Source organism: Tamandua tetradactyla, chromosome 5, assembly GCF_023851605.1.
Source record: "Tamandua tetradactyla isolate mTamTet1 chromosome 5, mTamTet1.pri, whole genome shotgun sequence".
NCBI classification, from domain to species: Eukaryota; Metazoa; Chordata; class Mammalia; order Pilosa; family Myrmecophagidae; genus Tamandua; species Tamandua tetradactyla.
In genome coordinates, this window is record NC_135331.1 from 57,329,643 (window position 1) to 57,401,731 (window position 72,089).

The 72,089-nt window shown below is 38.3% G+C and overlaps 1 long non-coding RNA gene across 1 annotated transcript; it reads left to right on the forward strand.

Annotated features, from left to right (window-relative positions):
• The first annotated feature begins 3,418 nt into the window (after positions 1 to 3,418).
• Positions 3,419 to 27,563, forward strand: LOC143682453 (uncharacterized). The gene is made up of 4 exons (XR_013175139.1): positions 3,419 to 3,553; positions 18,502 to 18,609; positions 26,791 to 26,918; positions 27,432 to 27,563. It is a non-coding gene; the product is annotated as an uncharacterized LOC143682453 (long non-coding RNA).
• The last annotated feature ends 44,526 nt before the right edge of the window (positions 27,564 to 72,089 follow it).

Sequence of the window (72,089 nt, forward strand, 5' to 3'; positions counted from 1 at the left end):
ATTGCAGCTGTCTGGGACAAAGGTTTTCAGGCTGTAGGTCACAGAGTGGAGTTCCAAGTAATGTAAGGAAACAGTCTCCTAGGGATAGAGCTTATTAGAGTTTCTGTATTAATTTCACAACTTTTCTTTATGTTTGAAGCTATTTCAAACTGAAACATTTTTTAAAAAGAAATAGGTGAAATTAATTTCATGAATATTCATGATACCTAAGATAGTCAAACTATTATCATTGTCTCATGTAACCAATGTAATAAAATTTATGAGATATCTATCTTTTTTCTTTCTAACCAAGTCTTCAAAATCTCCATGTGTGTTTTACACTCACAGCACATTTCAGTTTGGACTAGTTAAATTTAAAGTGTTTAATCATATGTAGTTCTTGGATATTGGATTAGCTCGTGTAGCTTTAAATGGTTATATAAGCACGTTAGATGACAGACATAAAATAGCATGCATAAGAGAAAAAATAAAAAACAAACAACAAGAAAAGAATAATAAAAAAGAAAACATTTAAAAATGCATAAAACTCTGCTCAAGGCAACTAGATCCTTCTGGATTGAAAAATACATATCATATGCACTATGAGTCCTGAGTGAGTGTGTAGGTGTGGAGCAAAGGAGGGAATTTGGTAGGTACGATGATTTAACAGACACACAGTAGATCCTCAGAAAGTGCAGAATTTACATTTGAGTTCATTTAAAAGATCCTGAAATGTGGATCTTGTGCATTTGCTGTGGTGTGAATTTGAAGCAGCCCAAGTACAGGATCAGTTCCTTGGATTGTGAGTAAGCCTGTCAGACCGCCCTTGCCTGTATTGCTCTACTTACCTTATAGGATTAATGCTTACTAAGAACCTGAAGGAGTTACTTAAGTTTTTATTTATGTTTGTAGTATCTTATGAGAGAAATCACATGCTCTAATGGAATATACAGACTGGGATTCGTGACATGACATGTCAAACTTTTGAGGGTTTGAAAGACTAGATTCACCTGTCTGAGACCCTTTACACAAAGAAATGTTATGCCACATTCATTAGAAGTTTCATCAGAGCATACTGCATATTTTCTTTCTTTTCCAGATATAATGCTACCTTAAGGATATTATTAACATCGTTGTTTAATGAGCCAGATAGAAAATTCTTACTCCTAGTTTAATAAATTACTGCTTTTAAAAACTTTCCAATTTAAAGGACCATGAAGGAGGAATGAAGGGCCTCTACCTGAGGTTAAATACTCTTTCGTCAGATCCATTGTCTCTCAGTCATCCAAGGCCAGAGTATTTCTAGACTGTTCTCAAGGATTATCCAGACTCATGCCCTACCTCTCTCTCTTGGGTGGTGGTAAGTATGTGGGTGGCTGTTTTATTATTAGTTTCGACGTCTATTTTTCTTAGAAGTCTTTCCCTTCTGGGTTGTTGCCTCTACTATGTGCTCCAGTAGTAGGAAGTACCTTCTACTTCCCCTATCATAGTATTTGTGACATTTACTTATGTATGTCTTAAATATTTCATAATTAAAATTTTTTTTTAAAAGAAAGAGAGGCCTACAACCTTTCTGATCTCTTTTCCTTAATACAACATTTTAAAATCTCAGCACTATTGCCATTTGGGGTCAGATAATTCTTTGTTGTGTGGACTGTCCTATGTATAATGAGATTCCTGACCTCTACTGGCTAGATGTCAGAATCTTGTGGTTGTTCTTTCATTTCTATTCCCATAGTCATACCTATTTTGAGCTCTCATCATTTCTCTCCTTGACTCCACATTAGTTCCTGAACTAATCCATGTGTTCTAGTTTGCTAGGTGCTGGAATGCAATATACCGGAAATGGAATGGCTTTTATAAGGGGGAATTTAATAAGTTGCTAGTTTACAGTTCTAAGGCTGTGAAAATGCCCCAATTAAAGCAAGTCTATAAAAGTGTCCAAATAGGCACCAACAAGAAATAATCCTTCACTCAAAAAAGGCCAATGAAGTTCAGAGTTTCTTTCTCAATGGAAAGGCATGTGGCGTACACGGCGAGGCCTGCTAGCTCTCTACAGACTTCTCCTTTCGTGAAGCTCCTCCCTGGACATGTTCCTTCTTCATCTCCAGAGGTCACTGGTGGCATGGGCCCTCTGCTTCATGGTTCTCATCATTCTGTTGTCATTCTCTGCTCTCTCAGAATCTCAAAACTTTTCCAAAATGCTTCTTTTTAAAAAGGATTCTATTAATCAAGACCCACCTGGAATGGGTGGAGTCACATCTCTCTCTATTCAAAAGTTCATATCCACAATTGGGTGAGTCCCACCTAACCTAACCAAGTTTCCAACGTACATTATTGAACAGTTGCTCCCACAAGGTTGATTAGGATTAAAACATGGCTTTTCTAGGGTACATAAATCCTTTCAAACCAGCACAGCATGTGTCTATCACTTTCCTTCCTAATATATTCTCCACATTGCCATAACAAGAATAATACCTGCACAGCTGTACGATAATACTGCGAACTATTGATGTACCCTTTGGATGATTGTGTGGTATGCGAGTATACAATACATAGCAATAAAATTGCATTAAGAAAACAGGGTGAAGTTTTAAAAAAATCATATTATTTAGGTTTGCTAAAGTTGCTGAAATGCAACATACCAGAAATGGATTAGCTTTTTCTTTTGTTTTATTTTTTGGCATGGGCAGGCTCCGGGAATCGAACCCAGATCTCCAGCTCAGCAGGCGAGGATTCTTGCCACTGAGTCACTGTTGCACCACCTTAGCCACTGGTGCACTGCCCTGGATTAGGTTTTACAAAGGGGATTTATTATGCTACAATTTACAGTTCTAAGGCCATGAAAATGTCCAAATTGAGGCATCAACAAGAAGATACCTTCACTCAAGAAAGGCTGATTGCATCCAGGTTCTTCTGTCACGGGGAAAAATACATGGCAACGTCTGCTGGCCTTCTCTTCTGGGTTCTGGTTTAAATGGCTCTCTCAGCTCCTGTTTCTAGTGGCTTTTTCTCTAGGCATCTGTGGCTCCTCACTTAGTTTCTCCAGGGCACACTCTGGGTTTCATCTCTTAGCTTACATCTCCAAACATCTGTGTCTTGGTTTCACCTCTCTGCTGTCTATGTTGACTCTCTAAACATCCATGATTTCTTCTTAAGGTCTTCCTCTTAAAAGTCTTTAGTAAGTGGATCAAGACCCGCCTTGAATGGGTGGGATCACAGCTCCATCTAATCAAAAGATCACCTGACCACCCATAATTGGGTGGGTCAGATCTCCATGGAAACAACATAATCAAAATATCCCACCCACATTTGGGTGGTTTGCATTTCCATGGAAACAACCTAATCATAATGTCCCACTTCACAATAGGTCTGTCCTCACAAGGTTGGATTAAAAGAGCATGGCTTTTCTGGGGAACATAATAGCTTCAAACCAGCACAAATATCAATAATTTATTTAGTATCTACTATGTGTCATGCAAGTGTTGAGTGTGTCATTTGTCAACTCTAGTCTGAGATGAAGAAAATTGAGAAACAGAGAAGTTAAGTGACTTCCCTCCAAATTACAGTGCTAGTGAGTAAAAGACAAGATTTAATTTCAGATCTTTTTAACTGAAAAGCCTGGACTCTTTCTGTCATCAGACTGCCTAAAACATAACATCTTCCTGTAAACTTCCAGTGGCTCCCCCATGAATGCTTCATGTACTCTTCAAGGTCATGAATGATCTGTCCATTCCTTTCTGGCATCCTTTCCCACTAAATATTTCCATGTACCCTGCATTCTAATCTCTCTGGACTGACTATTTTTCCAAACTTGCCATGCACATTCATGTTTATATGCCTGTGTCTATGCTGTTGTCTTTACCTGGAATACACTTTCCATCTCTTTTTCTTCTCTAAAATTCTATTCCCCTTCAACACTTTGCTCAAATGCCCTTTTTTTTTTCCCAGTGAAACTTCTACTGATATGTGAAATGCTGAGGATGCAATGTTTCTTCTTCTATACTTCCATAGCACATCGTTCATTATATATGGCTTTCAGATCATTCTATTTATTGAATAGTTATCCATCTCTTTGACTTTTTTTTGGGGGGGGGGTGCATGGTCTGGGAATCGAACCCGGGTCTCCCACATGAAAGGCAATTTTCTACCACTGAACCACCCATGCACCCCTCCTCAACAGTTTTGAAAATACCTGGAAGGCAAGGATTACTTCTTATTTATATTCTTTCTATTCCAAAAAAAATTAAGACAGCTACAGGCTTCCGCTTTTTAGCTCTGAATTTCCAAGGACACACATCATAGGATTTTCTAGAACCTATTAAAAAACACTCAACAAAACTTGACTGAGTATATGGGTAAATGAATGATTGAATACATGACAAAAATTATAATATTTTTAATGATTATAATATAATAAATGTACATTAGAGAAAGTTTGGAAGATATAGGGGAAAATAAGTAATTCATAATATGACCAAAGAGATAGCCATATTCCCATCAAATAGATTTTGGTAAATATACTTCAGGTTGGTTGATGTCACACAAATGACTTGGAAAAACACTAATAGTAATAATTTGGTATAGGTTGGGCCTCATATGCAGAAGGTCCACAGTTACACAGATACTGTCCTCTTACCATCTTGCAGAGAGGTGTACTTGTGTGAGGTGAGGCTGACGTATTAAAAAAATGAATAGGTATTTTTATGTATAGGCATAAAATTTTAAAAGTACAAAACAATATATATCTTGACATTCAACCACCTAGTTCCTTTCCTAGAGGCAACCATTGCTATCCATCAACTTGGCAGATTTTAAAAGATGGTTGTTCTAAATAATACTTATCTGGAAAATATAATTTTTATACTTTACTCTTATGCCTTGGACAAAGGCTACTATAAAAAATCAAATATCTAAATGATAACCTTGATTTACTAGCATACCAGCAAATTGATTTTATGAACTAACCAGTATTTTTAAACAATTAAATGAATAGTCTTGAGGTTGTAGTAAACATGCTGTATTTTTATATATTGTGGTGGTTTCTGTGTCTTCAGTGTTTTACAGTAGGGCTGCTTGAGAAAAATCATACAAACATATAATTGTGTTCCTGTAAAATTGCCTCCAAATCCTTTCTTTATTTTTAAAATCAATTCTCTCTCATAAGTGGCTATTTCAAACCTAAATTCCTCAAATCTCTGACCCTGTCACTTTCTTCCTTACCGTCAGCAGATGACCTTGCCTCCTACCTCACAGAGGAAAAGTAATCATCATCAAGGTTTTCACATTTAACAAGCTTTTATCCCCCTCACCTCCCATTATCTCATAGGAACACTAATAGTATATTTTTTACAGAAGGAGATGACCAATGTATGGATCTGTGCTCATAGGCAGAGCTAAGTTAAGTTATGGAAAGAACAGATTGAAAATTTGTGATGAGAAGATATGATTGGGCCCAGAGCAGGAGAAAAACGGTACCATGTGGATGCTTGTTAAAGGATTCCTTCTGCAGAGGAGATTCTTAATAATTAGGTGGTCAAGATGACCCTTCCCCTGGCATCTAAATGCTTGTTCAATAGGCTCATTAAAAAGTTCCATATGGTAGTAGGGAAGGAGATTAGGTATAGGTTCAACATTAGCTTCCCCAACCAATGCTTACTTTGTTACTTCCACTCCTGAGTGCCTAACATATCTGTAAAAGCAACCAGGTCTGAGCCCCTGATCCAGCCCCCATTCCTGGAAAATCAGCCAGATGTTTAGTGCCAGGTTTATTACATAGGCCTCCTTAAGTCATGGAGGGGACAGCAATTTTTTCTCACTATAATATATATTTATTGTGGATATAGGTTAACTTTGCCTGCCTGTCCAATTTTTACCTGACTATCCATAGATTTTTAGCTTATTCACTGTTATCTGTGGTAGCCTGAAGCTGTCTGTACCCACGAAAAACATGTTCTTAAATTTAATCCATTCCTGTGGGTGTGAACCCATTGTAAGTAGGAACTTTTGATGAGGTCACTTCACTTAAGGTGCAGCTCACCTCAATCAGGATGGGTCTTAATATTACTAATGGAGTCCTTTATAAGTGGAGTAAAATTCAGGCAGACAGAGAGAAAGGTACAGGAAGCAAGAAGTTAGAGCAATGGAACCTGGAAGAGAAGGAAGAGACCAGGAGATGCCACCATGTGCATTGTCATGTGACAGAGGAGCCAAGATCACCAGCAGCCAGCCTCAGAACACCATTCTTCAGGAAGAAAGCATCATCTTGATGATGCGTTGATTGAGACTTTCTTTTAGCCTCAAACTGTAAGTTAATAAATTCCCATTGTTTAGGCCAACCCATTTCATAGTATTTGCTTGAGCAGCCTAGGAAAGTAAAATAGATTTTTGTACCAGAGAGGGGTGCTGCTATTGCAAATACCAAAATTGTAGAAATGGCTTTGGGATTGGGTAATGGTAGAGGATGGAAGAATTGTGAGGCATTTGATAGAAAAGGCCTAGATTGCTTTGAAGAGACTGTTGGTGGAAGCATGGATACTAAAGGTACTTCCAATGAGGCCTTAGAAGAAAATGATGAATGCAGCACTGGAAATTGGAGGGAAGGCAATCCTTGTTTAAAGTGGCAGATGATTTGGTTAACTTGAGTTCTGATGTTGGAAGGAAGGCAGAACGCAAGAGTGATGAATTTGGATATTTAGCTGAGGAAATTTCCAAACTAAGTGTGCAAAGTTCAGCTTGGTTTCTCTTGTAGCGTATAGTAAAATGCAAGAGGAAAGGAATAAGCTGAGAACTGAACTCCTGGGCACAAAGAAACCAGAAATTGATGGTTTGGAAAATTCTGAGCTTCCAGAAAGTGAGTCCCCAAAGAATAGCACTCCAGCTGAGGGTTTAATTGAACATGGAACCAGTCAGCAATTGCCATGGAAATCAGGTTTGGGAATCAGTTAGCCAGGGAGGATCTGTGGAAAGCTCTTTTTGATGGTTTGGACTCCTGTGAATTACAAGCAAAACCAACAAGTTCTTTGCATAATATTTTGAGTGGACCCACTGCCAGCCAGTGGGACAGAGAAGGGACAAATTGAAGGAAAATCACTTCAAAGGCAGAACTGTGGAAGCTGAGGTCTGAACCAGCATCTTCTTGGGCCAAGAGAGTAGATCCACCTATGTGTATGGAGAGGTTAAGTCTGCCCCAACACTAGGAGAAGGCAGGCCTTCCACCCTGTTGTTCAGGAAGAGTGCTGCCACCTCAGTGCTCTAACAATGTGGAGCCAGTATTCCAGTTATTTGCAGAGAGCCTGACTGCCATCTCAATGTCTGGAGAGGGTGAAGCCTTCACTCCAGTGTTTGAGGAGAACACAGCTGCTGTGTAAGCACTTGGAAGGGGTGAGGCTGCTACTTCATCAGGCCTAAAGAACAGAAATTGTTCCAGATCACTCTCAGATCTTAAAATCTAATGGAGTATGCCCTGCTGTGTTTCGGAATTGTTTAGGACCAGAACCCCTGTTTTCTTTCCAATTTATCCCTATGGGAATGGGAATGTGTGTCCCATGCCTATCCCTCCATGGTATATTGGAAGCAGATAACTTATTCTCTAGGTTCCACAGGTCTACAGACAATGAATAATTGTACCCCAGGCCAGGCCACACCCATAACTGATTTTTTTTTAAAAATTTTATTGATAAATCTTATCATACAAACATTCCATATATGGTGTACAGTCAATGGTTCATAATATCATCATTATAGCTGTGTATTTATCACCATGATCATTTTTTAGAATATTTGCATCACTCCGAAAACGGAAATAAAGAAAAAGAAAAAAACTCATATATACTGTTCTAGTTTGCTAGCTGCTGGGATGCAATATACCAGGAATGGAATGGCTTTTTAAAAGGGGAATTTAATAAGTTGCTACTTTACTGTTCTAAGGCCAAGAAAATGTCCCAGTTAGAACAAGTCAATAGAAATGTCCAATCAAAGGTATCCAGGGAAAGATACCTTGGTTCAAGAAGACTGATGAAGTTCAGGGTTTCTCTCTCAACTGAGAAGGCACATGGTGAACAGGGTCACAGTTTCTCTCTCAGCTGGAAGGGCACATAGTGAGCACAGCGTTATTTGCCAGCTTTCTCTCCTGGCTTCCAGTTTCATGACGCTCCCTGGGAGGCATTTTCCTTATTCATCTCCAAAGGTAGCTGGCTTGTGGGCTCCATGCTTCTCGTGGCTATGTTGTTCTGCTTTGCTCTCTCTGAATCTCCCATTCTCCAAAATGTCTCCTCTTTTATAGGACTCCAGTAAACCAATCAAGACCCACCCAAATGGGTGTAGACATGTCATCACCTAATCCAGCTTAACAACCACTCTTGATGAAATCACATCTCCAGGATGATCTGATTACAGTTTCAAACATACAATGCTAAATAGGGATTAGAAGAAGTGGCTGTCTTTACAAAATGGGATTAGGATTAAAACATGGCTTTTCTAGGGTCCATACATCATTTCAAACCAGCAAACATACCATACCCCTTACCCTTCCCTCTCATTGACCACTAGGATTTCCATCTACCCAATTTATTTCAACCTTTGTCCCCCCTATTATTTGTTTATTTTTTAATCCATATGTTCTAGTTTGCTAGCTGCCGGAATGCAATATACCAAAAATGGAATGGCTTTTAACAAGGGGAATTTAATAAGTTGCAAGGTTACAGTTCTAAGGCCGAGAAAATGTCCCAATTAAAACAAGTCTATAGAAATGTCCAATCAAAGGCATCCAGGGAAAGATACCTTGGTTCAAGAAGGCCGATGAAGTTCAGGGTTTCTCTCTCAAGTGAGAAGGCACTTGGCGAACACAGTCAGGGCTTCTCTCTCAGCTGGAAGGGCACATGGTGAACACAGCGTCATCTGCTAGCTTTCTCTCCTGGCTTTCTATTTCATGAAGCTCCCCAGGAGGTGTCTTCCTTCTTCATCTCCAAAGGTCGCTGGCTGGTGGACTCTCTGCTTCGTAGTGTTGCTCTCTCTGAATCTCTCTGAATCTCATTCTTCTTTTATAGGACTTCAGAAACTAATCAAGACCCACTCAAACGGGTGGAGACATGTCATCCCCTAATCCAGTGTAACAACCACTCTTGACTAAATCACATCATCCAGGGAGATAATCTCATTACAGTTTCAAACATACAGTATTGAATAGAGATTATTCTACCTTTATGAAATGGGATTTATATTAAAACATGGCTTTTCTTAGGGGGCATACTTCCTTTCAAACCAGCACACCATATTTTTTACTCATCTCTCCATACCCTAGATAAAAGGAGCATCAGACACAAGGCCCACAATTGATTCTGAGCAGACTTTGTACTAAGCATTGTTTCTGAAAGGACTTAAGCTTTTGGGATGTTGTGATGGCATGAATGTATTTTGCATGTAGAAATTATTTGTCTTTTGGGGTCCAGAGGGAGGAGTCTGGTGGTTTGGAGCAGTGTGTACCCCAGAAAAACATGTTCTTAAATTTAATACATTCCTGAGATGTGAACTCATTTTAAGTAGTATTTTTGATGCGGTTACTTCATTTAAGGGACAGGACTCCTGAGATAAACTGAGATTTGGCATCATGGGATAGAGAAAGCCTTCTTGACCAAAAGGGGGAAGAGAAATGAAACAAGATAGTTTCAGTGGCTGACAGATTTCAGATAGAGTTGAGAGGTTATCCTGGAGTTATTCTTGTGTATTGTATAGATATCCCTTTTTAGTTTATGGTGTATTGGAGTGGCTGGAGGGAAGTACCTGAATCTGTTGAGCTGTGTTTTAGTCGCCTTGACTCTTGAAGACAACTGTATAACTATATAGCTTTTACAATGTGACCATATGATTGTGAAAACCTTGTGTCTGATGCTCTTTTTATCCAAGATATGGACAAATGAGTAAAAAAAGAAAAAAATTATAAAGAAAAGCAAATAATAGTGGGAGATAAAAGGTAAAAATTGGGTAGATTGAAATACTGTGGATCAATGAGAGGGTGGGGTGTATGGGTTGTATAAGTCTTTCTTTTTTCTTTTTATTTCTTTTTCTGGAATGATCCAAATGTTCTAAAAATGATCATGGTGATGAATACACAACTATGTGATGATATTGTGAGCCATTGATTGTATACCATATATGGACTATATGTGTGTGAAGATTTCTCAATAAAAATATTTAAAAAAAAATACCAGCTGTTGAACACCACTTTTTAAAGTTGCAATGCTATCAATCTGGGTGCAGTAAATTTAATTCTTCCATGGCTGCAATTATACGTAAGTTCAAGAAACAATGGATGTAAGGCAGGAGTGGTGTTTTTCAAAATAAACCTAAGAGCCATACTCAAGATTTTTGCTTCCTGTCCTGGCAACTTTTAACTCTCTTGGTCTAGCATTTTTCTTTTCCAAGGGAGAAATGATTCCATCAGTAGACACAAAAAGTAGCTACATTGAATAGGAGGTTGAGACTAACACCTGATCATTTTGGACTTCTCATGCCTCACGAACAAGGAACAGAAGAAGGTGATTTATTGGCTGGGTGTTTAATTCTGATTTTATATGGGGACTTAGGGTTTGTACCACACATTGAAGGCAAGAATACAAATATTTGGAACCTAGGTCATCCTATGCCTTTTACTATCACGTCCAGTAGTAAAAGCCAATGGAAAAATCTCAGAAACATACATGTCAGGGTCATGAAGGAGTCAGACCTCTTAGGAAGGAAGGTTTGGGTCATTCCATCAGGTAAATGATTCCAACCATTGGTGCTTCTGACAGGGGCAAGGAAAGCATGGAATGAGGAGGTAAGTCACCAACCTCAGCGTCAGCCTCATGGCCTGCAGTTATCTTACTTTCTTCCTTGCCATGTTCTTTTCTCCCCTGCCCTGGTCATTCAGCATTTAACTTCATAATTTAGTCCATAGATTCCAAGATATCAATACTGAATTGTGACTCAACCAGAATAGGAATGAAAACTACCCAAAGATAAATGCAGTTATTGATGAGATTCTGTGTCCTGTTCAGGGACAGAATGGATTTAACTTCTTTTGTTCAAGGGATAATTGCATTATGAGAAGTGGAAACATTTTGGTGCAATTGCTGTGGTTTGAAAATTCAAGTTTGGGAAGAAGGGTGAATGGATGCTGTGTAGCCAAAAGGATTGAGAGTGGCAGATATGACCAATTGGCTCATTCCACATCATCCCAATCACATTGTAGCATGTCTTTCTGGGCTTTGGAATCTGGAAAGCTAAAGACTATAATTTCCAGACTCTTGAAGTGTAGCTAGGGTTACTCATGCTTTCTGAAAAACAGTTACACCCCTGCCAGAATAGGCAGTCAGAAGGCAGCATCAGGAGGCAGGGACCATGCAGTTCTTTTGGCAAGCACTGTTGTGGAGGCTTTTGTTTTTCCCCCTACAGCTGTTGGAGAGGTTCTGGTGACCACATTCTAGAGTGTTGGGATTCAGTTACCAGGGACATCATATCTGCTGGAAAGGTCACATATATGGTTGGTCACTTCACCTGGCAGTGTTATCAGTGGTTGTAAAATGTCCAAGCTTGGTTCCTTAGCCTTCTCAGGCATCCTGTCAGTTTAACCAATACTCTATAATAAATCCCTTTCTACTTAGGCTTGTGAGACTATACACTGTTGTCTAAAAATAGGACATTAACTAAAATGTTTCTAAACTAGTCAATGGCAAAAATAATGGGATTCCCTAATTTGTGGGGGAAAGTCAAATGTTTAGGAATCAGACATATTAACCACATCATCTCCCATTTATACCTTGACCACTGAAATTTGGCACCTATCTCTTCTGCCACTGCTTTTGTTAAGGTCACTAAAATTTCCCTGATGTAACCTCTTAGCAGCATTTGACTCTGTTCCCTCCTAATATTTAATCCCCCAAAATCTCCCTTCTTTTGTCTTCATTCCTTCCTTCCTCTCTGTTCCTCTCAATATTCTTTGAGGAACCCCTTTCTCTGCTGCTGATCCTTTATATATGAATGTTCCTCAATGTTCTACACTGAATTTGCTTCTCTTCTTACTCTACATTTTAGTCAACAGTTGTTTTAGAGTTTCTCTACTCCTATAGCTATAATTAATATCTATACAATATTGCTTTCCAAACTTATAAGAGAATTACCTATCTTGAGCACCAACTGCATTCTGAATATCTTTACTTCAACGTCTTATAAACATTTTAAACATAGCACAGACCAAGCAAAACTCACCTGCTTCCTCCTCTCACCTTCCTCAAAATCTCCCAAACTAGCAAATTACTGGTTTTAGTTCCAAGATACAGGAATCCAATATACCAGAAAGAGCACGGCTTTTAAAAAGGGGAATTTATTAAGTTGCAAGTTTAAATTTTCTAAGGCCATAAAAATGCCTAAATTAAAGCAAGGCTATAGAAATGTCTACTTTATGTCATCCAGGGGAAGATACCTTGATTCAAGAAGGCCAATGACATTTAGGGTTTCTCTGTCAACTGGAAAGGCACACAGCGAATATGGCGACATCTGCTACCTTTCTCTCTAGGCTTCTTGTTTCATGAAGCTCCCCCAGGGGCATTTTCCTTCTTCATCTCCAAAGGCTGCGTGGGCTCTGGTTGCTCTTGTAGCTCTAAAGCTTTTTCCAAAATGGTTCCCTCTTGAAGGGCTCCAGTAAGCAACCCCCATCTTGAATGGGGTAGAGATACATCTGTATGGAAACCATCTAATCAAAAGCTACCACCCACAATTGGGTGGGTCACATCTCCATGGGCACAATCAAACAGCTTCTACTGGGGGCGGTGCGAGGGTAGTTCGGTGGTAGAATTCTTGCCTGCCATGCAGAAGACCCAGGCTCGATTCCTGGCCCATGCAGTCCCCTACCAAAACAAACAAACAAACAAAAAAATTCCACAAATGGTGCCATAATAACAGGATAGTCACACAGAAAAAGAAGGCAATGTGACCACTACCATACAGGTATAAATATATATATAAAAAAAGCTCCCACCCAGCAATACTGAATGAGAACTAAAGAACTTGGCTTTGACTTTTCTGGGGTACACAGCAGATTCAAACAGGCACACTACTCTTCTACTGTATTCCCTACCTCGGGGAATGGCACCAATGTCCATAAAGTTGCTCAGGCCAGAAACTGTGCATGAACACCGACTCTTCTTTTGCTCAGCCAACCAGTCTTAAAGTCTCACCATTTCTACTTTTTAAATATTTCTTAAGTCACCTCTACTTTCTTAGTCTCAGATACCATTATCTCCAGTCTAGTTTACTGCAAAAGCCTCCAATCTCCCTGCCTCCAATCTTGCCTCCCCTAATTCATTCTTCACTCTGAAGAAAGACTAATAAATCTAAACCATATGTCAGATCATGCCTTTTCCTGTCCATGGAATAACATCTAATCCCTTTTTCAAGGTTTGGACCTATGCCAGTTTGAACACGTCATTGTACCCCAGAAAAGCCATGTCATTCAATCCCATTAATATTGCTGGGTGGGAGTTTTTTTTATTGTTTCCATGGAGATGTGGCCACCCAATTGTGGGTGGTAACCTTTTTTTTTCAACTTTTTAATATGTTATATAGTATAACATATATACAAAGCAATAGTTTTCAAAATACTTTTCAAAAAGTGGTTACAGGATAGATCCCAGAGTTTGTCATGGGCTACTGTTCTAGTTTGCTAGCTGCCAGAGTGCAATATACCAGAAACAGAATGGCTTTTAAAAAGGGAAATTTAATAAATTGCTAATTTAAAGTTCTAAGGCTGAGAAAATCCCAATTAAATCAAGTCTACAGACCTGTCCAATCTAAGGCATCCAGGGAAAGATACCTTGATTCAAGAAGGCCGATGAAGTTCAGGGTCTCTCTCTCAAGTGAGAAGGCACATGGCGAACCCAGTCAGAGTTTCTCTCTCATCTAGAAAGGCACATGGTGAACACGGTCAGGGTTCCCCTCTCATCTGGAAGGACACGTGGAGAACATGGCATCATCTGCTAGCTTCTTCTCCTGGCTTCCTGTTTCATGAAGCTCCCCAGGAGACATTTTCCTTCTTCATCTCCAAAGGTCGCTGGCTGGTGGACTCTGCTTCTCGTGGCTATGTTGTTCTGCTCTGCTCTCTCTGAATCTCCTTTCTCCACAATGTTTCCTCTTTTATAGGACTCCAGAAATTTATCAAGACCCACCCAAACGGGTGGAGACATGTTGTCACCTAATCCAGCTTAACAACCACTCTTGATTAAATCCATCTCCAGGGAGATGATCTGTTACACTTTCAAACATACAGTATTGAATAGGGATTATTCTACCTTTATGAAATGGAATTTAGATTAAAACATGCCTTTTCTAGAGGACATACATCCTTTCAAAACAGCACAGCTACCATACAATCCTCTCATATTTTTCCTTCTAACTGCTCCAGGATATAGGAGGCTAGAGTGGGTGGTAATCTTTTGATTAGGTAGTGTGGTAGTTAGATTCAGTTGTCAACTTGGCCAGGTGAAGGCACCTAGTTTTGTTGCTGTGGACATGAGCCAATGGCATGTGAACCTCATCTGTTGCTGATAACATTTGCAGTCGGCTAGAAGGCATGCCTGCTGCAATGAATGACGTTTGACTTAATTGGCTGGTGCTTAAATGAGAGAGCTCAATGTAGCACAGCCCAAGCAGCTTGGCATACCTCATCTCAACACTTGCAGCTCAGCCCAGGCCTTTGGAGATGCAGAAAGGAATCACCCTGGGGAAAGTTGTTGGAACCCAGAGACCTGGAGAGAAGGCCAGCAGAGATTACCTTGAGCCTTCCCATGTAAGAAAGAACTTCAGATGGAAGTTAGCTGCCTTTCCTCTGAAGAACTAATGAAATAAATCCCCTTTCATTAAAAGCCAATCTGTCTCTGGTGTGTTGCATTCCGGCAACTAACAAACTAGAACAGGTAGTTTCCATATAGATATGTCTCCACTCATTCAAGGTGGGGTTGCTTACTGGAGCCCTTTAAGAGGGAACCATTTTGAAAAAAAAAAAGCAGAGACCTTCAGAGCAGAAGGAAAACAGTCCTGCAGTAAGCCTTATGAGATGAGAGAAAGCTAGCAGACATCACCATGTGCCCTCCCAGCTGAGAAAGAAACCCCGAATATCATCAGCCTTCTTGAACCAAGGTATCTTTCCTTCAATGCCTTAATTTGGACATTTTCACGGCCTTAGAACTGTGAATTTGCAACTTAATAAATTTCCTTTTTAAAAGCTGTTCCATTTCTGGTATATTACATTCTGGCATCTTATGAACTAAAACAGGGCCCTTCATGGATTGACTTCTCTAGCATCACTTATGATACTTCCTAGCTCCCTCTTCAACACATTTTATGTCCAGCTTCTCTAAGGTCCTAGAATATGCCATATTCCCTTTGGTCTGTGAAATAAAAGGCAACTACTATTTGAAAGTTATTAGTTTCGGCGTCTATTTTTCTTAGAAGTCTTTCCTTTCTGGGTTGTTGCCCCTACTATGTGCTCCAATAGTAGGAAGTACCTTCTACTTCCCCTATCATAGTATTTGTGACATGCACTTACTGGGCTACTGATTTAATTTTCTATCTTGTCCTAAAAATCTTAGCAAGAGCTTCATCAATTTTGTTCATAGTTAATGGTCCCATTTCCTAGAATTGTACTATTTATTCAATTATTTCTGAAATAAATGAATAGTTGAGATAATGAATAGGGTTGTATATAATACAGGGGTGACAAATAATTGTTCATTAATTGCTGCCTAGTGACCTTAATTTTCAAGGATATTAGCTAAAACGAAACAGAGTTGTACAGATCTAATCAATGTTAAGCCTTTTACCCTACATCAGTGATACCAGTAGTGTATTTCTTTATACCATTAACATCTTTAAAAAAAGTTTTATTGAGGTGCAACTTACAATAAAATGTACAAATCTTAAGTTTGACCGAGTTTTACATGTTGCTTTTCACACCTGTATAACCACTACACTGATCAATATGTGGAACTTTTCCAGCACTCCAGCAGAATTCCTGAACCCTTCTTTCAGGCAGTATCACCTTAAAGGTAATATCCACTCTGACCTTTATCAATTTTGAACATCTTATAATGGAATCATAAATTATGCATTTTGTAATGCTTGGCTTCTTTTAATCAACACCATGTTGGTAATATTGGTTTTTCTTCATTGCTATATTTATTTCATTCTACTGTTGGAGGACATTGGGGTTGTTTCAAGTTTTGTCTATTATTAATAAAGAAATTATAAATATCCTTGTACGTGTCTTTTGGTGGACTTAAGCACTGATATCTTTTGGGTTTATATTCAGAGAGGGTTTGCTGCCTCAAAGGATACATATATATTTAGCTTAAGTATATAAATTTCCAAGTATTTTACCAAAGTAATTTTAATTCATACTCTTATTAGTAATACATAGAGTTCCTGTTGTTCTATAATCTCAATATCACTTCATTTTGTCCTTTTCCAATTTATAGAAATGTATACTATCATCTGAGGTGAAAATTGAAATTACAAACTACTGTGACACTGTAAAAGCATTCAAATAGGTTTTCTGAGGCTGGTCACTTTTCAGGGATAAAACAATAAGAATGGCTAACAATAAAATGCTAGGCACTTTATGTAAGCTACTTACTTCATCATCTCTACAACTCTAGAAAGTAGGGACTATTACCCACATTTTATGGTTGAGGAATTTAAGGCATAGAGAGACATATCATTAAATCATAGACTTCAAGAGCTGGCTGAAAGTGTCCTTATGGATCACTTAATACAATTCCTCATTGTGAGCCATCTTGGAAATGAATCTTCCAGGCCCAGTCAAGCCTTCAGATAACCACGGCTTGGCCAACAGCTGACTGCAACCTCATGAGATATCCTGAGCCAGAACCATCCAACTGAATCACTCCCAGATTCCTGACTCTTAAACTGTGTTAGATAATGTTTGTTGTTTTAAGCTGGCAAGTTTTGGAGTAATTTGTTATACAACAATAGGTAACTAATACAGGCTTCTCTCAGGGCCTTCGCAGAGGCCTAAACGTGTAAGAGGCTGTGAAATTTCACAAGCTTTATGAAAAATTGTCCTCAGTCTATGTTAATGGCCAAGTCTGCCAGATTGCGTGGCAGAGACAGCTAGTTTAGCACCAAAATCTGTTCTCTGTGTCTTCCACAGCAGCTCTAGCAGGATGATTGATGCCTGTCCAATTAGGAATCACATTTCCCAGTAAGTCTCTTTTGCAGCTAGGTGTTTCATCTGACTAAGCTCCTGCTAATAACATGTGAGTGGAGTAAGTATGTACCACTTCTGGACTGTGCTTTCAAGAGCCTGGATATCGTGTTCCTTTCCTCCTCTCCATTGGCTGGGATGGTGACAGGCAGAGTAACACGCAAGCCACATACTGAAGATGGTAGAACCTCCATCAGGCTAAGTGAATGACCTCACGGAACCTCCATGCCTCCAGGCTGGAAAACCTACCCTGACATATTTTGTTGGGGAGAAATATGCTCTTATTGTGTTGGGTGTGGTTATCTTTTAAGGTCTATATGTTAAAATTGTTTAGCCTACCCTAACTCTTTAAACTTTAGATAACTTTTGTTCACCCAGGGAGGCTTGAAGTTATTTATTGCTATTTATATATTTTAGTATGTAAATTTGCAAACTTATACATAAGTAGAGGAAATCATATAATCAAGCCTCATGCACCTATCCCTTAGCTTCAGATTTTATCAGTATATGACCATTCCCTATTTCATCCATCTTCCCTTTTCTTTCTGTGTCCTGCTGGATTATTTTAAGGCAAATCTCAGAATTTCAGAGATCATGTCATGTCAGTGGAGATGTTTTAAATGCTGTGGAAGAAAACTCCTCCATGTTACCTAGAACCCATTCCTTTTGTGAAATATCGCTGTGAAAAAGGCCAATTCTCATCACTTGGCAACATATGGTGATGACAGTGAGAGATGTAAGGTTAAGCTCCCCTGCCAGTGTGAAAGCCACAACTTATTTCCAGAACATACCCAGAATCTACCTTCACCTCATTCAAGCTGCAAGCTTGGAGCTTATGAAGGGACCTGGCAGTGCCAGGCAGACTGAGCATATAGAGTGGCCAGCATAGAAAACTACATGGAATGGTAGGTAGAGTCAAAATTTGAAGCCAGATGACCTGGGTTTAAATTTCTAAATCTGGCTCAGCTACTTACAGGTTGCATGCCCTTCAACAATTTACTTATCAGACTGTCATGTTTTCTCATCTATAAAATGGAAATAATATGTGTTCTATCTGCCTCACTGGACTGATATGAGAATAAAACCAGCTAAGAGTTTTTTTAATGATCAATTTTATGATTATCAGTTCCTAATGTGAAAGTAAGTTTAAGCTAAGTTTTTAATTCTTATTTAAGTATTTTCATTTCATCTACAGTACTATATATGGTTACTTAGTCTACAGGGATCTATTAAAATCTGTGTTATTGATGGGAGTAATTTTTCAGGTAGGTTATGGATATGAATCAGCACCACCATCCATGAAAGGGAAAATGACTCTGCAGTTTGTATGTATCTGAACATCTTTCATCTGAGAAAAATTGGCCAGCACCACGGTGAGCTCCTGGAGGGGAAAGGGAATATAGAATCTGACTTGAATTTTTCCCTAAGTAGCTTAGCTTTTCACCCTCATCGATGCCCAGATTTTGACACAGACAGTTCTGGATAGTCTGGGATGTAGAGAGGGAGTCTCTATATTCTATATTCTCAGATTTTTATAACTTCCCTTATACATCAAAATTTCCCTTTCTGGATTACTGAGCTCAATGCCACTGGGACACAGTGTTGGTCAAGATGGGAGGTGCCAGGAAATGAGGCTGAGCAGGTTGCCCAGCCTTGCTGTGAGCTCTCTGAGCTTGCTAGGCCTGCTCAGCAACTTCTGAACTCACAATTGGGCTTCCTCAGCCTTCATCCTAATCTCTGACCTTGCCTCTTACTCTCTTTTATTTCTCTATCATCGTTCATCATTTACAACAATTATTAGTGTAGTCACAGAGCTATTTTTTATAAAGAAAGTTTATAATAACTAAAGCAAATAATAAGTAACAATTTTTTTCTCTTCTAGTAAATCTGTATGGAGTATTTCTCCTCTATGATTTCTGTTTTTTAAATACATTATAAGCACCTGGTAAGTTAGAACCTTAAAATATATATATATGCATATATATATTTTAAGAAGATTTTAGATCTATAAGAAAGTGGCAAAGAGTACAGAGAGCTCCTGCATATCTTACACCCTATTTCCCTTTTTCTCAATATCTGACATCTCTAAATTAAAAATTTTGTCCATGATTTTATCATATCAAGAATATTATATGGGCATGGAGGGCAAATTCTGGGATGGGGAAGGGGCATGCTGGAGAGGATTTTCCCATTTCAGTATTTCAGTGCTGAAACAAGGCCATCTACTTGCAAAGGCAGCTCTAGCCAGCTCCAAACTGCTCTGGAGAGGGGATGAGGGAGGGACCAGGAAGGAACCAGGGGCTTCTTTTATGGCTCCCCAAAGCTGTGCTTTTTTGACCTGCCCAGCAAATGCAGTTCTTCAGCTGTCCTCACACTTAGCTGAGGAGGGCTCGCGTCTCTAAGTCTCTTCTGCTGCTCTCATCTGGGGTGGGCTGGAACAAGGACCCTTCTCAGAGCCAGGTCCCTGGTGATCCAAAGTAGCTTATCAAAATTGTGATTAGCAATTGGCCTGCACAAACCCCAGATCTTGGAGAAGTGGATTTCTGTGTCCCTTCCTGACACCAGCAAGCTTAGCCAGGGATGGGCCCCACGCGGCCTGCTGCAAGTGTGGGGGCCTGGACAACAGTAACCACAGCATGCAGAAATAGCAATTTACTGGCTGCCAATAATACCAAAACACCGTAACTAGGTCAACAGCACACAACTTGTTTAAAGGTGGAGGATACCAGAGCCTCTAAAGCCCATCAGACACAAGGCATGTGGTCACCTTTAACCAGAGGTCTCAGGAGCCAGTCCGATGCAGTATCAGCTGAGAATCCAAACCACTAGTGGAAGGCACACACCATGGTGAGGCAGCGAGGGCAGTGCTGTCTCTTGCACCCCACTGATGGTGAAAGAGGACCTAAATATAGGACTTGTTCTGGATAAGCAAAATCCTTTCCACCTGCCCTTATTTCTTGGGAGGAAGATCAAACAATCTAAATATCGACTGAAGATGTCTGATTTCTGCAGGACTCAGGTAGAGAAGATGGCATTGATAGATTAAATGACTACAGAAAATGCCTGCTTCTCAGACAAAATTTCTTTAAGGAAACAAACCATTCTGAGTTTGTATAAATCCAAGTGTCCTTGAACCCCCAAAAGAGACTTACCCCCATGTTAATTTCTTATTACTTGCAAACAAACAACAGTGAGTAAACCTTCTGAGGAAAAATAATTATTCATTATCCCCTTTCAAAGTACCCAGATGGGGTGTGAAAAGAGTTCTTAAAGAGTATAAAAAGCACTGAATTAAGGAAAAGATTGATAATTTGGACTATTTAATGTTATGAGTTTCTATTCATCAAATAACACTATGAAGAGAAGGAAAAGACAAGCCATGTAATGGCCAAAGGAATTTTTTTTTTAACTTTGTTTATTGTATAGTATAACATATGTACAAAGCAAAGAAATAAAAAAGCAATAGCTTTTAAAGCACTTTTCAAAAAGTGGTTACAGGACAGATCCAGAGTTTGTCATGGGCTACCATATGATCCTCTCATATTTTTCCTTCTAGTTGCTCCAGAATATAGGAGGCTAGAGGGCTTAAATACTTTTTTATTATCACAATTGACTTTTTTTCCCCTTCTTTTTTTTGTGAACAATAACATATATACAAAAAAAAGCTATAAATTTCCAAGCAGAGCACCACAATTAGTTGTAGAACATATTTCAGACTTTGACATGGGTTACAATTTCACAATTTTAGGTTTTTACTTCTAGCTGCTCTAAAATACCAGAGACTAAAAGAGATATCAATTTAATGATTCAGCATTCATATTCATTTGTTAAGTCCTAATCTTCTATGTGTAATTCCACCATCACCTTTGATCTTTCCATCCTTCTCTTTAGGGGTGTTTGGGCTATGGCAGTTCTAAATTTTTTATATTGGAAGTGTCTGTCACTAATATGGGGTAGGAAGATGGAACTATCTGATGTTCTGGAGAGGCTGGGCTAGGTTTCAGGACTTATGGGACCCATCTGGAGGTTGTAGGTTTCTGGCAAGTTACTCTAGTACCTGGAACCCTTGTGGAATCTTGTATATTGCCTTAGGTGTTCTTTAGGATTGGCTAGAATGGTCCCGGTTGGGGGTTGGCAGGGTATGATAGGTAGCAAGGTCTAACTGAAGCTTGTATAAGAGCAACCTCCAGAGGTGCTTACGCGACACTATTTGAACTCTCTCTGCCACTGATACTTTATTAATTATACTTCTTTTCCCCCATTTGGTCAGGATGTAATTGTTGATTCCACAATGCCAGGTCTGGATTCATCCCTGGGAGTCCTCTCCCACATCTCCAGGGAGACTTTCACCCCTGGATGTCATGTCCCATGTAGGGAATGGCCAAAGATATTTGCAAATATATAACTGGTGTGCTGGTTTGAAACTGTTATGTACCCCAGAAAAGCCATGGTCTTTTAATCTTAATTCAATCATGTGGAGGCAGACCTGCCATTTAGGGTAGGACCTTTAAATTAGATTATGTTCATGGAGTTGTGAACCCACTCATTCTAGGTGGGTCTTAAGTAGTTTACTGGAGTTCTTAAAGAAGCTCACTGAGAGAGAAAGAACACAGAACTCATTTAGAGAGCAGATAGACACAGCTGTTTGGAGATGCTTGGAGAGCCAACATAGTAAGCCACTGGAATCAGATACTGAAAGCAACAATATCCGGGAGCAAAGGACAAGGAAATGTCAGCCATATGCCTTCTGAGCTGACAGAAAGACCCTGGACATTATCAGGTGAAGGTATACTCTTGTTAATGCCTTAATTTGGACATTTCCATGGCCTTAGAACTGTAAATGTGTAATCTAATAAATCCCCTTTATAAAAGCCAAAGAAAAAGAATATTATATGAAACTAAAAAGGAATATCTCTATAATGTGTAAGAATAACCTCCAGAATGACTTCTCAATTCTATTTGAAATCTCTCAGCCACTGAAACTTTATTTTGTTGCATTTATTTTCCCTCTTTGGTTAAGAAGACATTCTCAATCCCATGGTGCCAGGGCCAGGCTCATCCCTGGGAGTCATGTCCCATGTAACAAGAAGATAGTGAGTTTTTTTTTGCAGCATTGGCTTAGAGAGAGACCACATCTGAGCAACAAAAGAGGTTTTCTGGTGGTGACCCTTAGGCGTAATTGTAAGTAGGCTTAGCTTCTCCTGTTCAGGAGTAAGCTTCATAATGGTAGGCCCCAAGATTGAGGGCTTAAGGTAGTTGTTTTCTGTGTGTGTGGTTTTTTTTTTCAGGGTGGGGGTGGGGTGCATGGGCTGAGAATTGAGGTAGTCTTTTAAAACATGAATTCCCAGGCCACATAAAAGTTTAAATGGTTAACTTTTGAAATTCGACTGTCTTAGAAATGAAGGCCAGGACTGCGCACATGGTAAGGGAGCCTCTTGACTCCCAGTAAATAATAGTGCTTTTCTATGAGCAAAGAGATGTCTCAGAATACAGAGATAGATACCACAAGACACCAAGCTCTATTATACAAGCAGGGGTTGATTCACTCAGAATTGTCTTTCCTTCTGATTTTAAGACTCTTGACTTTCTTTTTAAATGCAATTTTATCAAATATATTCACACGATCCTTTTTTGTTTGTTTTTTCTTTTATTAATTTTTTAAAAAATGTAACAATGAACAAGCACAAACATCCTTAACATATGATCATTCCATTCTGCATATATAATCAGTAATTCACAATATCATCACATAGTTGCATTCATCATCATGATCATTTCTTAGAACATTTGCATCAATTCAGAAAAAGAAATAAAAAGACAGAAAAAAAACCAGAAAAAATGCATACATACCATACCCCTTACCCATCCCTTTCATTGATCGCTAGCATTTCAATCTAAATTTATTTTAACATTTGTTCCCCCTATTATTTATTTTTATTCCGTATGTTTTACTCATCTGCTGATAAGGTAGATAAAAGGAACATCAGACACAAGGTTTTCACAATCACACAGTTACATTGATTCACATGATTCTTGACTCTTGTTTTCAATAAAAAAAAAAAGAACAGAGCCTTTACAAATATCATAGTAAGACTGTAAGTTCTGTGATTTCATACGTACTGAGAAACTAGGTCAAAAGCGAGTTTTCAGTTAGAGTCTTAAAATTGAATTGAAAAAGAAAACTGTATAAGGTCAGCATCTGAAGAGAAATGCTTGAAGTTCTTCTAATGGTGACTGTCTTGTGAGGATGTCTTAGGACCTTAGGAAATCCAAAGTAAAGAGAAATTTCCTTCTCTTTAATGGTATCTTTAAAAAGATTCCATCATCCATGTCTGGGAAACATTGATATAACTCCTCTGAAAGTCATTTTTAGAACTATCTTTCAAATTTTCATATATTTTTACTCTTGGATTCATGATGTTTTCGTCTTCTGGCTGCCAAAGCAAATAACATGCTTAGACAATGGGAATTTATTAGCTCATTGTTTTGAAGCTAGAAAAAAAGTCTAAATTAAGGTGTCATCAAGGTGATGCTTTCTTCTCGAAGACTGTGATCCTGAGGCTGGCTGCCATTGGTCTGAAACAAACAAAAAGCTGCAAATGGGGAAAGAGAAGCTAATTTCAACTAGTATGAGGATGGCAATAAGTTCAGCACAATATATTCAAGTAAAGCTAAGCCCCACAGTCATTGGTTTGTGAGATGTCTTATTAAAAACCTGACCTTTGAGCAATTTCAGATGCAGATTTTGAGAATTCTTTCAAAAGGGGAAGTAGTTGTTCCTGGGCAAACTGGTATGTGACAAGAACACTGTGATACTTGGAGGAGATTCAGTGAATCCTGGATAATATAAGAAGTGAAATCCACTTAAGAAAAGAGTTACTTAAGAGTTTCCACTACTTCTTTAGTAAAAAGACATTGGAATATGACACCAGAATGCCTCTGCACAGTGTTGTTATAGGTACTGAGCAGAGCTAGTGGACCCAAACTTATGGGTGCCGTCAGTTGCCCATAATGAGGCGCTCAGGTGGACAGCGTCCCTGGCAGTATGGTGTCTGAGTGTTCTCCCTTGGGTGTGCCAATTGTTACAGTGTACCTGGGCAAGAAGTGATGTTTATCATGGTGACTCTGGCCCCACCAGGAAGGAGCACTTTGTATGTAGTACAGTCTGTTCCAGAAGGCAAGGAAGTATGTAATACATTATAGAAGCATTTTCATATAATGTATCATTTTTTAAAAGTTTCTGTGCATATTAGTGGTTCTCTAACATTACTGTGCACCTGAACCACCTGGAGTGCTTATTGAAACATGGATTGCTGGGCCCACCCCGAGTTTCTGATAAGGTAGGTCTGGAGTGGGGCCTGAGAATTTGCAAAAACTTCTGTTATCTGGAACATGCATGAAGTGAATTTCTTATTCCTTATAATACTGCAGAATTTAAGATGTTAGTGTCAAGGGACTTGGAAAGTACAGTGCTCATTATAACTGACCGTACTTCCTTTCCTGCGTCAAAGGTTTCTGGAACCACTCTTATCCCCTGGCGCATGTCCTCTCCATCCATCTCCCAACACCCACCTCCATATCAGAATCTAAAATGGGTGCTTTTTCTCTCGACTCTAATTTTTCTTGACACTTTTTTCTTTGTTATTAATTTCTTTCTTCTCTTTCCTCTATTCACTGATATGTATAAACAAATAGAGACTATTACATGGCAGAAGAAAATTGAGCCATTGTTTTAGGGTTTCAAAGAAAGGGGCAATCAAGAAAGATCCCTGGTGTAATTGAAATGTAGGCTTGACCCTGAAGGTAGGGTGGTATTTGGCGAGTCCGACAGGAGACAGCATATATTTCAAAGGCAGCATCTTGGGCAAAAGCTTGGATAGACAGGACTGAGAGAGGAGTGGAACCTGGGGAGTACTAAGAGGAAGGTTAAATAGGTAGGGTGGAGCTCAAAAACAAGGCAGAGTTCAGAGCTGATTTAGTAAGACATGGAAACGCACTGAAGGTCTTATAGTGATTAAAGGCCCATTTTGGTAAGATTAGCTAGTGATGGAGTGTGTGGGATGGCTTGACAGAGGAGACCACACAGCAGGCTGTTCTGCAAAACCAAACCCACACAAGCCAACACTAGGCTCCTCCTCCTCCTTTTTAAATTTTTAACCTTTTTTTTTTTAATTGTGAAATATAACATATATACAAAAAAAGTGATAAATTTCAAAGCACATTTGAAAAGTAGTTTAATTTCACAGTATGGCATGGGTTACAGTTGCACAATTTCAGGTGATTTCTTTTAGGTGCTCTAAGACACTGGAGGCTGAAAAAAAAATACCACTATAATGACTCATTAGTCATACTTATTTGTTAAATCCTATCTTCTCTGAGACATCTCCTCCTTCTTCTTTCATCCTTCTCCCATTCTTTAAGGATATTTGGGCAATGGTCATTCTAACTTATTCATGTTGAAAAGGAGTGTCAACATTATAGGGTAGAGGGATGCAACTGGTGTTCTTGGAGAGACTGGTAACCCTGGATTTCAGGGCTTATCTGGCCTAGGAACAAACAGGAGGTTTTAGGTTTCTGAAAAATAAATTTAGTGACTGAAACTTTTTATAGAGTCTCAGATAGAGCTCAAGGTATTCTTTGGGGTTTACAGGAATACCGTTGGTTGGGGCTTGGCATATCATGGCAATTAGCAATATTACTAGCTGAAGCTTGCATAAGAGTAGCCTCCAGAATAGCCTCTCAACTCTGTTTGAAATCTTTTAACCACTGATGCATTATTTTGTTACATTTCTTTTCTCCCTTTTGGCCAGGAAAGCATTGTCGATCCCACGGTACCAGGGCCAGGCTCATCCACAGGAGTCATGTCTCACATTGCTGGGGAGACTTACATCCCTGGACGTCATGTCCCACGTACGGGGGCAGGGAATGATTTTTCTTGCAGTGCTGGGTTTAGAATGAGAGAGACCATATCTGAGCAACAAAAGAGGTTCTCTGGAAGCAACTCTTAGGCATTATTATGGGTAGGCATAGCTTCTTTAGTACAGTTATAAGTTTCATAAGAGCAAACCTCAAGATCAAGAGCTTGTCAGTGGGGGGACAAAGGCTAAAATAAATTGGATAGATGGAAATACTAGAGGTCCATGAAGAGGGGGTAAGGGATACAGTATGTATGAATTTTTTCTTTTTTATTTTCTGGAGTGATGTCGGCTCCTTCTTATAAACCTAAAATGTGTCTAATCAACTGTCTAAGACATACCTAAATATTACATCAGTGTGTCTGGTCAAGCTGAGTGATAACGTTTCTGCTTACCTTCTTATATTTAAACTTTCTAAAAATCACTTTCACTTACAGCTTTTCATGCAATTGTTCAAGCTGATATGTATGGTACCTGTGTGTGTATGTGTGTATTTGTTGATGTTGTTGTTTTACCAAAGGTCTTACCTTTTCAAGTTTTAAACTCTACACTATTACATTTGGTTATTATTTCCAAACTAGCCTTTAATTTCCTTGTACCACTTAACTTTCTAATTCTTCCAAACTTTTCTTTTCTTAGGTCAATAACTTCTGCTCCTTGAAACTATGAAAGTCAGCAGTACCCCATACAGGAACCATTTAAAAAGTTGGAAAAGGGATCTGACTTTGGGTAGAGGTATGAATGGAGCCGATTTGGATAGAACTAAGGTAAATCAGAATACAGGGTAAAGGATGATATCGTCAATATTTTAAAACTTCGACTTCTGTGTGAGACCAAAGGGAGAGGTGTTTACTTGGTGAAAAATTTATATTTCAGGTAGTGCATTTCCTAATTTAATTTGTATGGTCAGTTTAGGTGAACATCCTAAACTGAATCTTGAATATGACATGAGGCTTTGTTGGTTTGTCCAGGTTAGTATGATGCCCCGATATATCCCCAGGTAATCTGGGCAGTAAATAGAGAAGTATGTGCAAGGTCCCCTTGGGGCACTGGGGGGGGGGGGGGGGGGAGGAGGAAATATTCAACTTGCCCTTTGGAGAATTTCTAATATTCTCACAAGAAGTGGAGACAACCAAATCAATAGGCCGAACCCTTGATCTTGGGGTTTGCCCTTATTAAACTTATTCTGCAAAGGATATGCTAAGCCTACTTAAAATTAGGCCTAAGAGTCACCCCTACAGAACCTTTTTTATTGCTCAGATGTGGTCTCTCTTTCTAAGCTGATATGACAAGTGAACTCACTGCTCCCCCGCCCCCCTTACTACGTGGGATATCTCTCTGGCAAGTGCAACAGAAATCCCAGGATGAGCCAGGACCTGGCATCAAGGGATTGAGAAAATCTTCTTGATCAAAAGGGGGAAGAGAGAAATGAGAAAAAATAAAGTTTCTGTGGCTGAAAGATTTCAAACAAAGTTGAGAGGTTATTCTGGAGGTTATTCTTATGCATTATGTAGGTATCCATTTTTAGTTTATGGTATATTGGAGTGGCTAGAGGGAAGTACCGGAAACTGTACAGCTGTGTTCCAGTAGCCTTGTTTCTTGAAGATGATTGTATGATGACATAGCTTTTACAATGTGACTGTGTGATTGTGAAAACCTTGTGCCTGATGCTCCTTTTATCTAGGGTATGGACAGATGAGTGAAAAAATACGTATAAAAATAAATAAATAATGGGGGGACAAGGATAAAAAAGATTGGATACATGGAACTACTAGTGGTCCATGAGGAGGGGGGTAAGGGGTATGGTATGTATGAGTTTTTTATTTTTTATTTCTTTTTCTGGAGTGATGCAAATGTTAAAAAAAATGATCATGGTGATGAATACACAACTATGTGATGAAACTGTGAGCCACTGATTGTACACCATGTTATGATGTACATGTTGTATGTTAAGAATGTTTGCATGTTAAGATTTATCAATAAAAATATTTAAAAAAATAAAAGAATAACGTTTGCTCCTAATTTGATGATCTAAACCTAAATTATCTTTAGGTTGTTTTTGAACCCAGTTTAGCTTAGAGGTAAGAATTTTCTTTTGCCATATGATGAAACTCATTATACAGTGACAGATGGTTTGCTCTCCAATGTTGCTACCACTTAATTTATGTCATATATGATTCATAGATCATCTGAGAATAAAAACAGGATATTTTCTTCATTTGACTAACAGGATATGAACACAATCCTCTATGTCATTTGTGTAACTCTCCTTTCCCTAGGCTGTACAGTGGCATGTGCCTCAGTGTTCACCAGCGAAATGTGGCAACCCCAGGACTCAGATCCTTTGCAGAATCCTCGGGGTGTCTGCTTCTAAGGGCTGTCCTTCTGGTTCCCACCATTTGCCTCTCTTGACATCAGCCATGTGGCTCCCACCACCCTGACATGCCCCTCCCCTCCCATCATGGACACCACCACGGTTGCTTCTAATTCCATTCACAACAGCTGTTGTGCCACCCTTCCCTCCTGCTGTCCTTCTTACTGGGCCACAAAGCAGATGTGCTTTGTGCTCTGTGGTTTACAGGGCCTTTGTTCTACATTACTGCCCTTTACAAGGACAAAACCCGAGCCCGGCGGCTGGGCTGTACAGTAGTCAGCGGACACATCACTGTGCTGCTTTACGGCCATCTTCCCTTTGATCTCCTCCGATGTTCCCAGATTAAGCACGTGCACCTCACCTTGCCTCTCAGGGAACAAACAGAATCATGAATTAGATGGCATGATTTATCTAGAGCTGAGTTCATAAGCTTTGGGCAGTTTTATCATGGTTTCCACAACTACAAAATGTTCCCTTCGGGAAATTTGGAAATGATGATGAGGTAGGTACATTTTCCTCACTCCCGCTGTTCTTATCACCCTCTAGATTCTATATGCATGACCTCAGTGTACCCAGAAATGGGGTGTCTGAGGTTTTCATTAAAAGTTACCACCTCTGTCCACACCCCAATACCACAAAATGTCTTAATTACTAATGTACACAATTAGACTCCATTCATTCATTCATTCAGAATATATATATATATATATATTTTTTTTACAGGTTCCTGAGTTTCAATAAATGATATACTCAGTAACTCATACTCATAATACAAGTATGTGCTTAATGGTTCATATTCTTAAGGCAAGTATGTACTTATTTATTTTTAACTGATGTAAAGTGAGCAGTGAAGAGGTAAGTATTTAAAAAGAAAATTTCTTCTGCTTTTCCTTGCAGCTTCAGTAGCAAGCAGTCCTGTGCATGTTTCTTTATGCCTCGAGATTTTGTACATATGGCTTCCTCTTTCACCTTAATTCCTGTTCTTTCTTTACATCTTAGCTTAAATGACCCTTCATCCAGGGAGCCTTCCTTACCCCCCCAAAATGGGCCAAGATACACATTCTGTACTGTAGTACTGACTCCCATCACAGTGCGCTACAACCTATTGGTCTCCTTGGTCGCTTTCCACCCGCTAGACCATATACTTATTGTGCTGGTTTGAAAGGATGTATGCCCCCAAGAAAGGGCATGTGTTAATCAAAATCCCATTTCATAAAGGTAGAATAATCCCTATTCAATACTTTTATGTTTGAAACTATAATCAGATCATCTCCCTGGATGATGTGATTTAGTCAAGAGTGGTTGTTAAACTGGATTAGGTGACAACATGTCTTCACCCATTTGGGTGGGTCTTGATTGGTTTATTGGAGTCCTATAAAAGAGGAAGATTTTGGAGAATGGGAGATTCAGAGAGAGCAGAGAATGCTGCAGCACCACAAAGCAGAGAGTCCACCAGCCAGTGACCTTTGGAGATGAAGAAGGAAAATGCCTCCCAGGGAGCTTCATGAAACAGGAAGCCAGGAGAGAAAGCTAGCAGATGACTCCCTATTCGCCATGTGCCTTTCCAGCTGAGAGAGAAGCCCTGACTGTGTTCTCCATGTGCCTTCTCACTTGAGAGAGAAACCCTGAACTTCACTGGCCTGCTTGAACCAAGGTATCTTTCCCTGGATGCCTTTGATTGGACATTTCTATAGACTTGTTTTAATTGGACATTTTCTTGGCCTTAGAACTGTAAACTAGCCACTTATTAAATTCCCCTTTTTAAAAGTCATTGTGTTTCTGGTATATTGCATTCTGACAGCTAGCAAGCTAAAACACTTATTTTAAAAAATTTCTGTGGTCATATCTATACAACATAATTGTTCTAGTTTGCTAGCTGCCAGAATGCAACACACCAGAGATGAATTGGCTTTCAATAAAAGGGTATTTATTTAGTTAACGTATAGTTCTTCAGAGAAAAAGCAGCTAACTTTCAACTGAGGTTCTTACATGGGAAGGCACAGGGTGATCTCTGCTGACCTTCTCTCCAGGCCTCTGGGTTCCAACAACTTTCCCCAAGGTGATTCCTTTCTACATCTCCAAAGGACTGGACTGAACTGAGAGTGCTGAGATGAGATATGCTGAGCTGCTTGGTCTGTGCTACGTTGAGATCTCTCATCGATGCACCAGCCAATTAAATCAAACATCGTTCATCGCAGCAGGCACACCTCCTAGCAGACTGCAGATGTAATCAGCAACAGATGAGGTTCACATGCTATTGGCTCATGTCCACAGCAATAGAACTAGGCACCTTCACCTAGCCAAGCTGACATCTGAATCTAACTACCAAATAATGTTTTCCATTTAAACCACTTTCAAGTATACAGTTCTGTAATGTTAATTACATCACCACCATCCATCATAGACCTTATACTTCTTGATGGTTGAGATTCTTTTTTCTACCAACTACTGCAAGATGTAACCCAGCAAAGAATTTTAATAAATAATGGGGTGAATGAATAGGTGAGCACCAAGGGCTAAGTAAGCTTTCATGATTTAGGAGCTATTTTCAATAACAGGGGTCTAAGAACATGCATTTGGAAAACCATAGACACAGAAAGTAGGAACTGAAGGAAGAAACTCTAACTCAGCATAACTCAGTGACCATAGGGGTTTCTGACTTTTAAAGAGTACAGCATGTATCTACAAGCTCATGTTAAGTAATTCCCAGCCTTCTGTGCAGATACCAGAAGCAAGGGGGATGGAACATAGTGCCATGAAAAATGGGCACAGAGAACATGTGGTGATGCCATTTCCATTAACCACTCACAACTGCCCATGTGCACACCTCAAACATCTTCCAGGACTTTCGATTCTCTAAATAATATGTAAGCATGACGATGGCCATGGTCTTGGCACTGCAGTTCACTTTCTGGAATGTGTCTTCCTCTAGTTTTATCATCCACATTTCAGACTTCATCTAACCAGAAATCTTACTGCGGGAACAGTGACTTGACAGTGTCTTGGACCATGTACATTTATTGTTTCTTCTCAACCAACTGGACCTCAATCTTGTTAGTCCTTGCCACCAAACTGCTTTTTTTTCTTCAGATGATTAAAAACACTTCATAGCTCCTTACTAAGAGCAAACAAATAACAAGAAGATTATTTGTCATTTTAACAGAGTGATAACCAAATTCTTGTTTTGCATGAAGATGCAACAAAGAAAACTATTAGAAATCTTATAAAATCTTAGCCAACCTTAAGCACAACCAATAAAATTCACTTCCAACAGGACTTCAACAACTTTCTGTATCCATCCATTTTGTCCTACACATTCCTGTTTTTCATTCTGCAATAATCAGTTATTTTACTTTAGGGGAAAAAGTACTTTCTTTCTCCTTAACAAAAACATTTCCTGTTTACTATACATATTTAAATTACCAAAAAAGATCTTGAAATCAATCTTCAAGTCAACATCCTACAAAACACTATTCTTCTTCTTTTCAAAATATATTTTGAAGCATCTACTCTGTGCCAGGCATTGTTTGAGGCACTGGGTAATAGCAGTAAACAGACATACAAAATTTATGCTCTCAGAGAATGTATATTTTTATAGCAGAGAGAGAGAGTAAATAAACATGCAAATAATTTCAGATAGTGATAGTGCTATGAAGAAAATAATACAAGGCACTAAGAGGGGCAGTGAGGAGGATGGTCAGGGAGACCCCCTGAATAGGTGGCCTTGATCTGAGACCTCCACTACATGGAGACAGCCAAGAGAAGCCCTAAGGAAGGAACACTGCAGGCAAGAGGAAAATTGAGTATAAACACCCGAATTGGAATTGAGAAGGCCAGTGAGAATTTTATGTAACAAAAATGGGGTCTGAGGACTGAGACAAGAGACAGGAAAGGGTCATTTCATATAAGGTTTTGTAGGCCGAGGAGGTTGGATTTCAGTACTCTAGGGAGCCACAGAGGAGTTTAAGCAGTAGAAGTTGGTCTGAGGTAAAGTTTTTTCGTATTAATTTTTTAAAATTGAGACATAACTCAAATAATACAAATATTACCATCTTAACGTGTACAATTCAGTGGGTTTTGGTATATTCACAGTGCGTGCAACCATCACCATTACCTAATTCCAAAAATTTCCATTACTCCCAAAAGAAATACACACCTGTTTGCAGTCACACCCCATTCCTCCCTCACCCTAGCCTTTGGAAACCAATAATCTACTTTCTGACTCTATGGATTTGTCTATTCTAGACATTTCACATCAATGTAATCATAGAATGTGTGACCTGCTATGCCTGACTTCTTTTACTTAGTATAATATTTTTCAAGATGTTATAGCATGTATCAGTACCTTGTTCCTTTTTATGGTCAAATAATACCTCATTTTATGAATATACATTTTGTTTATCCATTCATCAGCTGATAGATGTTAGGGTGTTTTCACTTTGGGGCTGTTATAAATGATGCATGCCATGAACATTGATGTATAAGATTTTATATGAGCACCTTTTCAGTTCTCTTGAGTATACACGTAGGAGTGGAAATGCTGGTAATTCCACTTATCCACTTACCAAAAAAAAATATGGTAACTTTATATTTTTTGAGAAACTGCCAAACTGTATTCCACAATGGTTGCAACAATTTTCAGTCTCACCAACAACGTATATAGGCTCCAATTTCTCCACATCCTCACCAACACTTGGATTGTAGCTATCCTAGTGTGTGTGAAATGGTAACTTACTGTGTTTTGATTTGCATTTCCCTGATGGCTAATGATGTGGAGCATCTTTTTATGTACTTATTGGCCTTTCACATATCTTCTTGGGAAAAATGTCTACTCGAATACTTTGCCCATTTTAAAAATTGGGTTGTTTCTTTGTTGTTGAGATGTAAGAGTTTTTATATATTCTGTATAGTAAATCCTTATCAGACATATGATTAGCAAATATTTTCTCCCAGTCTTTGGGTTGTCTTTTCACTTTCTTTTTTTCTCATGGAGGCCACCTGCCTTTTCTTTTCTGTGAGAGGACAAGGCATGTGTTATATGAAAGTCCCTTCTGTTTCCTGGGATGTTTTCTCCAGGTCTCCTATTTCGCCATTGGCAGTGTGAGTAGTTTCTCCTTTACTTCCCTCCTTGTGTCCCTGGGTTCTGGCTATATTCTTCCTCTAGTACCTGAAAGCGGACACTGATGCTCTGTTTCTGATAAGATTTTCAGCAGTTTTTAAGGGCTCAGGGGCACTGAACATCTGACATTTCTGAACTTTATCTCTACCCTTGTCCTCTGGAATTCTAACTAGTCCTGTGGTGTGCCCTCAGCTTTCAGGTTGTTCCATTTCCAGATTAGGCTCATTCTCATTCCAGGCTCTTTAAGGCCCCTGGGTATTGTTTTGATGTGGCATCAACTATAATTAGTGTCTTTAAAAATTTTTATTTTACTGTTTATTATTTTATATATTTTTTATAAACAAACATTCCCCTTTCACCCATCCTGCCTCAACTGCCACCCCTCACCAGTAACCTCTAATCTGCTTTCTAGCTCTGTGAATTTGCTATTTCTAATCACCTAAGTGAAACCATTACATTTTGTCCATATATGTCTTCCTTATTTCACAGAGAATAATGTTTTTGAGGTTATTCCCTGTTGCAGCATGCCTCATAATTTCATTTTTGTCTTACACATGAATAATATTCCATTGTATGCATATACCACATTTTACATACTCATTCATGAGTTGATGGACGCTTGGATTCCCTCCATCTTTTGGCAATTGTGAATAATGCTGCTATGAACATCAGTGTGCATATAACTGTTCAAGTTCCTGCTATCAATTTATTTTGGGTTTATATCTAGTAGTGGATTGCTGGGTCATATGGTAATTCTACATTTTCTGAGGAACTGCCAAACCATCTTCCACAGTGGCTGTACCATTTTATATTCCCACCAATAATGAACAAGTGTGACTATTTTGCCTTATCCTTTCTGACACTTGTTATTTTCTGTTGCTAATTTTCTTTTGATAGTACCTGTTTTCGTGGACATGAAATGATTTATCATTGTGGTTTTGGTTTGCATTTCCCTAAAGGCTAATGATGTTAAGCATCTTTACATGTGTTTTTTGACCAGTTGTATTTCTTCTCTGGAGAAATATCTAAGTCTTTTGCCCATTTTTAAATTGGGTTGTTTCTTTTTGTTGTGGAGTTGAAGGATTTCTGTATATACTTTTGATATTAAATCCTTATTGAATATGTGGTTTCCAAATATTTTCTCCCATTCTATAAGTTGTTTTCTTCCATTTGCAGTCCTTTGCAAACACAAAAGTTTTATTTATGATGAAGTCCCTCTTATCTATATTTTCTTTTGTTACTCATGCTTTTGTATAAAGTCTAGGAAGCCACTGCTTAACACAAGATCCTATGCTTCTGTATGTTTTCTGCTAGGAATTTTATAGCTTGGGTTATTATATTTAGATTATTTTTCCATTTTGAGTTGATTATTGTATAGGATTGAGGTAGGGATTTACCTTCATTCTTTTTCATATGGATATCCAGTTTCCCCAGAATCATTTGTTGAAGATGCTATTCTTTTTTCCAGTTGAATAGACTGGAGTTCTACTCAGTTTGATAAAATCAATTAGCCCATGTAAAAAATCAATTGGCCATCTCTCCAGCCAACACAACAAGCAATCTCACCACCCTCCCCCTGTCTACATGGGACATGACTCCCAGGGGTGTGGACCTTTCTGGCAATGTGGAACAGAAATCCTAGAATGAGCTGAGACTCAGCATCAAGGAATTGAGAAAAACCCTAGAATGAGCTGAGACTCAGCATCAAGGGATTGGGAAAACCTTCTTGACCAAAAGGGGGAAGAGTGAAATGAGACAGAGTGTCAATAGTTGAGAGATTCCAAACATAGTCTACAGGTTATCCTGGAGGTTATTCTTATGCATTAAGTAGATATCACCTTGTTATTCAAGATGTAATGGAGAGGCTGGAGGGATCTGCCTGAAAATGTAGAGCTGTGTTCCAGTAGCCATGTTTCTTGAAGATGATTGAATAATGATATAGCTTTCACAATGTGACTGTGTGATTGTAAAAACCTTGTATCTGATGCTTCTTTTATCTAGGAATGGACAGATGAGCAAAAAATATGGATAAGAAATAAATAATAGGGGGAACAAATGTTAAAATAAATTGAATAGATTGAAATACTAGTGGACAATGAAAGGGAGGGGTAACAGGCCTGGAATATATGAGATTTTTTCTTTTTTATTTTTTCTTCCTTTTGCTGGAATAATTCAAATGTTCAAAAAATTATCATGGTGATGAATATACAACTATGTAATGATATTGTGAGCCATTGGTTGTATACCATGTATGGAATGTTTGCATGTTGTTCTAGTTTGCTAGCTACTGGAATGCAATATACCAGAAATGGAATGGCTTTTAAAAGGGGAATTTAATAAGTTGCTAGTTTACAGTTCTAAGTCCAAGAAAATGTCCCAATTAAAGCAAGCCTGTAGAAATGTCTAATCTAAGGTATCCAAGGAAAGATACCTTGGTTCAAGATGGCTGGTGAAGTTCAGGGTTTCTTTCTCAAGTGGAAAGGCACATGGTGAACACAGTCAGTTTCTCTCATGTGGAAAGGCACATGGTGAACATGGTGTCATCTGCTAGCTTCTCCTCCTGGCTTCCTGTTTCATGAAGCTCCCTGGGAGGCATTTTCCTTCTTCATCTCCAAAGGTCACTGGCTGGTGGACTCTGCTTTTCATGGACATGTCATTCTGCTCTGCTCTCTCTGAATCTCTCATTCTCCAAAATATTTCCTCTTTTATAGGACTTCAGAAACTAATCAAGATCCAGCCAAATGGGTGGAGACATATCGTCACCTAATCCATCTTAACAACCACTCTTGATTTAACCACATCTCCAGGGAGATGATCTAATTACAGATTCAAACATAAAGTAATGAATAGGAATTATTCTGCCTTTACAAAATGGGATTTGATTAAAACGTGGCTTTTCTAGGGACACACATCCTTTCAAACCAGCACATTCCACCCTCTGGACCCTAAAAATGACATGTTTTTCCATGTACAAAATACATTAATTTCATAACAATATCAGAAAACTTTGAAGCATTTCAGTAATAATCAAATGCAATACAAGATTAAAACCAGTACAAAGTCTCATCAAAATTAGAAAACTCATAAAAAGTTATTTGCTGCCAACATACAAAGGAGGAACAGTCATAGGATACATACAGGAATTTCCATAGGGTGGAAGGAACACAGTGGTCACCGGACCCATGTATTTTAGAAAACCCACAGGGCAGAGTCCATTAGATTTCAAAGTCTGGGAATCATTTATCTTTGGGGCTTCTGAAAGCAGCAGCCCCACCCCTTCCAAGGGCCTACACAGAGGCCTGCCTCTCTCCAAACGCAACCTTGGGGGACACTGGGGAGACCACCTTTTTCTTGGCTCCACCCTCTCCAAGCATTGGGGCTGTACCTGGGCTCTCTGCCTTCTCCAGGGCGCATGCTCAACCCCTTCATGTGGTGGCGGCCAGGCTCTCCCTAAACCCCAAGGAATGTGCTTCATCCTCTCCAAGGCCAGAAATGGCATGACAATTCCACTGTAACAAGGTGGAAGGCCCATCCTCTGCCTTTGGGGCAAACCCACCCTCTCCATGGACTTGGGTGGGTCCACTCTCCTGGCCCAAGGTTTCTTGACTTCAGACCTCAGTCTCCATGGTTTTGCCTCTGAAGTTATTTTTCCTATATTGTGTCCCTTCTCTGAACCCCTCAGTCCAGACTAGCAGTGGCTCTGTTTATATAGGTCTCACACCACTCTCTTTGGCTTTCTATGCAGTAGCCTTGGATCATGCCCATCAGACATAAGGAGTTTCCACAAATCTTTCCTGGATAACTCTATGTCCAATCCTGTCTTTTTCTGAAATGACTGGCTGGTTCCACATTTGGTTAAATATTCACACAAGGCACTATTTTCTGGGGTCTCCCTTTCTGGAGGTCCAGAATTTTTCAGAACATCAATTTCTGGTTTCTTTTCTCGCAAGAGTTCAGTTCTCAGCTCATCTCTTTCCAGTCGCATTTCACTATAAGCTGCTAAGAGAAACTAGATGGCACCTTCCACATTTACTTTGGAAATCTCTTCTGCTAAATATCCAAGTTCATGGCTTTTAAAATCTGCCTTCCAGCTAAAGCCACTCATCAATTTTGCCAGATTATCTGCCATTTTAAAACAAGGGTCACCTTCCTTCCAGTCTGTAATAGCACATGCCTCATTTCTGTCTAGAGCCTGGTCAAGGGTATCTTTAGAGTCCACGTTTCTACCAACAGTCTCTTCAAAGCATTCTAGGCCTTCTCTATCAAGTTTCTCACAACTCTTCCAGATTCTTCCCTTTATCCATTTAAAAAGCTGTTCCAACATGTTCAGTATTTGCAAACTGCAGCAGCACCCCACTCCTGGTACCAAGTTGTATTAGTTAGGGTTCTCTAGAGAAACAGAATCAATAGGGAACACTCACAAATAAAAAATTTATAAAAGTGTCTCACATGACCATGGTAATGTAAAGTCCAAAATCCACAGGGCATGCTGTGAAGCCAACGATTCAAATACCTGAAACTACAGAGCTGTGTTCCAGTAGCCTTGTTTCTTTTTTTTTTTTTCTTTTTCCAAAATGGTTCCCTTTTTTTAAAAATTTTTTTATTAATCAAAAAAAGGAAAAGAAATTAACACAACATTTAGAAATCATTCCATTCTACAAATGCACTCAGTAATTCTTAGTATCATCACATAGATGTATGATCATCATTTCTTAGTACATTTGCATCGATTTAGGAAAAGAACTAGCAAAACAGCAGAAAAAAATATAGAATGTTAATATAGAGAAGAGAATTAAAATAATAATACTAATAATATATATATATATAAAGGAAAAAGAAAAAAAACAAAAACAAAAGATACAAACACACAAACAAACAAAAAACCATATTTCAGGTGCAGCTTCATTCAGTGTTCCAACATAGTTACATTACACTTAGGTATTATTGTGCTGTCCATTTTTGAGTTTTTGTATCTAGTCCTATTGCACAGTCTGTATCCCTTCAGCTCCAATTACCCATTATCTTACCCTGTTTCTAACTCCTGCTGGTCTCTGTTACCAATGACATATTCCAAGTTTATTCTCGAATGTCGGTTCACATCAGTGGGACCATACAGTATTTGTCCTTTAGTTTTTGGCTAGACTCACTCAGCATAATGTTCTCTAGGTCCATCCATGTTATTACATGCTTCATAAGTTTAGTCTGTCTTAAAGCTGCATAATATTCCATCGTAGGTATATGCCACAGTTTGTTTAGCCACTCGTCTGTTGATGAACATTTTGGCTCTTTCCATCTCTTTGCAATTGTAGATAATGCTGCTATAAACACTGCTGTGCAAATGTCCGTCTGTGTCTTTGCCCTTAAGTCCCTTGAGTAGATACCTAGCAGTGGTATTGCTGGGTCGTAATCCATTCTGCCATTCTATGTCTTTTGATTGGGAAATTCAGTCCATTAACTTTTAGTATTATTACTGTTTGGATAATATTTTCCTCTACCATTTTGGCTTTTGTATTATATATATCATATCTGATTTTCCTTCTTTCTACACTTTACTCCATACCTCTCTCTTCTGTCTTTTCATATCTGACTCTAGTGCTCCCTTTAGTATTTCTTGCAGAGCTGGTCTCTTGGTCACAAATTCTCTCAGTGACTTTTTGTCTATAAATGTTTTAATTTCTCCTTCATTTTTGAAGGACAATTTTGCTGGATATAGGAGTCTTGGTTGGCAGTTTTTCTCTTTTAGTACTTTAAATATATCATCCCACTGTCTTCTAGCTTCCATGGTTTCTGCTGAGAAATCTACACATAGTCTTATTGGGTTTCCCTTGTATGTGACAGATTGTTTTTCTCTTGCTGCTTTCAAGATCCTCTCTTTCTCTTTGACCTCTGACATTCTAACTAGTAAGTGTCTTGGAGAATGCCTATTTGGGTCTATTCTCTTTGGGGTGCGCTGCACTTCTTGGATCTGCAAATTTAGGTCTTTCATAAGAGTTGGGAAATTTTCAGTGATAATTTCTTCCATTAGTTTTTCTCCTCCTTTTCCCTTCTCTTCTCCTTCTGGGACACCCACAACACGTATATTTGTGCGCTTCATATTGTCATTCAGTTCCCTGATCCCCTGCTCAAGTTTTTCCATTCTTTTCCCTATAGTTTCTGTTTCTTTTTGGAATTCAGATGTTCCATCCTCCAGTTCACTAATTGTAGCTTCTGTCTCTTTAGATCTACCATTGTAGGTATCCACTGTTTTTTCCATTTTTTCCTCTTTGTTCTTCACTCCCATAAGTTCTGTGATTTGTTTTTTCAGATTTTCTATTTCTTCTTTTTGTTCAGCCCATGTCTTCTTCATGTCCTCCCTCAATTTATTGATTTGGTTTTTGAAGAATTTTTCCATTTCTGTTCGTATATTCAGCATTAGTTGTCTCAGCTCCTGTATCTCATTTGAACTATTGGTTTGTTCCTTTGACTGGGCCATATCTTCAATTTTCCGAGCGTCATCCATTATTTTCTGCTGGTGTCTGGGCATTTGATCAGATTTCCCTGGGTGTGGGACCCAGCTGGTTGAAAGCTTTTTCTGTGAAATCTCTGGGCTCTGTTTTTCTTTTCCTGCCCAGTAGGTGGCGCTCGTGGCGCTCGTCTGTCTGCACAGCAGTCGGCCCGGGAAACCGCGCGTGGAGGTGGGGGTCGCTGGCCGCCACGGCTTGGGAGAGTGCCGGTCCTAATTGCCCAGCTGGCCCGAAACGCCAAGCGTGACGGGAGGGCCCCGCTATCCAACGTTCCCAGTCAGACCGGGGAGCCACGTGCGTGTAGGGGACCCCAGTCGCCAGCCGACCTGGCCGGGAAAACGCGCGCCCCTCGGGTAGCTCACCGCAGCAGATTCTCCCTGCCTGTTCAGCTGTTCCAGAATGGGGTACGCTGTCTTTTTGGTCTCTGTCGTGACTCCGGGAGCTGTTTCGTATTGTTTCTGTTTCTTTAGTTGCTTTTCTGGAGGAGGAACTAAGACCCGCGCGTCTTACTAAGCCGCCATCTTCTCCGGAAGTAGCCTTGTTTCTTGAAGAAGAGTGTATGAAGATAAAATATTTACAATGTGACTGTGTGATTGTGAAAACTTTGTGTCTGATGCTTCTTTTATCTAGGGATGGATAGAGGAGTAAAAAATTAAAATATGGATAAGAAATAAATAATAGGGGGAACAGTGTTAAAATAAATTGAGTAGATTGAAATATTAGTGGACAATGAGAGGGAGGGGTAACAGGCCTGGTATGTAAGAGATTTTTTTCTTTTTCTTTTTTTATTTCTTTTTCTGGAGTGATTCAAATGTTCAAAAAATTATCATAGTGATGAAAATACAACCACATAATGATATTGTGAGCCATTGATTGTATACCATGTGTGGAATGTTTCCATGTCAAGAATGTTTGTATATTTTTGTTACACTTTGCAGTAAAAATATTAAAATAAAAAAATCATCTGGTTATAGATTGAGGGCTTATTTCTAAAATCTCAATTTGATGCCATTTGTCTATGTGTCTTTTTTGTGTCAGTACCATGCTATTTTGATAGCTGTAGCTTTATCGTAGTTTTCAAAATTGGACGATTGAGTACTCCAACTTCGTTCCCCTATTTCAAGATGTTTGGGGCTATTTGCGGCCCCTTAACCTTCCAAAAATTTGATGATTGACTTTAACCTTTCTGCAAAGAAGGCTGTTGGAATTTTGATTGGGATTGCATTGAATCTGTAAATCACTTTAGGTAGAATTGACATGTTAACAATATTTAGTATTTCAGTCCCTGAACACAGAATGCCCTTCCATTTATTTAGGTCTTCTGTGATTTCTTTCAGTAATATTTTGTAGCTTTCCATGCACAATCCTTACATCCCTGGTTAAGTTTATTGCTAGATATATTTGACTGTTTTAGTTTCTACTAAATGTATTTTTAAAATATTTATGTTCAGAATGTTCATTACTCGTATATAGAACCACTACTGATTTTTGCATATTGACCTAGTACTTTGCCACTTTTCTGGGTTCATTTAAGCTCTGTAGCTTTGTTGTGGATTTTTCATGATTTGCTTAATCTATCCATCATATGATCTTTATAAAGGGAAAGTTTTACTTCTTCCTTTCCAAATGATGCTTTTTATTTCTTTTTCTTGCCTAATTTCTCTGGCTACAACTTCCCAATAAAATGCTGAATTACATTAGTGACAGTGAGTATTCTGTTTTGTTCTTGGCCTTAAAGAGAAGGTGTGCCACTTTGAAGGTATTATGTACTCCAGAAAAGCCATGTCCTTTAATTTTCATTGAATATTGCTGGGTGAGGTTTTTTAATTGTTTCCATGGAGATGTGACCTACCCTTTCAAGGTGAGATTGCTTACTGGAGCCCTATAAGAGAGACCCATTTTGGAAAAAGCTAAAGAACCAACGGAGCCCTCATAGCCAGAGACCTTTGGAGATGCATAAAGAAAACACCCACAGAGAAGCCTTTGAAGAAATCTGGAGAGAAAGCTAGCAGATGTCACTATGTGCCTTTCCAGCTGACAGAGAAACCCTGAACATCATTGGCCTTCTTGAGCCAAGGTATATTTTTCTGGATGTCTTAGTTTGGACATTTTTATAGCCTTGCCTTAATTTGAACATTTTCATGGCCTTAGAATTGTAAACTTGCAATTTAATAGATTTCCTTTTTAAAAAGCCATTTCTGGCATATTACATTCTGGCAGCTCGCAAACCAAAACAGAAAACTTTCAGTCTTTCATCATGAAGTATGATGTTTGCTGTGGGTTTTTCATATATACCCTTTATCATGTTGAGGAATTTTCCTTCTATTCCTAGTTTTCTAAGTATTATTATCAAAAAGCAGTTCTGGATTTTGTCAAACATCTTTTCTGCATCAATTGAAATAGTCATGTTTTTTTTTTCCCTTTGTTTTGTAAATGTGATGAATTACATTATTGATTTTCTTATGTTGAAATATTCTTGCATACCTGGGATAAATAAATACTCCTTGATAATGGTGTGCTATTGCATTCAGTGTGCTAATATTTTGTTGAAGATTTCTACACCTATTTCAGAAGGGATGTTGGATGTAATTTTCTTTTCTTATGGTGTCTTTATCTACCTTTGGTGTTAAGGTGATGTTGGCCTCATAGAATGAGTTTGGTGGTGTTCTCTCTTCTTCAGTTTTTGGGAAGCATTTAAAAAGGATTGATGTTAATGCTTCTTGGGATGTTTGGTAAAATTCACCAGTGAAGCCATCTGGCTCTGGTCTTTTCTTTATTGGGAGGTTTTGATGATTGATGCAATCTCTCTACTTGTTACTGGTCTGCAAAGATATATTTCTTCTTGAGTCAGTGTAGGTAGTTTGTGTGTCTCTAGGAATTTGTCCATTTCATTGAGGTTCTCTAACTGTTGGCATACAGTTGTTAATTATGCCCTTTTTAAATCATTTTTATTTCTGTGGTGTCAGTAGCAATGTTCTCCCTTTCATTTCTGATTTTAATTATATCTGTCCTTTCTCTTTTTTTGTCAGTCTAGCTAAAGGTTTGTCAATTTTACTGATCTTTCCAAAGAACCAATTTTTTGTTTTACTGAGTCAATTTTTAAAAATTCTCTATTTCATTTAACTCTGCTCTAATCTTTGTTGTTTCCTTCCTACTGCTCATTTTGGGTTTGGTTTGCTCTTCTTTTTCTAGATCATCCAGTTGTAAGGCTAGGCCTTTGATTTAAGATCTTTCTCCTTCTCCTTCTTCTTTTTTTGCTTGGACAGGCACTGGGAATTGAACCCAGGTCTCTGGCATTCTTCCTTTTTAATGTAATAATTTAGATCGATAAGTTTCCCTCTGAATTCTGCTTTTGCAGCATCCTTTAAACTTTGTCATATGGTATTTTATTTTCATTTGTCTCAAGATATTTCCTCACTTCCCTATGATTTCTTCTCTGATTCATTGATTATTTAAGAGTGTGTTGGTTAATTTTCACCTATTTTTGAATTTTCCAATTCTCCCTCTGCTACCGATTTTTAACTTTATTCCATTATGGTTGGACAAGATACATTGCTTTGATTTCAATATTTTTAATGTATTGAGACTTGTTTTGTGACCTAAAATATGATCTATCCTGGAGAATGATCCATGCACACTAGAAAGGCTTTGTATTCTGATGAAGTTGAATGAAGCATTCTACATATATATGTTAGGTCTAGTCAGTTTATAGTATTGTTCAAATCTTCTATTTCCTTTCTCATCTTTTATCTAGATGTTCTATCCATTATTGAAATTGATGTATTGAAGTGTCCTACTATAAATGTAGAACCATCTATTTTTTTTCCTTCAAATCTGTCAGTATTTGCTTCATATTTTGGGGGCTCTGTTATTAGGTGCATATATATTTATAATTGTTAGGCTTTTTTGTTGAATTGACTACTTTATCAGTGTATATTGACCTTCTTTGTCCCTCAGGTTTTCTTTGTTTTTTTTTTTTTTTTCACATGGGCAGGCACTGGGAAACAAACCCAGGTCTCCAGCATGGCAGGCAAGAAGTCTGCTACTGCACCACCATGGCCTGCCCTGTCCCTCAATTTTTTACTTAAAGTTCATTTTATCTGATATTGGGATAGCTATCCCAGCTGTCTTTCAGTAATTATTTGCATGCTATATATATATATATTTGCTCTATAATATACATTGCTTATAGAGCAGGCTTAGTGGTGATGAATTCCCTCACCTTTTTAAAAAATCTGGGAATGTCTTTATCTCTCCCTCATTTGAGGAACAGTTACACTGCATACAATGGTGTTGCTTGGCACTTGTTTTCTTTCAAAACTTTAAATATTTTGTCTCATTGCTTTCTTGCTTCTATGGTTTCTGGTGAGAAATCAGCACTTAATCTTATTGGTAATCCTTTGTACATAACATATTGCTTTTGTCTTTCAGCTTTCAGAACTCTCTCATTGTCCTTGTCATTTGACCATTTGATTACTTGTGTCTGGATGGAGGTCTCTGAATTTATCATGTTTGGGGTTTCCTGGACTTCTTGAATATGCATATTTTTGTCTTTTGTTAAATTTGGGAAGTTTTCTAACATTATTACTTTGAATATACTTTTTGCCCCTTCTTCTCTTTTTTCTCCTTCTGGGATTCCATAATGCATATATTGGTATGCTTGATCATGCTCCACTGTTCTCTTAGACTTTATTCATTTTCCTAAATTACTTTTTCTATTTGTTCCTCAGCCTAATTCAATTCAAATTCTAGTGTTTGTGTTTGTGCTGGTTTGAAGGGAAGTATGCCCCCTAAGAAAAGCCATGTTTTAATATGGATCCCATTTCTTAAAGGTAGAATAGTCTCTATTCAATGCTGTGTATTTGGGACTGTGATGGGATCATCTCCCTGGTTGATGAGATTTAGTTAAGAACGGTTGTTAAACTGGATTAGGGGATGACATGTCTCCACCCATCTGAGTGGGTCTTGATTAGTTTCTGAAGTCCTATAAAAGAGGAAACATTTTGGAGAAAGAGAGATTCAGAGAGAGCAGAGAATGCTGCAGCACCACGAAGCAGAGAGTCCACCAGCCAGCGACCTTTGGAGATGAAGAAGGAAAACGCCTCCTGGGGAGCTTCATGAAACAGGAAGCCAGGAGACAAAGCTAGCAGATGACGCCGTGTCTGCCATGTGCCCTTCCAGCCGAGAGAGAAGCCCTGATCACGTTCGCCATGTGCCTTTCCAGATGAGAGAGAAACCCTGAACTTCATCGGCCTTCTTGAACCAAGGTATCTTTCCCTGGATGCCTTTGATTGGACTTTTCTATAGACTTGTTTTAATTCTCGGCCTTAGAACTGTAAACTAGCAACTCATTAAATTCCCCTTGTTAAAAGCCATTCCGTTTCTGGTATATTGCATTCCAGCAGCTAGCAAACTAGAACAGTGTTCATCAATTCTTTCTTTTTCCAGTTACAGTATACTATTGAAACCTTCTAAGGAATTTTGCTTTCCAGTTACTGTGATCTTCAACTCCAGTATTTCTGAATGATTCATTTTTTCTTTTCAATTATTTTTTATTGTGAAAAACAACATATATTTAAAAAGGACAATACTTAATTTTAAATTGGTTTATGAAACTTACTGTACAAACACAGGCTTTACAATTATATGGATACTTTATTTAAATATGCCTATGGTTAAGTTAAAATACCATTTTTTGGTGTATTGTTTGGTTTCTTAAAAAAAAAAAGAAGGCCTTCACCAACAAGATTATTTTTAGAACATTTGCATCAGATCAAAAAAGAAATTAAAAGAACAAAGAAAAAAAACCTCATACATCCTACACCCTTAGCCCTCCCTTTCATTTAGTATAAACTATTGATGATTTTGTGAGCCATTGATTGTACACCAGGTATGAACTGTATGTGTGTGAAGCATTAAAAGCATTTTTTTAAAAAAGGCAACAAATTTCAAAGCACACCACAACAATTGGTTGTAGAACAGATTTCAGAATTTGATATGTGATACAAGTCCACAATTTTAGGTTTTTACTGATAGCTATTCCAAGACACTGGACACTAAAAGAAATATCAATATAATGATTCAACAGTCATACACATTTGTTAAATTCTATCTTCTCTATTATAAATCCACCTTCTTCTTTGATCTTTTTTCCAATATTTAAGGATATTTGGGCTATGCCCACCATAACTTTTTGATGTTGGAAGAGGCTGTCAATACTATGGGATAGGGGATGGAACTAGCTGATGTTCTGGAGAAGTTGGCCTCTCTAGGTTTCAGGACTTAATATGGCCTAGGAACCCTTCTGGAGGTTGTAGGTTTCTGGAAAGTAATCATAGTGTATGGAGACTTTGAGAATCTCATATAAAGCCCTAGGTGTTGTTTAAGGTTGGGAGGAATGATTTCATTTGGGGTTTTGCAAACCATTATAGCAGCAATATCTAGCTGAAGCCTGCATAAGAGTAGCCTCCAGAGTAGCCTCTAAAATCTATTTGAACTCTCTCAGCCATGATACCTTATTTGTTACAATTATTTCCCCCCTTTTGGTCAGGAAAGAATTGTTGACCCCATGGTGTCAGGGCCAGGCTCTTCCCTGGGAATCATATCCCACATAGCCAGGTAGACTTTCACCCCTGGATGTCATGTCCCATGTAGTGGGGAGGGTAATAATTTCAGTTGCAGAGCTGGGCTTAGAGAATGAGAGGCACTTCTGAGCAACAAAAGAGGTCCTCTGGAAGTACTCATTACTATATGTAAGCTAAACTTCTCTGCTACATAAATAAGCTTCACAAGAGCAAGCATCACAATCAAGGGCTTGGCTTATTGACTTGGGAGTCCCTAATGTTTGAGACAGTAATGGGTTTCTCTGGTGATAAAATTAAACAGTTCCATATTTTTTTCTCTGATCCCTCCAGGGATTTTGCCAATACTTTTTTTTTTTAACTATTATTACTTTTATTGTTATTATTATGACCAACTTTATACATACCTCTTTTCCAGATTTCAAATTGTTTCCTAAGGATTATTTTTCAGCAGCAGTATAGCTTTTAAGAACCTGGGCATTTTATAGGCTAACCCCAAATTATGCCACATATATATATATATATATGTGTGTGTATAAATAAAAAATATATATATATATTTTTATTGAGAAACATCCACACATGTACAGTCCAATCATATCATACAATCAGTGGCTCACAATATCATCACATAGTTGTATATTCTTCACGATGATCATTTTTAGAACATTTGCATCACTCCAGAAAAAGAAATAAAAGAAAAAAATCCTCATATATCCCATATCCCTGACCCCTCCCTCTCATTGACCACTAGTATTTACATCTACACAATATATTTTTTTCCAGAATAATTTTTTTATTAATTAAAGAAAAAAAAGAAATTAACACAACATTTAGAAATCATTCCATTCTACATATGCAATCAGTAATTCTTAACATCATCACATAGATGCATGGTCATCATTTCTTAGTACATTTGCATCGATTTAGGAAAAGAACTAGCAAAACAACAGAAAAAGTTATAGAATGTTAATATAGAGAAAAAAATAAAAATAATAATAATAGTAAAAAAAAAGAAAGAAAAAGAAAAAGAAAAAAAAGACAAACAAACAGACAGACAGAAAAAAAAACCCAATAGCTCAGATGCAGCTTCATTCAGTGATTTAACACGATTACTTTACAAGTAGGTATTATTGTGCTGTCCCTTTTTGAGTTTTTGTATCTAGTCCTGTTGCACAGTCTGTATCCCTTCAGCTTCAATTACCCATTATCTTACACTGTTTCTACCTCCTGCTGGACTCTGTTACCAATGACATATTCCAAATTTATTCTCGAATGTCTGTTCACATCAGTGGGACCATACAGTATTGGTCCTTTAGTTTTTGGCTAGACTCACTCAGCATAATGTTCTCTAGGTCCATCCATGTTATTACATGCTTCATAAGTTTATTCTGTCTTAAAGCTGCATAATATTCCATCATATGTATATACCACAGTTTGTTTAGCCACTCGTCTGTTGATGGACATTTTGGCTATTTCCATCTCTTTGCAATTGTAAATAATGCTGCTATAAACATTGGTGTGCAAATGTCTGTTTGTGTCTTTGTCCTTAAGTCCTTTGAGTAGATACCTAGCAATGGTATTGCTGGGTTGTATGGCAATTCTATATTCAGTTTTTTGAGTAACCGCCAAACTGCCTTCCACAGTGGTTGCACTATTTGACATTCCCACCAACAGTGGATAAGTGTGCCTCTTTCTCCGCATCCTCTCCAGCACTTGTCATTTTCTGTTTTGTTGATAATGGCCATTCTGGTGGGTGTGAGATGATATCTCATTGTGGTTTTGATTTGCATTTCTCTAATGGCCAGGGACACTGAGCATCTCTTCATGTGCCTTTTGGCCATTTGTATTTCCTCTTCTGAGAGGTGTCTGTTCAAGTCTTTTTCCCATTTTGTAATTGGGTTGGCTGTCTTTTTGTTGTTGAGATGAACAATCTCTTTATATATTCTGGATACTAGACCTTTATCTGATATATCATTTCCAAATATTGTCTCCCATTGTGTAGGCTGTCTTTCTACTTTCTTGATGAAGTTCTTTGATGCACAAAAGTGTTTAATTTTGAGGAGCTCCCATTTATTTATTTCCTTCTTCAGTGCTCTTGCTTTAGGTTTAAGGTCCATAAAACCGCCTCCAATTGTAAGTTTCATAAGATATCTCCCTACATTTTCCTCTAACTGTTTTATGGTCTTAGACCTAATGTTTAGATCTTTGATCCATTTTGAGTTAACTTTTGTATAGGGTGTGAGATACAGGTCTTCTTTCATTCTTTTGCATATGGATATCCAGTTCTCTAGGCACCATTTATTGAAGACACTGTTCTGTCCCAGGTGAGTTGGCTTGACTGCCTTATCAAAGATCAAATGTCCATAGATGAGAGGGTCTATATCTGAGCACTCTATTTGATTCCATTGGTCGATATATCTATCTTTATGCCAATACCATGCTGTTTTGACCACTGTGGCTTCATAATATGCCTTAAAGTCAGGCAGCACAAGACCTCCAGCTTCGTTTTTTTTCCTCAAGATGTTTTTAGCAATTCGGGGCACCCTGCCCTTCCACATAAATTTGCTTATTGGTTTTTCTATTTCTGAAAAATAAGTGGTTGGGATTTTGATTGGTATTGCATTGAATCTGTAAATCAATTAGGTAGGATTGACATCTTAACTATATTTAGTCTTCCAATCCATGAACACGGTGTGCCCTTCCATCTATTTAGGTCTTCTGTGATTTCTTTTAACAGTTTTTTGTAGTTTTCTTTATATAGGTTTTTTGTCTCTTTAGTTAAATTTATTCCTAGGTATTTTATTCTTTTAGTTGCAATTGTAAATGGGATTCATTTCTTGATTTCCCCCTCAGCTTGTTCATTACTAGTGTATAGAAATGCTACAGATTTTTGAATGTTGATCTTGTAACCTGCTACTTTGCTGTACTCATTTATTAGCTCTAGTAGTTTTGTTGTGGATTTTTCCGGGTTTTCGATGTATAGGATCATATCGTCTGCAAACAGTGATAGTTTTACTTCTTCCTTTCCAATTTTGATGCCTTGTATTTCTTTTTCTTGTCTAATTGCTCTGGCTAGAACCTCCAACACAATGTTGAATAATAGTGGTGATAGTGGACATCCTTGTCTTGTTCCTGATCTTAGGGGGAAAGTTTTCAATTTTTCCCCATTGAGGATGATATTAGCTGTGGGTTTTTCATATATTCCCTCTATCATTTTAAGGAAGTTCCCTTGTATCCTATCTTTTGAAGTGTTTTCAACAGGAAAGGATGTTGAATCTTGTCAAATGCCTTCTCTGCATCAATTGAGATGATCATGTGATTTTTCTGCTTTGATTTGTTGATATGGTGTATTACATTAATTGATTTTCTTATGTTGAACCATCCTTGCATACCTGGGATGAATCCTACTTGGTCATGATGTATAATTCTTTTAATGTGTTGTTGGATACGATTTGCTAGAATTTTATTGAGGATTTTTGCATCTATATTCATTAGACAGATTGGTCTGTAGTTTTGTTTTTTTGTAATATCTTTGCCTGGTTTTGGTATGAGGGTGATGTTGGCTTCATAGAATGAATTAGGTAGTTTTTCCTCCACTTCAATTTTTTTGAAGAGTTTGAGGAGAGTTGGTACTAATTCTTTCTGGAATGTTTGATAGAATTCACATGTGAAGCCGTCTGGTCCTGGACTTTTCTTTTTAGGAAGCTTTTGAATGACTGATTCAATTTCTTTACTTGTGATTGGTTTGTTGAGGTCATCTATGTCTTCTTGAGTCAAAGTTGGTTGTTCATGTCTTTCCAGGAACCTGTCCATTTCATCTAAATTGTTGTATTTATTAGCATAAAGTTGTTCATAGTATCCTGTTATTACCTCCTTTATTTCTGTGAAGTCAGTGGTTATGTCTCCTCTTCCATTTCTGATCTTATTTATTTGCATCCTCTCTTTCTTCTTTTTGCCAGTCTTTCTAAGGGCCCATCAATCTTATTGATTTTCTCATAGAACCAACTTCTGGTCTTATTGATTTTCTCTATTGTTTTCATGTTTTCAATTTCATTTATTTCTGCTCTAATCTTTGTTATTTCTTTCCTTTTGCTTGCTTTGGGATTAGTTTGCTGTTCTTTCTCCAGTTCTTCCAAGTGGACAGTTAATTTCTGCATTTTTGCCTTTTCTTCTTTTCTGATATAGGCATTTAGGGCAATAAATTTCCCTCTTAGCACTGCCTTTGCTGCGTCCCATAGGTTTTGATATGTTGTGTTTTCATTTTCATTCGCCTCGAGGTATTTACTAATTTCTCTTGCAATTTCTTCTTTGACCCACTCGCTATTTAAGAGTGTGTTGTTGAGCCTCCACGTATTTGTGAATTTTCTGGCACTCTGCCTATTATTGATTTCCAACTTCATTCCTTTATGATCCGAGAAAGTGTTGTGTATGATTTCAATCTTTTTAAATTTGTTAAGACTTGCTTTGTGACCCAGCATATGGTCTATCTTTGAGAATGATCCATGAGCACTTGAGAAAAAGGTGTATCCTGCTGTTGTGGGATGTAATGTCCTATAAATGTCTGTCAAGTCTAGCTCATTTATACTAATATTCAGATTCTCTATTTCTTTATTGATCCTCTGTCTAGATGTTCTGTTCATTGATGAGAGTGGTGAATTCAAGTCTCCAACTATTATGGTATATGTTTCTATTTCCCTTTTCAGTGTTTGCAGTGTATTCCTCATGTATTTTGGGGCATTCTGGTTCAGTGCCTAAATATTTATGATTGTTATGTCTTCTTGTTTAATTGTTCCTTTTATTAGTAGATAGTGTCCTTCTTTGTCTCTTTTAACTGTTTTACATTTGAAGTCCAATTTGTTGGATATTAGTACAGCTACTCCTGCTCTTTTCTGGTTGTTATTTGCATGAAATATCTTTTCCCAACCTTTCACTTTCAACCTATGTTTATTTTTGCGTCTAAGATGTGTTTCCTGTAGACAGCATATAGAAGGATCCTGTTTTTTAATCCATTCTGCAGTCTATGTCTTTTGATTGGGGAATTCAGTCCATTAACATTTAGTGTTATTACTGTTTGGATAATATTTTCCTCTACCATTTTGCCTTTCGTATTATGTACATCATATCTGATTTTCCTTCTTTCTACACTCTTCTCCACACCTCTCTCTTCTGTCTTTTCGTATCTGTCTCTAGTGCTCCCTTTAGTATTTCTTACAGAGCTGGTCTCTTGGGCACAAATTCTCTCAGTGACTTTTTGTCTGAAAATGTTTTAATTTCTCCCTCATTTTTGAAGGAGAATTTTGCTGGATATAGAAGACTTGGTTGGCAGTTTTTCTCTTTTAGTAATTTAAATATATCATCCCACTGTCTTCTAGCTTCCATGGTTTCTCTGAGAAATCTACACATAGTTTTATTGGGTTTCCCTTGTATGTGATAGATTGTTTTTCTCTTGCTGCTTTCAAGATCCTCTCTTTCTCTTTGACCTCTGACATTCTAACTAGTAAGTGTCTTGGAGAACGCCTATTTGGGTCTATTCTCTTTGGGGTGTGCTGCACTTCTTGGATCTGTAATTTTAGGTCTTTCATAAGAGTTGGGAAATTTTCCGTGATAATTTCTTCCATTAGTTTTTCTCCTCCTTTTCCCTTCTCTTCTCCTTCTGGGACACCCACAACACGTATATTTGTGCGGTTCATATTGTCCTTGAGTTCCCTGATACCCTGTTCAAATTTTTCCATTCTTTTCCGGATAGTTTCTGTTTCTTTTTGGAATTCGGATGTTCCATCCTCCAAATCACTAATTCTATCTTCTGTCTTTTTAAATCTATCATTGTAGGTATCCATTGTTTTTTCCATCTTTTCTACTTTGTCCTTCACTTCCATAAGTTCTGTGATTTGTTTTTTCAGTTTTTCTCTTTCTTCTTTTTGTTCCGCCCATGTCTTCTTCATGTCCTCCCTCAATTTATCAATTTCATTTTTGAAGAGGTTTTCCATTTCTGTTCGTATATTCAGCATTAGTTGTCTCAGCTCCTGTATCTCATTTGTACTATTGGTTTGTTCCTCTGACTGGGCCATATCTTCAATTTTCTGAGCGTGATCCGTTATCTTCTGCTGGCATCTGGGCATTTAGTCAGATTTTCCTGGGTGTTGGACCCAACAGGTTGAAAGATTTTTCTGCGAAATCTCTGGGTTCTGTTTTTCTTATCCTGCCCAGTAGGTGGCGCTTGTGGCACTCGTTTGTCTGCAGGTCCCACCAGTAAAAGGTGCTGTGGGTCCTTTAACTTTGGAAAACTCTCGCCGTGTGTGTGGGGGGGTTTGCCAGCCAAAGCGGCTTGGAAGAGTGCCAATCCGAATCTCCTAGCCGGCCTGGGGTGCCAAGCGTGGCAGGACGGCACCAGCCACCATGGCCCAGGGGAGTGCACTGTTCCCAGCCAGACCGGGAAGCCACGTGTTTGGAAGGGACACCGGTCACCGTTCTCCACGCCCTGGGGATCTCCGATCCAATTCCCCCAGTTGGTCCGGGGGGCCCTGCGTGGGGGGGGGCGCCAGCCGCCGTGGCTTCAGGGGACCGCCTGTCCAATTCTCCCTACCGGCCCAGGAAGGATGGAGAGAGGGGCTCCTGCCGCCTGCCGCCCTGGCCCGGGGAAGCCCGCACCCCTCGGCGATCTCACCAGTGCGGGATCTCCCAGCCAGTCAGCCGTTCCAGAATGGGGTACACTGTCTTCTTGATCTCTGTCATGGCTCCGGGAGCTGTTCTGCATCATTTCTACTCCCCTAGTAGCTGTTCTGTAGGAGGAACTAAGACCCGCACATCTTACTAAGCCGCCATCTTCTCCGGAAGTCCCTTGCAAGTACACATTTCTGCTTCTTTTAAGTACTAATTCAAAGTGTGCACAATAAATTTTGCAGGAAAAATATTTTGAGGCCTAGGCAGTGTTGGAGGGTGACCAAACCAAGAAAGCGAAGCAGGCAGCAGAGAAGGGACCGCCCAGGCCTGCGACTGCAGCAGCTCCAATCTCTCCACGAGGAAGCACTTGTGTGAGAAAAGCCCTACCGCTCCGCGTGCAATAGAGAGAGCCAGAATAATTTTTTAGTGGAAAAAATCCTCTGTATTTAGGGTGGGCAATGGTGGCATAGTGGCAGAATTCTTACCTGCCATGCTGGAGACCTGGGTCCAATTCCTGGTGCCTGCTTGAGGCCTCACTTGAATGATCTTGCAGGAGATCCCACTAGTGCAATATGCACGTGGCCCAAGTACTCCACGAGCTCTGAGCGCCTCCTCCGTACCCAATATATTTTAATGATCCAAATTTTACCCTTTATCTCCCCATTATAATTGTTTATTAAAAATATTTTTATTATAAACAATGAACAAACATACAAACATTCTTGTCATGGTTACAATCAATGGTTCACAATATCATCACATAGTTGTGTGTTCATCACATTGATAATTTTTTGAACATTTGCATCTCTCCAGCAAAAGAATGAAAAAAGAAAAAAACTCATATATACCATACTCCTTACCACTCCCTTTCATTGCCAACTAATGTTTCAATCTACTCAATTTATTTTAAGCTTTGTCCCCCCTATTATTTATTTCTTATCTATAGTTTTTACTCATCTGTCCATACCATAGATAAAAGGAGCATCAGACACGAGATTTTCACAATCATACAGTCCCATGGTGAAAGCTATATCATTATACAATCATCTTCAAGAAACATGGCTACTGGAACACAGCTCTACAGTTTCAGGTACTTCCCTCCAGCCACTCTACTATACCATAAACTAAAAAGGGGATATGTATATAATGCGTAAAAATAAAATCTCCAAGTTCACTCATTAATGTTAGTTCATATCAATGTGACCATACAGTATTTGTCCTTTTCTTTCTGGCTAATTTCACTAAGCATAATGTCCTCAAGATCCATCCACATTGTTACATGCTTCATGACTTGATGATGTCTTACAGCTGTATAATATTCCAACATATGTATACACCACAGTGTGTTTAGCCATTCATATGTTGATGGACACCTGGGCTGTTTCCATCTCTTGGCAATGGTAAATAATGCTGCTATAAACATTGGTGTGAAAATGTCTGTTTGTGTTCTAGCCCTCATGTCCTCTGAATAGATATGTAGCAATGGTATTCCTGGATCATATGGCAAGTCTATACTTAGTTTCCTGAGGAACTGCCAAACTGCCTTTCACAGCAGTTGTACCATTTTACATTCCCACCAACAGTGGATAAATGTGCCTCTTTCTCCACATCCTCTCCAGCAGTTGTCGTTTTCTGTTTTATTGATAGTGGCCATTCTGGTGGCTGTGAGATATCTCATTGTGGTTTTGATTTGCATTTCCCTAATAGCCAGGGAAGTTGAGCATCTTTTCATGTGCCTTTTAGCCATTTGTATTTCCTCTTCTGAGAAGTGACTGTTCATGTCTTTTTCCCATTTTTAAATTGAGTTATTTGTCTTTTTATTGTTGAATTGAACAATTTCTTCATATATCCTGGATACTCTTAGCACTATCCTGGATACTCTTATCTGATATATTGTTTCCAAATATTGTATCCCATTGTGTAGGCTGCCTTTCTACTTTCTTGGAAAGTTCTTTGATGCACAGAAGTGTTTAATTTTGAGTAGTTTCCATTTCTTTCTTTCTTTCTTCAGTGCTCGTGCTTTGGGTGTAATATCTAGGAAACCTCCTATTGCAAGTTTTATAAAATATTTCCCTACATTTTCTTCTAAAAGTTTTATTGTCTTAGTCTAATGTTTAGGTTTCTGATCCATTTTGAGTTAATTTTTGTATAAGGTGTGAGATATGGATGTTCTTTCATTCTTTTACATATGGATATCCAGTTCTCCAAGTGCCATTTACTGAGTGACTGTACTGTCCCAGGTGAGTTAGGTTGACTGCCTTTTCAAAGATCAATTGTCCATAGATGAGAGGGTCTATAGCTGAACACTCAATTTGATTCTACTGGTCAGTGTATCTATCTTTATGTGACCACTGTAGCTTCATAATATGCCTCAAAGTCAGGTAGTGTGAGACCGCTGACTTCATTTTTCTTTCTCAAGATATTTGTAGCTATTCAGGGCACCATACCCTTTCAAATAAATTTGGTTATTGGTTTTTCTATTTCTGCAAAGTAAGTTTTTTGGATTTTACTTGGTATGGCATTGAATCTATAAATCAATTTAGGTAGAATTGACATCTTAACTATATTTAGTCTTCGAATCCATGAACACAGTATGCCTTTCCATTTATTTAGGTCTTCTGTGATTTCTTTTAGCAATTTCTTGCAGTTTTCTTTGTATAAGTCTTTCACATCCTTGGTTAAATTTATTCCTATATATTTTATTCTTTTGTTTGCAATTGTAAATGGAATTTTTTTTCTTGATTTCCCCCTCAGATTGCTCACTACTAGTGTATAGAAACACTAGAGATTTTTCAGTGTTGACCTTGTAGCCTACCACGTTGCTGTACTAATTTATCAGCTCTAGTAGTTTTGCTGTGGATTTTTTGGGGTTTTCAACATATAATGTCATATCATCTGCAAACAGTGAGTTTTACTTCTTCCTTTCCAATTTTGATGCCTTATATTTCTTTTTCTTGTCTAATTGCTCTGTCTACAACCTCCAACACAATGTTGAATGACGATGGTGACAGTGGACATCCTTGTCTTGTTCTTGACCTTAGGGGGAAAGCTTTCAGTCTTTCCCCATTGAGGATAATGTTAGCTGTAGGTTTTTCATACATTCCCTTTATCATGTTAAGGAAGTGCCCATCTATTCCTATCCTTTGAAAGCTTTCCCCCTAAGGGGAAATTCTGCCCAGGCCTGGGGCAGTTGGAGCCTGAGAAGCCTTGCAGTCCTATCTAATGAGCAGTTAAATAATAGAAACAGAGCAAAAAAAAAAACAAAAAAAAAACTTTTTCAGAACAGGACCCTCATTCCTTGGGTTTGTTAATCAAGAACTTAAGTTGATAAGTTACTCTATATATCTCCAGGTCCTATGTGCCCCATACTTTTTTTTAAAAGTCCAGCCCTTTTTAAGTATTTTGTGCTTTCTGATAGAAAAGACCTGTTTGTTTTTTCCCTGTCAGCCCTACCCTCTCTGTGCAAAGGCAAAAACTCCTAGTACCCTTAGCACTTATTCAAGGTTTATCTGAGTTGGGGGGCTATTTTCAGCAGTCAGAATTTGTTAATTTATTCCCCAAGTGTAGCTTGGTTGAACTAAGCCTCTGCTACTAGTAAAGTCTCTTTCCTTTCCCCTCTGGGAACTAGGCTGCTGTGCTCATGGGGGAGGGGTGCTGGCCTCCATGGCTTGGGGGACTTCTGTGCAGAACTGCAGCTGATCCAGCTTGTCCAGAGTGGTGTACACTGTGTACCCAGTCACTGATGTGTGCAGGTGTTCTGTACTGGTCCTGGCTATTTACTAGCTGCTCCGGAGGATGAACTAAATTCTACAGCTCACTAAGCCACCATTTTGGAACCCTCTCTATCTGTTTCACCCCCCTACTATTTCTTTATTCTTTGTCTTTATCTTCTTTTTACTAATGTGTCCATACCCTGGATAAAAGAATATCAGACACAACGTTTTCATAATCACACTGTCACACTGTAAAGGCTACATAGTTATACAGTCTTCTTCAAGAATCAAGGCTACTGGAACACAGTTAAATGATTTCAAGTACTTTTCTCTAGCCACTCCAATATGCCATAAACTATAAAGGGTTATCTATACAATGCATAAGAATAATCTCTAGGATAGCCTCCTGAGTCTGAAATCTCTCAGTCACTGAAACTTTGTTTTGTCTCATCTCTCTCTTTCCCCTTTTGGTCAAGAAGGCTTTCTTATTCCCATGATCTGGATCCTATCTCATTCCTTGGAGTCAGGTCCCACATTGCCATGGAGATTTACAACTTTGGTGTTATGTCCTACATAGCAGAGAGGGCAGTGAGCTTACTTGCCAAGTTGGCTTAGAGAGAGAGGCCACATCTGAGCAACAAAAGAGGCTCTTTGGGGGTGACTCTAAGGCATAATTATCGGTAAGTTTAGCCTCTCCTTTGCAGGAATAAGCTTAGGCATAATTATCAGTAGGCTTCACCTCTCCTTTGCAGGAAAAAGCTTCATAGGGTCAAGCCCCAAAATTGAGGGCTCAGCTTTATTGAATTGGTGTCCCCACAGCCTGCAAGAAATCAAGAATTCCCCAGGTGGGGAAGTTGTATATTTCTTTCTCTTTCTCCAGTCCCTTAAAGGAACTTTGAAAATTTTGTTTTTTTAATTCTCTGCCCAAATTACTTTGGGAAATATTGGGACATCACACTAACCTGGACAAACCAACAAAATCTCATGCCCTATTCAAGATTCCATGTAATGATGGTGTTCAAGTAAACTAACTATACAACTTAAATCACATAATATGCTACCCAAAACATAAATTTTATACCAAATAAACATCTCTCCCTTCCCAAGACTTTTTAATTATCTGCTCAACATACTTTGGGATGCATCTGGGCATTACATTAAGCTATACAGAATTACAAGCCCTTATTCCCCATCTGGGCTCCCTGTGTTTGGGTTATTTAAGTGATCTATCCAGACAGATTGAGTTAGATTATGTGCTACAGAAAATTTAGGTTTTGGACAAAATACACCTTTCTCCCTTTGGTGTCACAGAGTAAGTAAAGTTCTAAAGCTCAGACAATGTCTTCCTTACCCCTGTATTCTAATTCAACCCCAACCTGCCAGCCTTCATTCTTATCTCTAATTGAAGTCTGATCTTTTTCAATTTCTTTAACAGTTGTGTGTGGCAATGCTGACCTTCAGAACTGCAGAACTTCTACTCTGAGTCTTAGGTGTCACACACGTACCCAAAGTTCTAGGTAAATACTAGGTCATACATATATAGCACAGCCTCTCAAAATCTAGAAATAACAATTACTGCCCCAAAGTAAATGTGACTGCCATAAGAGCATACAGTACAGGCCCCAATTTTCTTATAAATATTTTCTAAATGAGAAAATTTAGAAATTTTAGAGCATACAATATTTGCTCTTATTTTTTCTGGCTTATTTTGCATAACATAATGTCCCACAGGTTCCTTCCCAATGTTGCATGCCCCATGATAAAACTCTTTTTTGTAGCAGCACAATATTTGATCATATGTATACACCATTGTTCACCATTCTACTTCTCAGTCAGTGTACCCTTCAGCCACCTCCAACCCTTGGACAGGTTTGATTCCTTTTTAAAATTTCTATCTCTTTATTGACACTCTCATATTGTTCCTATGTTGATTCTTTATTTCCTTTAGTTCTATCTCTGTGTTTTACATCATTTCCTTAAGGATACTGAGGATCATTTTTTTAAGTGCAATTTTATTGAGATATATTCACACACCATAGAAACCATCTGAAGTATACAATAAATGGCTCACAGTATCAGCACATGGTTGTGCATACATCCTCATGAGATCATTTTTTAATGTTTTTTATTGTGAAATATATACAAAAAATAATAAATTTCAATATACACTTTAAGAAGTAGTTATGGGATAGATTTCACAATTTTGTATGGGTTACAGTTCCGCAACTTCAGGTGTTTCTGTCTAGCGCCTCCAAGACACTGGAGACAACAGAAATGTCAATATATTTATTCAGTTGTTATACTTATTTGTTAAATCCTATCTTCTCTGTTATACTCCTTCTCTTTAAATAACCTATATACCTAAAAGCAATACATTTCAAAGCACATCACAACAAATAGCTATAGGACAGATTTCACAGTTTGGTATGAGTTACAATTCCACAATATTAGGTTTTTATTTCTAGCTGCTCAAAGGTACTGAAGGCTAAAAGAAATATCAGTAAAATGATTCCGCACTCATTTGTTCAACCCAATCTTTTCTATATAACTCCACCATCACCTCTGATCTTTCTCACACTCTGTAGGGGTATTTGGGTATGCCCATTCTAACTTTTTTTATTGTATAGTAAAACACATATACAAAGCAAAGAAATAAAAAAGCAATAGTTTTCAAGGCATTCTTCAAAAAAGTGGTTACAGGATAATTCCCAGAGTTTGTTGTGGGCTACTATATGAAGATGATCATTTTTTAAAAGTCTTTATCCATATGTCTACAGTATGGTCTTCTTCATCAGTGGTTTCTGTATTTTTATCTTGTTCTTTTGCGTTGGCCTTTGTCTTGTAATCTTTTTTTTTTCACAGCATACATTTTAATATTTTAACATGCTAATTTTGGGGTTTAGTCCTGGAGCTATCTGTTTCTTAAGTTTGTATCCAGCTCTTGATATGACATAGATTTCCTTGGCTTTCAGGAGCTAAGATAAACAATCAAACCATTGCAGAAAATACCTTTGCAAATTGGCTCTACATTGGTGTTTAGCTCTTCCATCAAGAACAACAGCCTGAGGTAAATGTGAAGTGCAGGATCTCTTCTAACTTTTCTGAATGCTTTTTTCCCCTGGGCTTGTCCTTGCTCTTGGTCTTAGCAATTATTCCATTTAAAGGAATTTGGATGCCCCCTCTACTCCCTATGAAACAGAATTTCTCCCCAGTCAGGGTGCTCTATTTTATGAATTAATGTTAGTATTCATTTACTTTATTACTTTACTTAATTCTTTCCACAATGCTTTCACTGTCTGGCAAGCTGCTTCTGCCTGCTGGGCAAGTCCTGGGAGAGGTAGCCAGAGGCAAGTTTCCTACTTTAGTCTTTCATGTTGCCACCTATTAGACTGACACAACCTACAGTTTGTGCATAGCGATTTCTCTGCTGCTTCTAGAACAGGGTCAGAGATTCACACAAGGTGGCTTCTGTCATGCCAGAGAGGTGTTGAGGGAGGGACCATTAAGGGTGTCATGAGCTTCTCCTACCATTTTTTTAATGCTGCATTTTCTTGATTTGGCACTAGTCCATTAAGTGAACACTTTTAACTTTTTCCTGATTACTAAAGATGATGGCTCTGCCAGTTTTTGCTAGTTTTTCACAGATTCTTTTGTGGACAGTATTCTGGTGCATCTTAGGCTGCCATCTTGGTTGGCCAGAAGGCACCCCCATTCTCTTTTGATTACTATTTGCATGAAATATTTTTTCCCAACCTTTCACTTTCTTTCTTTTTCTTTTTGAATAAAAAGAGCAGTTTTTTATTTTATTTAAGCCAAGAGTAGGGGGACAATATTTTTTAATGTCACCTTTTTATATATTTATCCCTATATTCATGTTGAAGAATATAAGTGTACATAAACACATTTCCACAAAAAAAATGTACAGGTAGCTAAAATTATCTTCAGGCTATACATGCTGACATATTTGAGTACCCATAAAGAAAAATCAAATATTAATATTTAAAGTTCATAAAATTCTTGGACCTATGTATGCATCCATTCCACCCTTTCACTTTCAATCTATGGCCCCAAGGTGGGTCTCTTATAAACAGCATATAGTTGGGTCATGTTTCTTTGTCCATTCTGTCAATCTCTGCTTTTTGTATGGATATTGTAATCCACTTACATTTAAGGAAATTAATGTAAGGCAAGATTTATTTCTGCCATTTTGCTTATTGTTTTTTGTAAGTCTTATAACTTTTATGTTCCTTCTTTCCTCCATTACTGCCTTCCTTTTTGTTTAGATGATCTTTTATAATGACATTTTGAATCACTCTTCCTTTCCTTTTGTGTCGATTTTTTTTAGATATGTTCCTTATGCTTTCCATTGGGATTATTTAACATACTAAATCTATTACAATTTAGTTCATGTTGATTCCAACTTGACATCAGTAGCCTACACATACACAGTACCTATATTCCTCCAACATTCCATTTCATGTTCTTGTCACAAATTAAAACTTTATGCACTGGTGTGTCTAGTAACAAAGATTTTGCTTGCTTTTAATACAGTTAACTCTTATGCCTTACAAGAATAAAAACAGGATTAGAATGAAATAATACAGTTATTTGCATTTATCTATATTGTTACCTCACCAGAGAGTTTTATTTCTTCATCTAGCATCAAGATATTGCTTAGTGACCTTTCCTTTCAACATGGAGGACTCCCTTTCATTTTTCTTGAAAGGCAAATCTAGTGGTAATGGACACCCTCAGTTTTTGTTTGTCAGGATGTGTCTTAATTTCTGCTGGATTTTTGAAGGACAACTCTGCCTGTTATATTATTCTCAGGTAATTTTTTTTTTCATTTCAGTATTTTAAATAGGTCTTCCTACCACCTCTGGCCTCAATGATTTCTATTGAGAAATCAGATGTTAACTGCAAGGATCACTTATATGTAACATGTTACTTCTGTCTTGCTCTTTTTAAGATTCTGTCTTTGTCCTTTGCATTGTACAGCTTGATCATACTGTGTCTTGGTGATGATCTGTTTGGGTTCCCCCTGTTTGGCATTTGTTGAGCATTCGTATATTCATATCTTTCATCAGATTTGGAAAGTTTTCTGCCATTATTTTTTCAAATATTTTTCTGGCTCTTCATTTCTTTCTTCTCTTCTACATCTCCTCTGGGACAACTATATATTGGTATGGTTGATAGTGTTCCACAGGTTTCTCAAGCCCTGTTAATTTTATTTTCATCTTTTATTCTTTCTGCTTGTCAACCTGGAAAATTTCATTTATTTTGTCTCTGAGTTTTCTGATCCTCTCTTTTGCTTCCTCCAATCTGCTCTTAACCCCTGTATGGAATTTTCCACTGCAGTTATTGTACCTTTGAGTTCCAGGATTTCCTATTTGGTAATTCTTTATGATTTCTTTCTCATTATTGAAATTCTCATTTTTCATATGTTTTCTTGATTTTCTTTAGTCTTTTTTGTATGTTTTTCTTTAGTTCATTGATTGCATTTATGAGAGCTATTCTAAAATCTATTATTAGTAATTCCAGAGGCTGTGCTTTCTCCAGGATATTTTCTGCCATATTCCATTCTTTTTCTGTGACTAGGCCATACTTTCCTGTCTTCTTGTATGTCTTGTTTTTCTTTTTTTTTTTAAGAACCAACTTTCTGAATATTAAATTGTAGACATTCTGGAAATTGAACCCTCCTACTCTTCAGTCTGCCACACTAAAAAACAAGGAAAAAAAGAAAGAAAGAAAGGAAAAGGGAAAAGCAGAAGGGAAGTAAGATGGGAGGGGAGATTGATAGTAACAAACAGACAAAACACTCACCAAAACATATTAAAACAAAGAAAAAAATGATGAAGTGCACTGTCTCTCCAAGTCTTTTGTTATGTGCCTATGGGAAGCCAGAAGCTGTTGCTGTCAAGGCTGAAATCTATGCCAGTGTCCCTTCTTGTCCCTCAGGGATATGCCAGACACTAAAATATTAAAATATAGAAAGAAAAACAAAGGAAATAAAAAAGAAATACAAGAAAAAGAAGTGTTCTGGTTCTTTATGTCCCTGTAGAAGCTGATGTAAGGCCAGGAGACACTGCTTCTGAGAGGAACTGAGGTTAGCATCAGTATAAGACACTAAGGGCTCCACCAGGCTAAATAACTCAAAAAAGAGAAAGATGAATTCCAACCAATGAGAAAGTTCAACTGGATCTTTTAGTCATGGTAGATGCTGGTATGAGGCCAGGAGCCGTTACTGTGTTCTTAGGGATCTTCCATATGAGGAAAAGTACACACACAGAAGGGAAAGGAAAAAACAAAAAAACAGCCAGAGAAGGTGGATTAGCTTTGGGTCCTTCTGGATGCTTGGTGAGAGGCTGGAAGTGCTGCCCAGAGGGCCAAAAGTGAAGGCAGCTTCTACACTGGTCCCTCAGGTATACCCTCTGTCCAACCTCAGTGCTCAATCACAACCTTTAGAAGAAGATTTTTCCTCTGCCAGCCCTGGCCCCAATTGGCCACTCCTGGAATCCTGCTGCATTGGTGCAACTGTAGCCATTTAAGCAGCTGCTACCCCATGGCTGAGCAACGGGAGCTGGTCCCTGGTTCCTGTTTTCACTTACAACAGCTGGACGCTTGGCAGCCTTGTTTCCTCTGGTACTCCTGCAGTTGTTCTAAATGTCCATTCTGATTCCAGAGTTACCAACAGTCTCCTTTTCCAGCTCTTTCATTTTTCCAGTGGAGGGTGTGATTTGTAAAACTTCCTACTCAATCATTTTGCTCCTGTCCTCTCATTTTTTATTTTCTTAATAGGTGTTCTTCAACTTGATGTGAGTTTTTGAAAGATCATTCTGACAGGTATGTGGAAAATGGACTATTGGGGAGGCAAGAATAGTCAGGAAAATAAGATAAGAATAATTGCAGTAATGCAGGCAAAAGATGATGATGGTTTGGATGGTAGATGAGATGCTGGCCTTAAGTTATTAACCCCAGCTCTAGGTAGGCAGTGTTAGATTAGCTTTCCCAACATTTATTCTAGTATATATTATTTTGAGCCCAAGAGAGAAAATTGTGGCACAGATAACATTCATTCCTGAAGTGGAAAGAAATTGGAGAGGATGAGGTTTGGATCTAATTTCTTTGGATTTTTAATTCATAAGTCCAAGAAAATGTAACTTTGGAATTTAATTCTATTGACTTCTAAAATCTTTGGACTAATTGGCAAGGGGGTTTAATTTTTAACTTTAATTTCCTCCCTGGAAAATCCATAAATGAGGCCATATATATTCAAATCTATGACATTTTATGTTGCTGGCATTTTTTTTATTATTGGAATATTTTTTATGTTGTTATTTTAATCTTATTGCCAAACTTTTGATGAGCTATATTGGACAGTGTAACTGGACATAATTTGGGGTGGGAAATAGAATAGAGAAAGAACTTTCAGCCTTGGATGCAGGTTTAGAATTAATTTCATTACTGTACTTTTGTGATCCATTTTAGCACCTCCCAGAGTTAAAAATAAAACTCTGCCAGTAGTCCCAGAAGAGCTTTGTTGGGGATATGTTCTTTTGTGGATGGTGGGAACTGGATTATCCTGGTAGATTGCTGACTTTGTCCCCCAGGGAGGACAGCCACACCATTAGCTAATGGTTAAGCCTAATGGAGTGAAAGAACAAAAATCTGGGGAATATTGGGGGAGGGGGAATTTCTTTTCTTTGCCTTCCTGGTAACCCTGTTGCCTCTTTCATCATCCTAACTCACTCCTCCCAGAAGTTGTCAAACTTACAACCAGCCACAGGCAGTTTCAATGCCAGTAGCTGCCCTCAACCCTTTCTTCTCCCTTTGTCTTTGCAATCTGCCTGTCTGCCACTCTTATCCATTCCACCCTGTTCCCTCCATGCTTCTGAGTATTACAGGAACAGGCACTCACTGTTTACACTGGGAGGTTGGCAGTGGTCTACTCAGCCTGTGACTGGATAGAAAGCCTGCAGCTGTGGGTTCACTACTAGGATGTGTTCTCACCTGTAGATAGAAGAACATCAGCTCCATATTCTATATCTACTGCTATTAGCTCTATAACTGGTAATGGTGATATTTCAATCTTGATTTGTCTGACTCCTGTGCCTCTCTTTTAGCTGGTTCCTAATGAGGGCTGGGAACAGAGTGTAAATTATCGAGCCATCTTTAAATTTGACTGTTACAATTATTATATATTTTTGGAGGTAGAGCTAATAGGATTTGATGATTAATTAGATGAGGGATATTAAGGAAAATTAGAAACCAAAGATGATTTCTAGGTTTCTGACTTGAGTGAGTAAGTATATAGTGGTGCTATATAATGATATAAGAACCCTTATTCTGAGACCAGAGGTATACATGAGGTGAGAATGATTGGGAGGTATCTATATATATAATGAGAATGACTGACTTAGCAATGGTGGTGGGATGAGGTTAGAGGGAGGGAAAGTAAGTAGGAGGTCATTGATATAGTTTAGGTAAGACATTGGACCTCAAGTAAGGTTCTGGGAATAGAGATGAAGGGATTAATGTAGTAGACATTTTGGAGGTAGAATAAATAAAACTTGCTGACCAGTTGGATATGGTTAAAAGGGTGTGGAGTCAAAAGCCATTCCAAGTGCTAAGTTTTTGAATTTGAATACCTAAGTTACAACTTTGGTCGTGATATAAAGATATTAATTTTATAGATTTTGTCATTCTAAATATGACCACTTTTTTAGTCACAATACAGGCATGCACAGTGGGAATAGGAACATGGAAGGATAAACTTTTCTAGAGGCTAAGACTTCTGTTTTCTTAAAAACAGGAAATAAAAAGGTATCCAAAACCCTAAAGCAGAAGCTAAGACAGATCCTTGTGGGTGAGCTGGGTTTGCTTTCATATGTAATACACAATAGCAGAGATTTCTATAAGAAGTTAGATAGTATATCTCTTTGGCTTTGCAGACTATACAGTCTCTGTTATAACTACCCAACTCTGCTCTTTCCGAGTAAAAACATCTATAGACATTAGGTAAATGAATGAGCATGACTGGGTTCCAGTAAACCATGTCTTTTAAGACTAGCTTCCTCATGGACCAGTCAATTTGCCTACCTTAGCAAATTAAATCAAAATCCCTTACATACGTGATGAGTTTGCCCTTCCCTCACTCTTAGTAGAGGGCAGTGGCTAGTCCTGAGATGAGTTCTTAAATGAGGGCCTTGCAAAGTGGTGCCCTTTTATTTAAACGTGGTGCTGCTCTTTTGATTGATAAGGTCCTAAGTTATAGTAGCAAGGGGAATTTGAATCCCATATGTGACCTTTTGAGGGTTGCTAGTAGGAGATTAACTCTCTGGTGCAAGATGTCTGTATTTTTTAATGGCTTGACTGAAGCAGAGAGGGGCCAACAAAAGAAAAAGAAAACAGAACTCCAGCCCATGTCCTTTTCCATTATCAGGATGTAAACCTTCCCTCTTTCATCCAGCAACAGGAATATGTAGGGGAAAGCTTTTGTGGCAGATAGCCTGTGTTAGGGACTGAGGGTTTCTAGGTCACAGGAAGAAGCCAAGGGCTTGCTAACTATTAGGGAAGGACCAGTCATGGAGAGGGAAGGTGGGGGGCAAAAAAGGGGAAGAGAAGAAGTGAAAGCACGCTGAGGGTAGGGGAGAAGGGAGTGGTGTGATGAAAGACTAAAGCTCTATGAGGATACTTTCCATTGCCAAGGGAATATCCATATGGGAACACCTTCAAGGTCTGATCAGTGAGGCCTGTTCTCATGGACCATGCTCAGAGATGAACCCATTGAACTAGGAGGGCAACAATGAGCTACTTTCCACTACTTTACTCATACAGCTTGGGATCTATCTCTTAGAATACTTGAGTAAATAATTTTTGGACCCTTCTGTATGTGTATGTATTTGTATTCACTTGGCCATATCATCCTCCAGTCCCAACAGTCAATGGCAGACATCAAAGACACTGAATGGTGTAAATGAAAACAAGAGAGGCCAAGACAATTCTGATGTGATGATACTAGTCTGTGTTGATTTGAAAGGATGTATGTACCCTAGAAAAGCCATGTTTTAATCCTAATTCCATTTTGTAAAGCAAAATGTTTTTTCTAATCCCTATTCAGTATTGTATGTTTCAAACTGCAATTAGATCATCTCCCTGGAGATGTGATTTAATCAAGAGTAGTTGTTAAACTGGATTGGGGGAGGCATGTCTCCACCCATTTGAGTGAGTATTGATTAGTTTACTGGAATCCTATAGAAGAGAATGATAAGAGAGAAAGCCAGGAGATTTCTGAGAGAGCAGAGAATGACATAGCCACAAGAAGCAGAGAGTCTACCAGGCAGCAACATTTGGAGATGAAGAAGGAAAATGCCTCCTGGGGAGCTTCATGAAACAGGAAGCCAAGAGAGAAAGCTAGCAGGTGACACTGTGCTCACCATGTGCCCTTCCAGCCAAGAGAGAAACTGTGACTGTGTTCACCATGTGCCTTCTTACTTGAGAGAGAAACCCTGAACTTCATTGGCCTTCTTGAACCAAGGTATCTTTCCCTGGATACCTTAGTTGGATATTTCTATAGACTTGTTTTAATTGGGACATTTTCTTGGCCTTAGAACTGTAAACTAACAACTTAATAAATTCCCCTTTTTAAAGGCCATTCTGTTTCTGGTATATTGCATTCTGGCAGTTAGCAAACTAGAATATAGTCTTAGGATCATAAAAGCATAGAACTGGAAAGGACTGTAATAGAGTATCTGATCTAGTCTTCTACTTTGAAAAGTTGGTCTGTAGAGAAAAGACCAGGCATTCTCCATCAATAATCCCTTCCAATGTATATATATATTTTCATTCTGGTGGTCTGGAATTTTTTCCTTATGTCCAATAGAAATCTCTCCTACTTCAATCACATTTTTTCTTATTTAACCTTCTGTGCTATAGACAAAAGCAAACAACCACAAAAAAAATCCACAATCCTTTCTAAAACTTCTTATAGTCTTTAAGATATTTTAGGGGGTCATTTATTAGGGCATTAGAACACTGAGAACATCCAATAATAGAACTGTGATGATGGTTCCATATATCAGTGTTGGCTCAGTGCCCTCAACCACTTAGTGCAGACAGGGTGGAGCAGATGATAATGGACAAATAGAAAATAATTTTGTCAGTGGCTATTTCAGGTTGAAAGAATCTCATACCATTTTATGAAAGAAAAGTTATTTACTACTGTGCTAGTTTGAAGCTATTATGTACCCCCGAAAAGCCTTTTTTTTTTCCTAATCCAATCTTCTGGGACAGACCTATTATTTAGGGTGGAAACCTGATTCGATTGTTCCCGTGGAGATTGACCCACTCAACTGTGGGTGAAACCTTCTGTTTGGATTGTGTCCATGGAGATGTGGCACACCCAATTGTTGGTTGGATCTTTTAATTAGATGGAGATGTGACTCCACCCATTCAAGGTGGGTCTTAATTAGTTCACTAGAGTCTTTAAGAGCGCTCACAGAGAGGGAAAGAGTTTCAGAAGTAACATAGACGTAGACATTTGGAGATGCTTGGAGTGCCAAAGGAGATGCTGGGCGTGTCAATAGAGAAAGATACAGACATTTGGAGATGTAGAGCCCTGCAGACGTCACCATGTTCCTTCCCATGAGATGCTAAGCAAGCCAGAAGCCAGAAGGATCTACAAGGGGCTGAGAGAGACATTTGAAACCAGAAGCCTGAAAGGATGCAAACACCAGTCTTGTGCCTTCCCATGTGACAGACATTGGCCTTTGTTTTTTTGGGGGGGGAGATGCATAGTCAGGGAATCAAAACCAGTTCCCCTGCATGGAAGGTGAATATTCTACCACTGACCCACCCGTGCATCCCCGACATTGGCCTTTTTCTCCCCAATATTGTTATCTTTTCCTAGATGCCTATTTGAACATTTTTATGGCCTTAGAACTGTAAACTTGTAACTTAATAAATCCCCTCTATAAAAATCAACCCATTTCTGGTATATTGCATTATGGCAGTATTAGCATATTAAAACAACTACCAAGAAGAAAAAAATTACTCTTTGTACAGGCTAAAACAGATGTTTGAAAAGGAAAAGAATTACAAAAGTAAGCAGATATTGATGAAACTGTTCAAATGAATACTGTATTCACCTCTCTTAGTTTTACCAGAAAGCTATTTTGACAAATCCTGGCAAGTGATTTTCTCACATTTCTCTCTACAGACAAACACGGACTCAAATTAATAAAAATGGTTTACTTTTTTATTATTGTATATTGGCTTTGGAGTGAGTTATTTTAAATAAATTAGTATGTATCACAAATTCTATATTTTTAATGTGACAATTGAAAAATATAATCCATTTGTTTTTTTTTAACTTTTTTTATTAATTAAAAAAATTAACAAACAAAACATTAAGAGATCATTCCATTCTACCTATACAATCGGTAATTCTTAATATCATCACATAGTTGCATATTCATCATTTCTTAGAACATTTGCATCAATTTAGAAAAAGAAATAAAAAGACAACAGAAAAAGAAATAAAATGATAACAGAGAAAAAAAAGATTATACATACCATACCCCTTACCCCTCGCTTTCATTTACCACTAGCATTTCAAACTAAATTTATTTTAACATTTGTTCCCCCTATTATTTATTTTTATTCCATATGTTCTACTCTTCTGCTGATATAGTAGCTAAAAGGAGCATCAGACACAAGGTTTTCACATTCACAGAGTCTCATTGTGAAAGCTATATCATTGTTCAATCATCATCAAGAAACATGGCTACTGGAACACAGCTCTACATTTTCAGGCAGTTCCCTCCAGCCTCTCCACTACATCTTGAACAACAACGTGATATCTACTTAATGTATAAGAATAACCTCCAGGATAACCTCTCAACTCTGGAATCTCTCAGCCATTGACACTTAGTCTCATTTCACTCTTCCCCCTTTGGTCGAGAAGGTTCTCTCAATCCCTTGATGTTAATTCTCAGCTCATTCTAGGGTTTTTTCTCAGTCCCTTGATGCTGAGTCTCAGCTCATTCCAGGATCTCTGTCCCACGTTGCCAGGAAGGTCCACACCCCTGGGAGTCATGTCCCATGCAGAGAGGGGAAGGGTGGTGAGACTGCTCGTTGTGTTGGCTGGAGAGAGAGGCCACATCTGAGCAACAAAAGAGGCTCTCTTGGGGGTGACTCTTAGGCCTAAATTTTAAGTAGACTTGACCTATCCTTTGTGGGGTTAAGTTTCATGTGAACAAACCCCAAGACTGGGGGCTCAGCCTATAGCTTTGGTTGTCCACACTGCTTGTGAGAATATCAAGAATTCAACTTGGGGAAGTTGAATTTCTCCCCACTCTCACCATTCCCCAAAGGGGGCTTGCGAATACTTTTCCAGTCACTGATCAAATCACTCTGGGATTCATTGGGGCATCACTCAGGACAAACCAACAAAATCTCATATGCTACCTGAGATTCCAAGTACTTATGACATTCACTCAAACTACCTACATGAGTTATATTAGGAAATGCTCTAGTCAAAATATAAATTTTGTAACAAATAAACATTTTTTGCTTTAGCCTCACACATACGGTGACATTTTAAAGTATTAATTATCATCTATTTTCAACACCCTGCAATAATGACATTCCTTTGTTCTTCCTCAGGCAAAAACATTTCTTAAGTTTGTACATTGTACATTTCACTATTATTATACACTCTAGGCATTCCTAGATTATACCATCTCGATCTTTACCATCTATCTTTGTTTCTGATTTCATTTATGTCCCCAGTCCTCCTCTCTCTATCATTCTCACATGCAGGTTCATTCAGTGTTTTAACATAATTACATTACTGTTAGGTAGTATTGTGCTGTCCATATCTGAGATTTTATATTCAGTCCTGTTGCACAATCTGTACCCCTTCAGCTCCAATCACCCAATATCTCACCCTATTTCTATCTCCTGATGGTCTCTGTTACCAAGGAAATATTCTAAGTTTATTCACTAACGTCAGTTCATGTCAGTGAGACCATACAGTATTTGTCCTTTTGTTTCTGGCTAATCACACTCAGCATAATGTCCTTAAGGTCCATTCATGTTGTTACATACTTCATAACTTTATTCTGTCTTACAGCTGCATAATATTCCATCTTATGTAAATGTCACAGTTGGTTTATTCAACTATCTGTTGATGGACATTTTGGCTGTTTCCATCTCTTGGTAATTGTTAATAATGCTGCTATAAACATGCAAATGTCCATTTGTGTCCTTGGCCTCATGACCTTTGAGTAGAGACAGCATATACATGGGTCCTGTTTTTTAAACCATTCTGCCAGACTATGTCTTTTGATTGGAGAGTTTAATCCATTAACATTCAGTGTTGTTACTGTATGGGTAGTACTTTCTTCTACTATTTTGCCTTCTGGATTTTATATGTCATATCTAATTTTCCTTCCTTTTACCTTTACTCATAGTCTTCCTTTCTACACTCTTCTCCACACCTCTCTCTTCTGTCTTCATATCTGTCTCTAGTGTTCCCTTTAGTATTTCTTGCAGAGCTGGTCTCTTGGTCACAAATTCTCTCAGTGATTTTTTTGTCTGAAAATGTTTTCATTTCTCCCTCACTTTTGAAGGACAATTTTGCTGGATATAGAATTCTTGGTTGGCAGTTTTTCTCTTTTAATAATTTAAATATATTATCCCACTGTCTTCTTGCCTCCATGGTTTCTGCTGAGAGATCTGCGCATAGTCTTATTGGGCTTCCCTTGTATGTGATGGATTGCTTTTCTCATGCTGCTTTCAAGATCCTCTCTTTCTCTTTGATCTTGGACATTCTGATTATTAAATGTCTTGGAGTATGTCTATTTGGATCTGTTCTCTTTGGGGTATGCAGCACTTCTTGGATCTGTAATTTTAAGTCTTTCATAAGAGTTGGGAAATTTTCAGTGATAATTTCCTCCATTAGTTTTTCTCCTCCTTTTCCAT